Source organism: Leucopleurus acutus (assembly GCF_964270905.1).
Source record: "Leucopleurus acutus genome assembly, chromosome: 11".
In the NCBI taxonomy this organism is placed as follows: Eukaryota; Metazoa; Chordata; class Mammalia; order Artiodactyla; family Delphinidae; genus Leucopleurus; species Leucopleurus acutus.
In genome coordinates this window covers 45,011,288-45,080,155 of record NC_139152.1, presented here as the reverse complement: position 1 = coordinate 45,080,155, position 68,868 = coordinate 45,011,288, and the positions used below count along the sequence as shown (strand labels likewise).

At 44.7% G+C, this 68,868-nt stretch overlaps 5 protein-coding genes across 7 annotated transcripts; 3 read left to right on the top strand and 2 right to left on the bottom strand.

Annotated features, from left to right (window-relative positions):
• The first annotated feature begins 4,142 nt into the window (after positions 1 to 4,142).
• On the top strand, positions 4,143 to 9,981 carry MMP19 (matrix metallopeptidase 19). The gene is made up of 9 exons (XM_082850966.1): positions 4,143 to 4,354; positions 4,647 to 4,732; positions 5,622 to 5,752; positions 5,999 to 6,214; positions 6,687 to 6,932; positions 7,516 to 7,641; positions 8,469 to 8,633; positions 8,795 to 8,922; positions 9,103 to 9,981. Exons 1-9 carry the CDS (start codon positions 4,265 to 4,267, stop codon positions 9,436 to 9,438), a joined length of 1,524 nt encoding a protein of 507 aa, XP_082707092.1. The 5' UTR covers positions 4,143 to 4,264; the 3' UTR covers positions 9,439 to 9,981.
• A 1,197-nt stretch (positions 9,982 to 11,178) lies between these two features.
• Positions 11,179 to 13,370, bottom strand: LOC309968820 (transmembrane protein 198-like; the record flags this gene model as incomplete). The annotated part of the gene is made up of 4 exons (XM_082850294.1): positions 11,179 to 11,316; positions 11,439 to 11,596; positions 12,042 to 12,623; positions 13,196 to 13,370. 4 exons carry the CDS (start codon positions 13,368 to 13,370, stop codon positions 11,179 to 11,181), a joined length of 1,053 nt encoding a protein of 350 aa, XP_082706420.1.
• Positions 13,371 to 15,951: 2,581 nt separating this feature from the next.
• DNAJC14 (DnaJ heat shock protein family (Hsp40) member C14) lies at positions 15,952 to 22,242 on the top strand. 2 transcript variants are annotated; one of them, XM_082849989.1, is made up of 7 exons: positions 15,952 to 16,052; positions 16,499 to 17,964; positions 20,669 to 20,775; positions 20,983 to 21,102; positions 21,455 to 21,615; positions 21,719 to 21,821; positions 22,031 to 22,242. In XM_082849989.1, exons 2-7 carry the CDS (start codon positions 16,555 to 16,557, stop codon positions 22,239 to 22,241), a joined length of 2,112 nt encoding a protein of 703 aa, XP_082706115.1. In that variant the 5' UTR covers positions 15,952 to 16,052; positions 16,499 to 16,554; the 3' UTR covers position 22,242. The 2 variants fall into 2 exon arrangements, with proteins under 2 accessions (XP_082706115.1, XP_082706116.1); XM_082849990.1 differs by lacking the exon at positions 21,719 to 21,821 and having other exon boundaries at positions 22,031 to 22,176.
• A 1,327-nt stretch (positions 22,243 to 23,569) lies between these two features.
• On the bottom strand, positions 23,570 to 25,796 carry ORMDL2 (ORMDL sphingolipid biosynthesis regulator 2). 2 transcript variants are annotated; one of them, XM_082849991.1, is made up of 4 exons: positions 25,724 to 25,796; positions 24,637 to 24,811; positions 24,316 to 24,467; positions 23,570 to 23,708 (listed from the first exon to the last, which is right to left on the bottom strand). In XM_082849991.1, the coding sequence occupies exons 2-4, from the start codon at positions 24,808 to 24,810 to the stop codon at positions 23,573 to 23,575; spliced, it is 462 nt and encodes a 153-aa protein (XP_082706117.1). In that variant the 5' UTR covers position 24,811; positions 25,724 to 25,796; the 3' UTR covers positions 23,570 to 23,572. The 2 variants fall into 2 exon arrangements, with proteins under 2 accessions (XP_082706117.1, XP_082706118.1); XM_082849992.1 differs by having other exon boundaries at positions 24,637 to 25,479; positions 25,724 to 25,785.
• Positions 25,797 to 26,135: 339 nt separating this feature from the next.
• On the top strand, positions 26,136 to 52,830 carry SARNP (SAP domain containing ribonucleoprotein). The gene is made up of 9 exons (XM_082850760.1): positions 26,136 to 26,191; positions 39,233 to 39,332; positions 42,086 to 42,132; positions 42,356 to 42,423; positions 46,069 to 46,120; positions 46,960 to 47,033; positions 47,484 to 47,512; positions 50,696 to 50,721; positions 52,238 to 52,830. The coding sequence occupies exons 1-9, from the start codon at positions 26,156 to 26,158 to the stop codon at positions 52,361 to 52,363; spliced, it is 558 nt and encodes a 185-aa protein (XP_082706886.1). The 5' UTR covers positions 26,136 to 26,155; the 3' UTR covers positions 52,364 to 52,830.
• Positions 52,831 to 68,868: the final 16,038 nt, after the last annotated feature.

Below are 68,868 nucleotides of genomic sequence, written 5' to 3'. Positions count from 1 at the left end.
GCTGACACTATATTTCTCCCACGTTTCTCTAGATCAAGAGCAGTATCTAGGCCAGCCCTAACTTGGTTACACCCTACGTTTTTCTCACCTCCAGTTTCCAGTTTCAGACCCCAGACTTGCTCATTATATACCAGAATGTCCAGCCCTCCAGGTCACCCCGTTAGGGTGAGGATGCTGTCAGAGGGGGGTGGGTGATGATTCGGAGATTGGCTTCTCCTGGGCTTAGAGACCTCTGCCAACCTTTGCCCTTCACCCACAGCCCCATAGCTCCTGAACATGAGAAAGTACTCTCAGAATCTTACCTACTTCCTGCCGCTACAGTTTAAAATATTTTAATTAAAAATATTTCTATACAAACTCTTCTCCCACAATCTATGGGCAGAGAGGGAAAGCAGTTTGCAGGATGGGAGCAAGCCCGCCAACGAACCCGGGAGTTCTTTCTCTCAGACTCAAGTTCTCTGGGGCAGGCAGACCGCATGTCCTAACCCTTCGCACACATTCACACATGTCCCCCAGTGAGAGATGACAAATTCAGAGGGAAAAAGAGCTGGGTCAGCTCGCCTCAGGGGGTGGGGACTGGCGGAAATGGAGGTCATTATGCCGTTATGGGAACAGTTAGTCACGCAGTCTTGCACACATGCCCAGCTTGCAGTTCCTGGCTCTAAGGGGTTTGTTTGGGGGCCTGTGGAAACTCTTGGGAGACTGCGAAGATCATAGCTTGGGCCTGAGGCTCTGCTGCTTCTTCCTAGCTGTGTGACCCAAAGTAACCTGTTAGAGACTCAGTCTCCTTTTCCATAGAAGGTGATAATACCAGCCCACAGGGCTGTTGTCGAGATTTAAATGAGATAAACTATTTGGCAAATTTTACTGTTTCACTCTGTTCTTTCCCTGGCTCCTTAGAGTCTAGAATGTGGCTCCGAGGCCAGCGTGAGCGCCCACCCTTTACCTTTTATAATAACCATTATCTCTCTCACTAACGTACTAACATACACTCCTAAGCATTATTCCCCCACCCCCGCTTTTTTTTGTTGTTGTTGTTTTTGCTATATGAGGTGCCCAAGGGGAGGGAGTAATCTGCTATCACATTCATCTTACTTTACTCCTTTCCCTTTCCCCACACCCTTCTCAGCTCCTGTCCCTCCCCCACTATGCTCACTACTTCCTTTCACTTTCTGTCTCATCCCACCCACAGTCTCCATCCAGGGGCTGAGGCTGGGCTGGCAGAGCTGGAGCTGAACTCTGAGCCACTGACAGTTCCAAGTAAATGCATCAAAATATTACTAGTGGTTTTCTTCTGGGTAGAATTTACTGGTGGTTTTCATTCTCTTCCTTGCTTATTTTGGTATTTTCCAAATTTACTATAATGAGCAATGGATATCTTATTCAGAAAAAAAAGAAATAGAAGGCTTCCCTGGTGGTGCAGTGGATAAGAATCTGCCTGCCAATGCAGGGGACACAGGTTCAATCCCTGGTCCAGGAAGATCCCACATGCCACGGAGCAACTAAGCCCGTGCGCCACAACTACTGAGCCTGTGCTCTAGAGCCTGCAAGCCACAACTACTGAGCCCGCGCACCTAGAGCCTGTGCTCCACAACAAGAGAAGCCACCACAATGAGAAGCCCGTGCATCGCAACAAAGAGTAGCCCCTGCTCGCCACAACTAGAGAAAGCCCACGTGCAGCCACGAGGACCCAACACAGCCAAAAGTAAATAAAATAAAAATTTTTAAAAAAGAAAAAAAATAGAGAAGACTTTAATCAGAAAAAAATATATAATTTTCAATTGGCCCATGTCCTCTTCTCAAAAGAAGAGGGATTGAGGGATGGAGGGGTGGAAAGAGGAAGAGAAGGGCAGGGCTGAGAAAAGCCCTGCAGGGGGCTGAATGGAGCTGGTTCCCAAGCTTCCTCGTTTCCTGGGGGCAGCAGCCTTGATCATGGCCTCAGTCACGGCCTCTGTTACTCATCAGTCAGAGGCTATGTCCTTGCTTGCCTGTCACTGGCCATTTGGGACTTAGTCACTTGATTATTACTCAGTTGCGTGCTGAGTGGGTCAAGAGGACCAGCATCATTGAGGGCAACGATATGAGTCAGGAGGATCCCCCGCCTCCATCCTGGGGTGTGAAGGGTTCCCCTGTGGCCTGCCAGCCTTGCAGCCTGGGATGTGGGGAAGGGCTCAGAACTGGGGTCCCACTGAAAACATGAGTTCAATAACCCCTTCCCCCATTCCTATCCCTACTTCCCTGTGCATTTGAATGGTATGTAAGAGTTGTGTGATGCACAGGTGATGGTGGAAACTTCAGTGGCTCCTAACCACTTAGAGAACAAAGCTCTAAGAGTCAGCTTGGTGCATGGAAAGAGTGCGGGTTAGGAGTTGGCAGAGGGATTTGAATATATGCCAGGCCAGTTAGGAGTTCCATGTCCTTAGTCAAGTTTCCCTCTCTGAATCTCTATTTCCTCTCTTTAAAAAATGGCCAGAGGGACTGCCCTGGTGGTGCAGTGGTTAAGACTCTGCCTGCCAATGCAGAGGGCACGGGTTCAAGCCCTGGTCCGGGAAGATCCCACGTGCCGCGGAGCAACTAAGCCCGTGCGCCACAACTACTGAGCCTGCGCTCTAGAGCCCCCGAGCCACAACTACTGAGCCCATGTGCCACAACTACTGAAGCCCGTGCTCCTAGAGCCCATGCTCCACAACAAGAGAAGCCACCACAATGAGAAGCCCATGCACTGCAACAAAGAGCAGCCCCCACTCACCACAACTAGAGAAAGCCCATGTGCAGCAACGAAGACCCAACACAGCCATAAATAAATTAATTAATTAATTAAAAAAAAAGAATAATTCCTCCCTCATAGGAGGATAGTGAGAATTAAATGAGATAATATATGAATCACCTAACACAAAGTAGTTCTTTAACTGTAAGGTTTTCTTTTCTTTCTTACATAGTATTCAAGACCGTCTCTAAACTCTGGCTCCCAGCCACTCTCCCAGCCTGGTCATTCATTTGACAGACATATTAAGCAGCACCCGAAGCACTGACCTAGCCTGGGGTAGGAACGAAGCACAGCCTCAGAACCTCTCACTGGGTACAGCTGGCTTTTTTCCCCTCTGCACTTTTGCTCAAGACCTGCACTGTCCCTGTTCCTCAGGACTCTTTTACTCCATCCAACTCATAGCCAGCCTTCACAGCCCAGCTCAAAGCCTGCCTCCTCTGCGAGCCTTCCCACAGCCCCATGGCCCTCAGGCTGGGGCACCCCCTGCCTGGCACCCTGGTTCCCCTCATTTCAGGTGCTTGTGTTGGTCTCACCCTATCTGTAATGTCCCTGCAGGCAGGCTCTGGCCCTTTATTTCCTTGTATCCTTGTTATCCCTCCCCGCAACCCACACATTCCAGGTACATTAAATGCTTGAAATGATGACTTTTTTTTTTTTTTTTTTTGCGGTACGCAGGCCTCTCACTGCTGTGGCCTCTCCCGTTGCGGAGCACAGACTCCGGACGCACAGGCTCAGTGGCCATGGCTCACGGGCCCAGCCGCTCTGCGGCACGTGGGATCTTCCCGGACCGGGGCACGAACCTGTGTCCCCTGCATCAGCAGGCGGACTCTCAACCACTGCGCCACCAGGGAAGCCCGAAATGATGACTTTTTATTAAAGCAGACACAAGCAGGTTTCAAGAGCATCTGAATTCCCAACTTGGTTTTGGATGCAAAGAAACTGAGATCTCATCCTTCATTCCTTCACCTGAAACCCAAGCACCTAAGCAACTTGCTTCCTACCTCTTAGTTTTATTATTATTTTTCCTATCCTAGAGCAGACAGGGAGACATGAAGGTTGCAGACGAGGGGTTTGCTACCCAAGGGTCACTGGGGCACAGGAATGTCCAGCTTCAGAGGATGGCCATGGTCCCTATCCCTAGTCTTTGCAGATATTCTGCCTCTGATCCTGCCAGGATACCCACCCACAGGACAATATGGAAAGTCTTTCGGTCTCCAGCAGAGGACCCTGGGGGATAGGGTTGGAGGCTCTTCTTGACTTCCGCTCTCTGGCAGGGCAGAGGTTAATGGTGAATTGCAACACATCTCTGGGCTGAGTCACCTCCTACTGACGCTCCCCCCAATTGCCCTCCTCTGAAGTTTTATGACGAGGACCAGAGACTAGAGAGTGAAAAGAACTGAAGGGAAGAGACCCCCACCTAGCCCTGCTCCCCCAGGCTCCCAGAAATCTCAGGGCAGAGGGCACAAACAGCCTCTGGAGCTCTTGCCTGGTGGGACCATGAACTGGCAGCGGCTGTGGCTGGGCTTCCTACTCCCCATGACAGTCTCGTGCTGGGCCCTGGGGCCTGGAGAGAGGGAGGCAGCAGTGGTGAGTGCCCTGGGAAGGTCAGACCCAGGCTGGGGGAGGGATGGAGGAACTGCTCCATGGTCCCATCCAAGCCTCCCTTCTGACCTACAACTGCCTTCCTTTCCCTTCCTTCCTCTATTCCATGGTCCACCCCTACCCATCTCCACTCCTTCCCCTTTTTCCTCCCCTAACGTGCCTCTCCTTTAGTCCTTCCACGTCTATCCCCTCCTGTCCTTATGGGCTGTTAGGTCACTTAGAGCTTCACCCAGAGACTGACCTCCTTTTATTCTGCTGACCCCTACCCTCATCATAGGATTACTTGTTGCAATACGGGTACCTACAGAAGCCTCTAGAAGGACCTGATGACTTCAGGCCAGAAGATATCATAGAAGCTCTGAGGTGAGAGGTCATAAGGTGCATGCCTTCAGGGTCAAGGTCACAAGGTCTCCTTTCTCTCTTCTAAACCCTTTCAGTCCCCAGGCCCACCTCTGCTTAACCCAGGTCCACGCTGGGGATCTAGGGAATGGGTGGTGGGGCCTGGGGTGAGATGGGGATTCAAAGATGAGGGCACAGTCATTGGATCTTCCTAGGCCCTAAGCACTTCTTTGGAGGCTCCATGCCATGTTATATCCAAAATACTATTATTTGGTCACATTCCACATGAAGTATAATTTATATGTAAAACTGTGAGTTGAGTTGGAGCTGAGTTGTTGACATGATGTTGCCTTTCGTAAACATTTAATATGGGATTTATTTATTTCTATTTTGAAGTTTTCATATTTTGGATCTAATGGGTCATTTTTCTTTCTGCTCTCAGATATGTTCCCAGGCCCTTGAAAAGTCACAGTACCTGCGGCGCCTGATGGATGAAATTGCCCCAGAGCAGGCTGGGCTGGGAGGGATGGGTCCAGCCAGGAGGGGAGAAAGCAAAGGGAGGACAGGCCCTCAGGTGGCAGCAGTGGTGGGAGAGTCTCCAGAGCAGGAGGCAGGACACTTACCTAGATCAGAAGGAGGTTAGAAATTGCAGTAGAGGAAGAAGGCAACGCCAGATGGCACTTTACCCAAATAAGAGCATGAACACAGGAGGTGAAGCTGGAGTATTGCCTTTATGCAGAACAGGAAGTCCCAATTATGAGGACTGGATCCTGGAGTGATCCCATCAGCTTCAGAGCTTTTGGGCCATTCTCAGCCACCACCTTGGGCAGCAGGGGGCCAAAGAGCTATCCCCAGTTCTCAGTCATTCCAGATGCCCCTTCCCTGCTGGATCCATCCCTCTCCCTCTTTCTAGAGCTTTTCAGGAAGCATCTGAGCTGCCAGTCTCAGGTCAGCTAGATGACGCCACGAGGGCCCGTATGAGGCAGCCCCGTTGTGGTCTGGAGGACCCCTTCAACCAGAAGACCTTTAAATACTTGCTGCTGGGTGAGGGCTGAGCCTGGGAAAGGGAGGGAGAGGAGGGGTTGGCATGGCTGTGGAGCACAGGTGGCACTGAGACAGCCTGGATGAGCTCAGTGTTGAATGGATGGTCACCTGGTTATTAACTGATCATCACTTGCCTGGAGGGGTTGTTTCACAGCTTTGCTAAGGGAGTGCCCAGACTCAGGGGAACTCTTCGGAGCTGGCAAAAGTATCTGTGCTTCTAATCTATTTTCTGGTCCAATTAACCAGGCCGCTGGAGAAAGAAGCACCTGACCTTCCGCATCTTGAACCTGCCCTCCACCCTCCCATCCTACACAGCCCGGGCAGCCCTGCTTCAAGCCTTCCAGTACTGGAGCAATGTGGCTCCCTTGACCTTCCGGGAGGTGAAGACTGGCTGGGCTGATATCCGCCTCTCCTTCCATGGCCGCCAAAGCCCATACTGCTCCAGTACCTTTGATGGGCCTGGTAGGCACCAGCTCTCAACTCTCACTTCACAGACCTCTGTCCCCTTGAGTCAGTGACTCTGGAACCTTAATGTCAGGCCACCCCCATGCTCAACTGTACCCTACACTCTCTAACCACCTTCTAATATTCCCTTGGGGAGCAGCATGTCACCTCCCTGGGGCCTTACCAAGCCTCTTCTTTGAAGCTTATGCCTTCTTTGTTGGTTTAAGTTCCTCTGCTCAAGGCATACCTCAAAGAGGACAGGGCCAGAGATGACAGAGTGGCTGGGAGGTAAAGGGACAGAGTGATGGGCATCCCTGAGAGAACGGAGTGATGACAGCGGAATCTGAACGGAGTGAGAGGTATCCAAGAGACAGTGAATATACATGGGGGAATTTTAAGGGAATGGAGTAATTGGAGTTTATAACAGGCAGGGGATGCTCCACCCTAGGAGACTCTGACCTCCTTCCTGTCTACCTTTGCCTTTGTCCAGGGCGGGTCCTGGCCCATGCCGACATCCCAGAGCTGGGCAGTGTGCACTTTGATGAAGATGAGCTCTGGACTGAGGAGACCTACCGGGGGGTGAACCTGCGCATCATTGCAGCCCACGAACTGGGCCACGCCCTGGGGCTTGGGCACTCCCGATACACCCAGGCCCTCATGGCCCCTGTCTATGCTGGCTACCGGCCCCACTTCAAGCTGCACCCGGATGATGTGGCTGGGATCCAGGCTCTCTATGGTCAGTCCTTTCCCCTAGTGATCGTGAAGGTCAGTCTGACCAGTATCTCTTCAGGCATGAAGAGACAGGTCTAATCTTCATGGAGGGAAATGGCTTGGCTTCTTTCTCTTCCTCCTGCCCAGTTACTTGGCCTTCTTCATTTTCAGGAGCTGTTTTTCTTTCCTTTTTTTTTTGGCCTTGCCGCATGGCTTGTGGGATCTCAGTTCCCCAACCAGGGATTGAACCCAGGCCTCGAGGCCGCTGCAGTGGAAGCCCGGAATCCTAACCTCTAGGCCACTAGGGAACTCCCAAGAGCTGTTTTTCTGACACTTCCAGGTCTAATCTTTCTGCCAGAGCTCTCTCCCCTCATACCTGTTCTAGGGGATGAAGAATGAACATTCCAGCAAACCCCCTTCTCCCTTTCTAGTGCCTCTCAAAACTAAAAACATGTCTCCTGCTGATATCAATATGATCTTTCCTCCCACCAAGGAAAGCTCTCTAGGTTTCCCTTTTCCTCTCTATGGGACCTCTGAGCTGAACTTACAGTAGAAGAGTGGGGAGGCCAGTGCCTTCTCTCCCTGAGCAGGATTATGTTACCTTGCAGGCAAGAAAAGCCCAGAGACAGAGGATGAGGAAGAAGAGACGGAGCTCCCCACTGTACCCCAAGTGCCCACAGAACCCAGTCCCATGCCAGACCCCTGCAGTGGTGAACTGGACGCCATGATGCTGGGTAAGACCCTTCTCCTCTAGGCTGTAGGCAGGCAGTGGGGTGGCCTGCTGACCTTGAGATGGGAGTGACATTGGACCTCGGCGTGAGCAATGGCAGTTTACCACCAGACAGGGGTTGGTGGCCATGGAAGGAGGCATGTGGTATGGGGAGGGAGGATTCAGAACCAAATTAAAGGTGGGCCAGGCTGGAATTTACCTCTGCTGCCACCCTATGAGGGCCACTAAAAATACCTGGAAATACAGCAGGATGGAGAAAACAGTCTTAAGAGAAAACAGTCTATTAGAGAGGGTGTTATACCCACATGGAAGTACAACTTGGAAGCCACCTGGGGTAGGAGGGGAGGTCCCCAAGGGGGAACAGCTACCTGCAGGGCTTTTGTTTTGTTTTGTTGGGCCAGGGCTGATTTGCTGTGAACAATAAAGGAGAGGCTGAACACTGGGTCCTCCTTCTCTGCCCTTAATCTTCTCTCTGAATTAAAGTTGAATGAATTTTTGAGAAATCAGCCTGTGAGAGGACAGCAAATGATTAGTCTGCCTGAGATACCCACAAGTCTTTATTTGACCTCTGCCTTTTTTTTTTTTTTTTTTTTTTTTGCTTTACACGGGCCTCTCACTGCTGTGGCCTCTCCCGCTGCGGAGCACAGACTCCGGATGCGCAGGCTCAGAAGCCATGGCTCACGGGCCCAGCCGCTCCGCGGCATGTGGGATCCTCCCGGACCGGGGCACGAACCCACGTACCCTGCATCGGCAGGTGGACTCTCAACCACTGCGCCACCAGGGAAGCCCGACCCCTGTCTTTTTGACTTGTTGACACGCTTATGCTCTCAGGGCCCCGAGGGAAGACCTACGCTTTCAAGGGAAACTACGTGTGGACCGTGACAGATTCAGGGCTGGGTCCCTTGTTCCAAGTGTCTGCCCTTTGGGAGGGGCTCCCAGGAAACCTGGATGCTGCTGTCTACTCTCCTCGGACGCAATGGATTCACTTCTTTAAGGGTGAGGGGACTAGTTTACAGTGTGTTACCTGAGGAGGGCCTATAATCAGAGAATCCATAAAAGGAGGGAGGGATGAGAAGTTTCTGAGACGGTGGAATGGAGGAACTGAAAGCTATCACCTGGCGACAGAGGTGTCTTGTTCTTTCCTTACATGCTCTCAGGAGACAAGGTGTGGCGCTACGTTAATTTCAAGATGTCTCCTGGCTTCCCTAAGAAGCTGAATAGGGTAGAACCCAACCTGGATGCTGCTCTCTATTGGCCTCTCAACAAAAAGGTGTTCCTCTTTAAGGTATGAAGTTCAAAGCAAGGGCAAATCCCTTCTTAGGAGGGGCGGGCTACCTCACACAGAGAAGCAGACTTGCTCTTGAAGGGAGTTCTTCTACAGCTGCTGTGGGCTGAGGGTAGACCTCTGGGGGGTCCCTAAGCTGTCTTCTCATCCTCCTTTTCTCCCTGTCTGCCCCACACCTAGGGTTCCGGTTACTGGCAGTGGGACGAGCTGGCCCAAACTGATTTCAGCCGCTACCCCAAACCAACCAAGCGGTTGTTTACAGGAGTGCCAGACCAGCCCTCAGGTGCCATGAGTTGGCGGGATGGCCGCGTCTACTTCTTTAAGGGAAAACAGTACTGGAGCCTCAATCGACAGCTTCGAGTAGAGAAAGGCTATCCCAGAGATATCGCCCACAACTGGATGCACTGTCGTCCCCAGACCCCAGACCCCACCCCATCAGATGGGGACACCACTTCCTCAGCCACAGGAACAACCTTGGATACCACTTCCTTGGCCATAGATATCACATCACTTTGAACACTGACCACTCTGCCAGAGATACGATCTTGGACATTACCCCCTCAGTCACAGCCTCCACCACCCTTTTATTCCGTGGCAACGTCACCCTCCCAGAGATCTAAGACCTCAATCAAACGTCTGCTGCAGCACGAGCATGAACCATGGACCTCACGCCTCTAAATGTCCCAGCCCCAGCCACCACTCCCCTGTATTCTTTCCCTCCTGGGCAGTGACTCTCTAACTTAGCCCCCAAATCCATCCATTTCTTCCCCGTCTACTCTCTGGAGGACACTGGTAGAGGAAAGGCAGCCATTAGGCCTTTAGCTGACAGGAGGCCACAACTGGGAAAGCCTGGGTCCTGTTCTTCCTAGATAAAGTGCAAGAAAACAGCATAGCCAGTAAAATGAGCAACGGCTTTGTAATCCTTGAGAATCACATTTACTTGCTTATGACTTTGGGCAAGTTAATTAACCTCATTAAGCCTTGGATTTCCCGTCTGCAAAATAAGGTTAATACCAATCCTGCAGGGTTGTTGCATTAAATGAAATACTATATGTGAAGTGCCTGGAGCATTTGTGCTTAATAAAGGTTAACTTCACGTTCATGAGAGCGCAGTGAACAACTCTTCCTCTGGCTGTGCGTGTGCAGCTCCTACGGTAGTCCAGTCTGATAAAGGTACCCTCATCAGATCTTTAAGGGACAGAGGACTTGTCAGTATGGCTAACCCTTTGTTCTGGGGTGCAAAGAAAGAAAAGAGCAGCAACAGTAGAGGCTGGACTTCCTGATTCAATGTTCAATGCCATTTTATTCACATGCTCCCGTGTTCTTCCTCCCTCCCATCATAACCCTGCTTCCCCGGGGCAGGGACATATCTTCCTTCATGCTGTCTGGGGAACCAGGGTACAGACTTTGGGCAGGAGAATCAGGGGTAGTGGAGAGTTAGAATGGGTTAGTGGCTGGGACAATGTTCTGGTTAAGGAGATTAGTGTCACCTATGATGAGAGGCAGAGAAGGCACTTGTCTTCCACGCAGCCCTGAAGACCAGGCTCCTTTGGGCAAAAGGGCAAGACTCTGGCATGTGGGCCAATGCTCTCTCCTTGGAGCAAGAAGCCAGCTTTGGGGGAAGGTGGGTGCTGAGCCAGGCACTGCCCTGTGGTCTTCCCCACATTAAGAAGAAGGGAAAGGGAAGCACCATGGAGGACAGTACCCCCAACTGAGGTAGGAGAAGGGGGCTTGAGCCTACGGGGTCCAGAGGGAAAGGCTAACCAGGAACCCAACTGCCCCCTAATGAGGGACCTGGGGATTAGGGACCCTTGAGCTCCTCTGTTGCCCTTCTCCCCATCAAAAAAGCTATCAAGTGCTTTAGGAGGCTTCCTGATTTTCTTTAGGTCCTACAAAAACGAAACCCCTTATTTTACCATTGTGAGGCAAACTGAGGCGGGTATATAGAAGGCTATCTGGGTAACGGTCCTCCTTGGTTTGGTTTGGAGGGAATTAGGGAGTCAGTTACTTTAGGGACCAGGGCACCTCTATTATTGGACAGAGGTATGTACTCATATTTCCATTCGTCTCCCTTCCCTACAAGATTCTTCTCTATCTGTACCTAAAACATATCCCTACAGGGCTGCTCTGGGTTGGAGCACAGATTCCATCCCCAAGAGGTGGGGAAGTTTGTGTTGGATCCTGTGGGCCCAGGCCCTGCCCACCTAGTGTTCCCAGGCCCTTGCTAGGGGTGAGGGCATCAGTGGAGGTTTAGGCTCAGGTCCGGGTGGAACCAGAAGGTGTGGTGAGGGGTACAGTGGAACCACAGTCAGAATCCAGGTCCAGGACAGTGTGGGGAGCTGTGGCCTGGGTGCCTGGTCCCAGCTGGCGCTCTCGAAGGCTCTGGAGATAGCTCTGGAGGGGCACAGGGCAGAGAGGGCAGAAGAAAGGGCCTGGGTCAGAGCCCCCCTCCACCCTGAGCATCCCCATGTGCCCTCTCTCCCATGCCCCTGAGCACCCCCTACCCCTCCACTCACTGGAGCCAGACTGTCAGCAGGGCTCCGGGCGCTGGGGTGGAGCGGGCGCCGGTAGCTGCCCTCACAGAGCCCCACCCCAGGGGAGGTCCGGTGCCACTTAGCCTCTTGCTGACGGATCCGAAGGAGTTGGAGATGCCTTCGCTGGTGGCTCAAGACCACTGCTTGGGAGGGGGCAATACAGACTCAGGGAGGCCTCTTTAGACTCTGAAACCCACCCCCAAATACACTCATACTCTAGAGAAACCCATTCAGTGTCCCTGTTACGTCTCTCTCAAATCTCATTCCCCCTCCAGTTATTCTAAAGAAAGTTTTCTTTGTAATCCTCCTACCCTTTCCTTCTGGACTTCCCTGACACCTTCCTTTTCTTCCATATCAGTCCCCAGTAACTCTTCCCTGCACCCCCCTCCCCCGACAATGACTCTTCTCATTCTTACCCAGAACTTTGGCTCCTCCAACTCTGTCTTCAAAGCCCTGCCCCATTCACCTTAGACACCTCTGCCTTTTGCCTCAAGTGGATTTTCCCCCTTCCCCTCCTCAAGTCTGGGAACCAGGGACAAGAGAAGGCACAGGTTGGCTGCTTTCTGTACCATGGCAGTAACTCACCATTGGTGTGGCCTCCACGTTCCTCATCCATGAGCTTCCACTGGGCCAGGGCCCCAAGGGCCCCCAGGGCTGGCCAGGTCCCCAGCAAGACCCAGCTATACCAGCAGAGAGGAGGCAAGGCTGGAAGTGCCTGCAAGCGCTGGCCCAGCCGACTGCCCAGTGCCAGCCCCTCCAGGAAGTAGTCAGCACAGGCCACCAGCACCGCAGCACCCAGCAGGGCTGTGCCCAGAACTGTGAATGGACGTGGCCACCGAAGTGTGAGCAGGGCTCCCAGCAGTGCCAGCCCCACCAGCCCCCCGGCCGGCACCCAGGCTGAAGGTGGTTGGTAGATGGGCTCAGTGCCCAGCAGGACCCCGGCGCCCAGGGTTAGGCCTAGCAGGAGACCAGTCAGGAAGAGACCGACACTGCGAACCAGCATGGTGACTAGGCCGCAGAGGAGTCCGATGCCTAGCGCAATGCCCGCGCTCACCTCCAGGCTCAGCTGTGTCTCTAGCACACGCTCCTTGTGGCACAGCAGGAAGATCACCAGGGCTCCTGATAGCAGGCCGGAGAGAAACATCACTGCCTTGAAGCAGCGGTAGCCTGGGAAGGGAGGCAGGAGGCACTGAGAGGCAGAAAGAGGTCTCCAGGGATGGCTCTGATGAATCAGGAGGGAGAGGAATGGCTGACCAGAGGAGCAGAAGGCAGGAGCAGCACACACAGGGACCTCAAGGCAAAGGGCAGAAAGGGATCATCTAGGGAGGGTAGGGACTTTTCAGGAACTGAGAGGGGATGGGAGAGCAAATCAGCGGGTAAGATGGTAAGACGGATGCATTGAGGGGAATAAGTACAGAAACAAGGTTTCGTCCTTCCAGGGATGGTAGACGGGAAGAAATCGGCACAGGCTGGTTCAGATTATTGGGGAAGGGTGAAGAAGCCTTAAGCATAGAGGGTAATTTGGGAATGGAATCCTGAGGTAGGAGGCAAGGCTCAGAGCTGGAGGGTGTGGGCATGGGGGATGAAAAAGAGCTGGCAAGAGCAGATCAGCCACACTGAAGGTAGCATCCCCCGACAGAGGAGGAGAGGTGGCTCAGGAGCAAAGGAGAAAGTTGGCATCATCCTTGAGGGTGACGGTCTTGGGCAGCTGCCCCCCAGAACCCTGGCCCTGCCCTCACCGAAGCAGCAGTAGATGATTCCAAAGCAGCAGCAAAGAGCACACACCAGGGCGGGTGCCAATTCAGGATTGTCCTGGGGTTCCAAGACACATCTTGGGTCTGGAGGCTCTGGGAGTTGTTGATTAAAGGGCCTGGGGTCAGAGGTCATGGCCAGGGGCAGCAAGGCTTCCTCCATGGCCGAAGAGAAGGTGGTCACAGAGAGGGAGGTCAGTGTCAGCTCCTCTCATCCATCCATGAATGTCTTGAGGGGGCTGGGAAACCTGCAAGGGGGTAGGGGGCAGGAACTCAGGTGCCCATGAATCTTGAGGACTCTGTACCTCTATTTCTTTTAAAGAAAGGCCAATTTCAAGACGGAGCTTAGCCCTGCTGGGGTAACTGAAGAAACCTACAGGACCGGGTTAAGGGGAGCCAGCTGTCTCTTTATCACCCTCTGAAACAAGGACATTAAGTAGGACTTCAAATCTTATAAAGGTAATGAGTCTTTGTCCCCTGGCTTTTCAGGGTGGGGTGGGAGCAGTAGGAAGTCCTCGGTCTGTGGAGGGAGGGGCCCAGGGGTACTAGTGAGACTGGAGGCTAAAGACTCAGCAGCTTGTTCCAGCCGAATAGAAAGCTTGCCCCATCTGCAGCTGGGACTCAAAATTATCACACTGGACTGGGAAGAATGGACTTAATAGAGGGGGGAGAAGGAGAAGGAAGGGGAGAGAATGAATCATGGTGGAGGTCTCCCAACAATTGCTCCAACCCAAGAGAAGGAAGAGGGGGAAAAATCAGACACCAAGAGTTTGAGACAAGAAATCAAGTAGAGACAGAAAGCCACACTTTATCAGGGTTTTGAAGCCTTGGCTTCAGGTGGAGGAGTTATTGGGGGAAGGGGCGTTCAGCCACAGTCCAACTCCCACGATCCCCCACGGACTAAGCAGGCACCTTGCCCACAGACAACATCTCACATCCTGGTAGTATTTTGCTCCTCCCCTCAGGACACTGGTGGGACTTTTCCTACCTCCCCCTTTCCCCTGGGGTGCCAGGGCTGCCAGTGGGATATGATCTCAGTTCCTGAAAGGAGAACACCAAGGAGGAGGGGCTGGCAGTGGGGGCACTATGGGAGTGGGGTAGGGTGGGTGCAGGCACTTCCCTTCAGCTGTCTTCTTTTGGACATCAAGGTCTTAACAAGCAGGAGAGTTGGCTTGGGCAATCCCTGGGGTTTCTCTCCCCAATCCGCTTGGAAGTCTGGGGACTCTAAACAAGGAGAGGTTTGGGAGGGGGTGTTAACTACTCACCACCCTGTCAGGGCTGAGGAGAGGAGGGGGTAGATGTGCTTCCCTAGACCCCCAGCTGCATCCCTGCCTGGAGTCCTAGGCGTTCAGGCGGCTGTTGGGCGTGGGTACCCGTAGGGCCACTCTGTTCGTTGCCCCCTAAACTCTTGCAAGTCGTAGCCCAAGCCCCGTAAGCTAAAAGCAACCAGCTTGGGGGCGGGGTGGGGGTGGGGGTGGAGGAAGGGGACAGGGTGGGGGGGGTGACATCACGGGGCGGGACCCTCCAACTCTTTTCCCTGTGTGTGGGGGGACCCAGTTTGCCTACGGCTCTAGGCTGGGATCAGAGACCCCCTTCCATAGCAGGGAACGGTGTTGGGGGAGCCACAAGAGGTTTGGGGAAAGGTCTCTGAATACTTAGGCGCTGACTCAACAACCAGAAGCTTTCAAAACCCCTACTGGTGTCCCAGCGCCCCCCTACTCCGGCTTGGTTTCTTCCACTTCCCAGAGAATTGGAGTATTGTCTTCTGGAGAACTTGGTGGTCGGGATCGGGGACCCCGGGAAGGTGCTCTTACTGGTCTGGGGGCGCCGACGAGGGGTTCATGGGTAGAAAAACTTGCGGAGCAAAGACGGGGTCTGGAAGGGGGACTAACGGAGAGGCGTGTGCAGAGGAGGGGACCGACAGAGAGGGTACCCAAGCCGGGTCTGAGTGGGGGCGGGGGCGCTTGTCAACGTCGACTGAACAGCTTGGTATGCAAACGAGATGCAAAGCAGCATGCAGATGAGTGCAGTGTTTTTTGGCACTCCGCTCGGGTCCTAAGCCCAGTGGAGCCACGCTCTCAGTCCTCCGGTCCCGCTTCGTGACGGGGACTGAGAGCTGCACCCAGAGGCGCGGATCCGGGCCGTGGGAGCTGCAGTTATACGGGGCAGTTCGCCAGCTGGGTCAGGCGCGGTGGCGGGGGGTGGGGAGCGAGGGTTGGTGGGAAGAAAGGGGCAGCGTAGGAGGGCCAGGGCGGGGCCAGGCCCGGGGCGTCCTCCCCTCCGCTCCACCCCCGCATGATACAAAAGGGCCTCTGTCCTCATTACAGCAAGGGATCAGTGCGGTGGCTCCCCTACGCTCCCTGGTTTTGACTGCAAGGGAAAAAGACTGGCTCGGTGGCTTTCCTCTATCTCCCGGTCTCGGCACAAGCCCAAGAATACAGCCAGAGGAACTTGAGAATCTGCCCCGAGTCCGCAGGCACTGCTGCAGCGCCCACTTGCTTCGCTTCCTGTGGCGCAACCTTCGGGGATCCCACTTCAGCACGCGGAGGGCGGCAGCAGAGAGCCCTTTAAGGGGCGGGGCCAGTGCTTCCTCAGGACCGCCCCCACTGGTTCGACTCCGCGCTTGCAGCACTGGCTCGCGTCTCCGCCGACCGCTTTTACTTTTCCTTCCCGTGTCTTCCCCGGTGACCCCGGAGGTGGAAGTAGCCCCAGGTCGGCGGCCGCGGCGGGGACGGAAGGCGGAAGCAGAGAGTGAACGGGAGGCGGAGCCGGGGGAGCTGCTCTCGTAGCTCCCCCTGGCCCTCGGCCCAGCTGCTCGAGGGGGAGGAGTTACCGCCGCTCTTCTGTACGTTACCTTGGTCCCCTCTACCCAGCCCAAGGGTTCACGGTTTTCTCTGTCAGGGGCAACCACAAGCTCCGCCCCCAGATTTTCCTTAAAGACCGCACGGTCCCCACCCTTTTCTGGCAGTCTGCAGCCCCCTTTCCGGTCGTCTTTCCCTTTTTCCCAAGAGTGACCCCAGGACCACACCCTTTGTGGTACCTCTTTTTTTCCCTGATTCAGCATCATAGCTTTCTGGGGAAAGAAAAAAATAAGGGGATTTGGAGGAGGGGGGAGGGAGCAGGGTTGTCGTTAATGTAGTATTGGCTTTATTGCTGGGGTAATGAATGCCCAAAAGAACTCGGGAAAACAAGGGAGGTGGGTCCGTTAAATATATATCCCCAATTTAAGATTATGTAACCTCTCTCTTGATCCTATCCTTGATCATCCCCACCTTGATACCTTTGTTACAGGCATCAGAACTTACCATGATGGCTGTGACCTAAAATCCTCAGGAAGCCCTGGGGTCATGGCCCAGAAGCACCCCGGAGAAGGAGGGTTGTGTGGAGCCCACCACAGTGGTGGTGCCTCCCTCAGGACTTTAGGACCCTCTGTGGACCCTGAAATACTTTCATTCTCAGGACTCAGGGACTCAGCTGGGCCTGCTCCTAATGGTACCCGCTGCCTCACAGAGCACTCTAGTCCTAAGTACACACAGCCCCCAAATCCAGCCCACTGGTCAGATCCAAGCCATGGCCCTCCAAGGGGTCCAGGACCCCCTAGGGATGGAGAGGACCCTGATCAGAGTGAGGCATCTTCAGAAGAGTCAGGAGTGGACCAGGAACTCTCAAGAGAGAATGAGGCTGGGTACCAGGAAGATGGGAACCCTTCTTTTCTTTCCATTCCACCTGCTTGTAACTGCCAGGGAACCCCTGGAATCCCTGAAGGGCCTTACTCTGAGGGAGGAGACAGCTCTTCTAGCAACTTTTGCCACCATTGTACCTCTCCAGCTTTGGGGGAAGATGAAGAGTTGGAAGAGGAATATGATGAGGAGGAACCTCTTAAGTTTCCCAGTGATTTTTCACGTGTGCCCAGTGGAAAGAAACCTGCACCCCGGAGACAACGGCACCGCGTTCCAGCCAAGGAGGATACTCGGGAGGGTGGACGCAGAGATCCCAGATCCCCTGGTCGACATCGGCTGGGTCGGAAACGGAGTCAGGCAGATAAGCGCAGAGGACTGGGATTGTGGGGAGCAGAGGAACTGTGTCAGCTTGGACAGGCAGGCTTCTGGTGGCTGATCGAACTGCTGGTATTAGTGGGAGAGTACGTGGAAACTTGTGGCCATCTCATCTATGCATGCAGGCAGCTGAAAGGCAGTGATCTGGACCTTTTTTGGGTCTGGGTTGGAGTCTGGGCAGGGCGGCTGGGGGGCAGGGCCCAGGTGATGTTCCAGTTTCTGAGCCAAGGGTTTTGCTATGGGGCAGGGCTGTTCACCCGTTTTCTTAGGCTACTGGGTGCTTTGCTGCTCCTGGCTCTGGCCCTTTTGTTGGGCTGTCTACAGTTGGGCTGGCGGTTTCTGGTAGGAATGAGTGACCGGTTAGGTTGGAGGGGTAAAGCCACCTGGCTCTTCTCTTGGCTAGCTTCTCCCACCTGGCAGCGGTGCCTGATTCTGCTGAGAGAGAGCAGGCCGTGGCAGCAGCTGGTAAGAATAGTTCAGTGGGGTTGGCTGGAGTTGCCTTGGGTCAAGCAGAGGACCAGTAGGCAGGGGAATGCACCTGTAGCTAGTGGTCGCTACTGCCAGCCTGAAGAGGAAGTGGCTCGACTGTTGACCATGGCTGGGGTTCCTGAGGATGAGCTAAACCCTTTTCATGTGCTGGGGGTTGAAGCCACGGCATCAGATGTTGAACTGAAGAAGGCCTATAGGCAGCTGGCAGTGATGGTGAGTACCCTTCCCCTCTGTTTCCAGTTCTTTGTTCCCATATTTTATTTTCTATTACAATTTTTGGGAGAGTGGAATAAAGGGAAGGCAGAGTAGAAAGTCAACTTGAAGACGAAGAGCATCTTTAATTCTTAGGAAAGAGTCATAAAGACTTTCCCCCCCTTTACTATGGGATCTGACTTTCCCTTAAAGTTTTTTGTCATGAGATTCTTTTTCTTAATGAAAATCAACGAACCTGGTGTATTAGACAGTGTTGGACTCACTCATCTGGAATAACCAGGTGAAATCCTGAGTAGGGTGGAGAAGAGACCTAGTCAGAAAGCCTGGCAGTTCTTCTCTCCTAAACAAATGAGGGTTTTTTGAATACAGGGAAATCCAACTGTCTGTTGCAGTGAGGCAAGTGTGGACTAGTGTGGGAACGTTCAGGGAGTACATGTGAGTGATTATTCCAGGACCAGGTGAGAGAAAACAGCTGTTTCAAGACCAACAACCCAGAGTGGGAAAGGAAAGGAGAATGGGACATAAATCTTGGAGAGGCATGTACATACATTTTCAGGTCATACATGAAAATATGGTTGCTTTTACTGGTAAGCGGGTATAGGTGGGAGTTGTGACTTATCATGCTCAAGGGAAATGGTTTAATACAAGCATGCAATCAAATTGCTTTTAGAAGTAGCTATTCAGGGACTTCCCTGGTGGCGCAGTGGTTGGGAATCTGCCTGCCGGTACAGGGGACAAGGGTTCGAGCCCTGGTCCGGGAGGATCCCACATGCCATGGAGCGACTGGGCCCGTAAGCCACAGCTACTGAGCCTGCGCGTCTGGAGCCTGTGCTCCGCAACAGGAGAGGCCACGATAGTGAGAGGCCCGCGCACCGCGATGAAGAGTGGCCCCCGCTTGCCACAACTAGGGAAATCCCTTGCATAGAAATGAAGACCCAACACAGCAAAAATAAATTAATTAATTAATAAACTCCTACCCCCAACATCTTAAAAAAACAAAAAAAAAAAAAGAAAAATGTAGCTATTCAGATGCTATTTTTAGATATGCCATTTCTATACAAGTAAAGCTATTATGAATGTACGTAGTGTGTGTAAATTGCATTGGAGGCCTATTTGAGTGTATGGAACTTGACTGGTAAAATATCACAGTGTGTAAATTATCTCAATGGTTGCATGACACTAAAGGGGAATGGGCAACCAAAGTTTCCATTAACCATTCAAGGCACAATAAAGTACCAGGCCTGTAACTTACCAGAGGACTAAATTATCAATAGTTTGGTGGGAAATGTATGCCCCTTAGTGGATGGCCTGGGATATTCTGAGAGTGGGGAACAGTGTTCACACTCAAATTGTTACTAATGGTAGAGTTCTTTTCTCACCTTTATGTCTTTTAGCAGACATCCTCTCTTGGGGAGTATCATTCAAAAATTCTCATTTTCAACTTACTTTCTTGAAATAGAGCTGTAGTAAAGTTCCCTGATCCTCAGTAGACGTGCCCTACTATCCAAAGTTCTCCCTCTTGTTCTGGGCCACAGTATCCGTGGGCTTCTTTTTTTGGCCGTGCCACATGGCATGTGGCATCTTAGTTCCCCGACCAGCGATTGAACCCGCGCCCCTTGCATTGAAAGCGCAGAGTCTTAACCACTGGACCACCAGGCGAGTCCCTGTGGGCTTCTTTTATACAACCTCTCACTGCCTTTAATAGGCCCTAAATTGACCATTACCCACATTCTATAAGTTTGGGAATGTGAGAGATTTAATAGCATTCTGTTTATTTGGCCTCAGTCAAGAGACTAGCTTTATCTCTGTTTTTGGTGTATGTGGATGGGAACAATCAGGAAGCTGTAGGAAGTGAGGATATTATCTGTCTTGGAGAAAAGGCTGAAAAGTGGATAAAAAGCCTGTGAGGATCGTGGTATGTTATCAATATTTCACTCCTGGGACAGAAAGGCAAACTACTGTAGGAAGTTTTGAGTATATATGAGAATTTCCTAGTTAGAAAATAGAGTTTGAGTATGTTGGAACTCTTAACTTTATGACTGACAGTAAAGTTAAAAGATGAGGGTTTAGTACGTGTGTGCCAGGTAGTCACACACATACTAAACCAACCATCCCTGCTTGCCTGGGATTGAAAGGTTTCCTGAGACATGAAATTTCAGTGCTAAAACTGGGACAATCCCAGGCACACTGGGACGGCAGATCGCCATAGTGCCAGATTCTGTGCCATATGCTTCATGTGTTTTCTCATTTAATACTCCCAACAATCCATGATAGATAAAATATTCTACGTCATACAGCTAATAAGTGACAGAGGTGGGACTTAAACCCAGATCTGTCTGCAGAGCCACAGCAATTAACCATTAAGCTATACTGACTCTTCAAAAAGATGGTGAAGGAGAACGCTTTTTTTTTTTTTTTTTTTGCGTTACGCGGGCCTCTCACTGTTGTGGCCTCTCCCGTTGCGGAGCACAGGCTCCGGATGCACAGGCTCAGTGGCCATGGCGCATGGGACTAGCCACTCCGCGGCATGTGGGATCTTCCCGGACCGGGTCATGAACCCATGTCCCCTGCATTGGCAGGCGGACTCTCAACCACTGCGCCACCAGGGAAGACCCCGAAGGAGAACCCTTTGATATGAGGTTATTTTGACCCAAAATGGGGAGAGGGTTGGAATGGATATGTGATGAAATCTGTGTTTTGGTAGGTTCATCCTGACAAAAATAATCATCCTCGGGCTGAGGAGGCCTTCAAGGTTTTGCGGGCAGCTTGGGACATTGTCAGCAACCCTGAAAGACGGAAGGAATATGAGATGTAAGTTGGAGCTAGGAAATTGTCAGGTGGGGTAAATGAATAATCTTCAATAGCAGAGATCATTGGACTTGTGGATGGAGGCTCTCTGAGGCAGAGAGAACTGAGGTGGCTTGTCTAGCTGGCCAGGGGCCTCAAGAAGCCAATAGATCTGTCTCCCTTTGTCCCTCACTCAATACTCTCTGACTTACAAAGCCTTTTTTCTCTCAGGAAGCGAATGGCAGAGAATGAGCTGAGCCGGTCAGTGAATGAGTTTCTGTCCAAGCTGCAGGACGACCTCAAAGAAGCAATGAATACTATGATGTGCAGCCGATGCCAGGGAAAGCATAGGTATGACCTAAATAGGACAGGAGTGGGACAGCCACAGTTTAGGGATTGGGTAGCTAAAAACCTTCCTTGTATTGTCAGTAGTTGTGGGATCCAGATGGTAAGTAACAAGACCCTGAGGTTTCTACTTTTGCTATATTGTTAAGAGACTGAGGATTTGAATTAGCAAGAAGAAAAGATAATAGTTCTAGCTTTAAGATAGAAGGTTGAGGGCAGGGTGTACATAGGCATTTGTAACAACTGAGTCAGTAACCATATTTGTCAGTAATGATGAGATGTCAGTAATGGAGACTACAGCAATGCTCTAGGTAAGCTTGATAGATTATTAAGGAACTGCCCTTTTGTTGGATTGCAGGAGGTTTGAAATGGATCGGGAACCTAAGAGTGCCAGATACTGTGCTGAGTGTAATAGACTGCATCCTGCTGAGGAAGGAGACTTTTGGGCAGAGTCAAGCATGTTGGGCCTCAAGATCACCTACTTTGCACTGATGGATGGAAAGGTGTATGACATCACAGGTATACTTCTGTCCTCTGGAAGTATGGGCTAATATATCCAGCCCATCTGTGATATCACAGCCAAAACTGTGATATTTTGGCTAATTATCTCTCATGCTTGCAGAGTGGGCTGGATGCCAGCGTGTGGGAATCTCCCCAGATACCCACAGAGTCCCCTATCACATCTCATTTGGTTCACGGATGCCAGGCACCAGTGGGCGGCAGAGGTAGGTGGTATTCCTCTCAATAATCTATCCACTATTCTAGTTCTGAACATGGTTTCATGACATGCTGTTTAGGACATGTAGGTGTCTCACCCTATAAGGAGTTTGGGAACTGACTCGGTATATCTTTAAAATAGGTATAAATAGGTAACATAGGTAACCATTTGACTCCAGTATCTCTTGCTTCATCATGTCTTCTGTTTTCCTGTCAGAGCTACCCCAGATGCCCCTCCTGCTGACCTTCAGGATTTCTTGAGCCGGATCTTTCAAGTACCCCCAGGCCAGATGTCCAACGGGAACTTCTTTGCAGCTCCTCAGCCGGGCCCTGGGGCCACTGCAGCCTCCAAGCCCAACAGCACAGTACCCAAGGGAGAAGCCAAACCGAAGCGGCGGAAGAAAGTGAGGAGGCCTTTCCAACGTTGACACCCCCCCTCTTTCCTCAAATCAATGTCAGGGAGTCAAAAGGGCTGTGTACAGCACAGGATGGAGTTTGATTTGTTTATTTTTAAATATTTAAAAAAGGGAAAATTTTAAGCTCAAATTGTTCACTCAGTACTTATAGGAAGCCCTGGAACCACTCTCCCTCCTCCACCAGCACCCAGGAACTGAATCTTGTCTTCTGACAATACCAAAGAAATAGGGGGTGGCTAGAACAAAGAACCTAGGGCCTGGACCTGGGCTGGACGATATCTCCCATAGTAGTGTGGGAACTGGGTAATTCCCTGGGATCTGTATGCCTTTGTCTTGTCTTTTGCTTCTACAGCAGATGACACTTTCCCCCCTCTTTTTAAACGTGTCTGTATTATTTCTTGACCCATTTCAGGAGGGAGCCCCCTCCTTTGCCCCAATATACTAGTAAAATGACAGAACGAGAAAGCATGTAACCCTAATTATAGGAGATACATAGAGTTCAGAGAGTGGGAACTCTCACCTTGTGGGTAATCACCCAACTTCGTGCTTATTGCTGCAGGGATGGCCAAAACTAATAATTTTTAAAAAATAGAATCACGCTCTCTGCCCTTGGGTGAGGGGGAAGGATAGAGGGGCTCCCGGCAGCCCCCTTATGATCCAAGGGTTTGTATTTTTTTAAGTTTGTTCATATTTGTATGTATATATCTATTTAAAGCCAGGGGATTATCTTTCTATAAATACATAACTGGCAACCTGTATCTTCCCTCTCTTCTTTGCCCATATAGCTGGAGCCCTTTTTTTTTCATTTGAGAATCTTTTCCCTCCTAAGTGTTAGCTGAGAGGGAAGGGCACCTCCTACTGGACCAAGGGAGAGGGGACAAAAAAACCTTAGAGAAATTTTGTAGTTCTGTAAGTCATTATTGCATCTTTCTTCCCCAGCCTTATGAATACATCTCCCTACCCTTCCTGCTGACCAAACTGTAGCCATATCTGAAAATACTTATCTTTATTATAAGGAAAATACACAGTAAAACAGAGCTGGATGGAAGGTGGTGGGAGTGGATGATATGGAAAAACTTAATCAACCAAAAAGCTGCCCCAACATGGCTTCCTGCTGTGGAGAGTGATTTGCCCCTTACCTCACTTGTCTTTCCTCAGTCAAAGAAACCTGCTCCTAGCAGGGCTGGGCCCAGGGAACCCCATTTTCCAATGAAAATTTGGGAAAGTTGAGTTTCCACTGGGAGTTTGGGAAACATAGTTCTCAGGCTTTCAAGATATAGAAGACAGTATAGAAAAAGGAGGGATGTTACAGCCCTTTGTTCCGACGTCCCCAGCCCCATCCCTCAGTATTTATTGATGCCAAAGAGACGGACCCCATGGAATTGGGGCAGCTTGGGCAGCAGTACACTCAGCAGTGAGGCTGTGTTGATGAGGAAATGAGCAGCATCATACTTGGTGTAGAAGCTGGCCAGGAGGTAGCTGGGGAGAGAAGAAATAGGTTGAATGAAGTTGGCCTTCCCTATCCATATTCAGGCCTTTCCAGCAACCTTCTCTTCAATTTTAAATGACCAGTTTTACTGCATGCAGTCCTAGGATATCTGAAAATATTCCAGCTATATTAACAGCATTTACTTTGGGGTTGGGGAGATAATCGGATAGCACCTTTAACTGGAGATTTATAAATTAGTTTTTTTTTTTATTGTTAATGACAGGTGGCAAATGACAGCTGAAGCAGTTTCAGCCTGCATGACTGTTAGAATCCTTTCTGCTTCCACTTCTCAGTTAGTTCTTACAGATTCACATCAGTTCTGCCTTTATTTATTCACTTCTTTTGGAAGTGTAAAATAATTTCTTTTACTTGGTGTTTTGTTTTTTCTCAGTCCCATCTCCATTCCCCTACCACCAAGGAGGCAGCAAGTAATGCTTGATTACTGTCTTCTACTTTTTACTGTTCTCTCTAGATTTAGACCTTGTATATCATATCTTCACAGGGTCTAAGTGAGTAGAAGTCTGCTTTTTTAAAGATTCCCTGTGGACCTTTGTACCTGGCTTTTGAAGGATCTCCCGTATCTCCCCCTGGACTCACAGTACAATGGGAGAGATGCTGAGGAATTTTCGGGAAGAGGTAAATTGGAGCCCATAGTCCATCTGTTCCCAGTGTGTCAGTAGCCGAGCCTTTCCTTGGTCAGGGGTCTCAAAGGGTGTCCCTTTCACCGTATGTAGGAAGACATACATAGCCTGGGAGGAGGGAAGTGGGTAGTGTGAGGGGGGCAGAAAGCAGTCCTTCAGCCCAAGAAGTATGCTAAGATCCCAAAAGGAAGACAAACTCCCAAATAATTGGTGATTTTATTTTGTTTTTGGTTGGGAAAAGCCTGGGGTGGGTAAAAGGTCATGGTTTAGTGCTCACCAAGTTATGGATGACGTTGGTCAGGGTCCAGACAACAGGAATGCTGAAGAAGGGGATGCTGAGTAGGACCACATGCAGCAGTCCTACCAAGATGATGTAGGCCAGCCAGATACCCCGGCTATTCATCACTCGAGTGTTGGGGTTCACTTCGCTGTGTGCCACCCCGACATTCATCCTACCACAGCGGGGGATCAGGCAGGAGTCCAGCTTAATTTCTTCTCAACCCCTCTTTGAGTTTGTTCTTCGAAGTTGTACCCTGAATAGCCCAAATCCCCCGGACTCTATTGGGAATGAGAGAACTTCCCCATCATGCACAAAGGAAAAACTGAAGCCTTGGGGAAAAAGACTTAGAAGGCAAGAAGAGTCCTCTCTACATCTTAGAGACATATTACAGTAATCTTTCTTCTGATCCTTACACTTCAACTGTAACTTGAAGGAGTAAGCATAGGCTTGGCGCGCTTCAAGGAGCAAGGGAAACAGATGTATGTCATTTTACCTTCCTGAAGAAGTTAATAAGGAACCATGAAGACATTAGGTACACCCAAAATTCCAGAAGAGGGTCATGGGAAACAATCAAGGAACCACTAAGGAAGGTTGAGGGGATAAAGCTACCTTTTCTAATCTATTCTAACCCCACCTTTTCCTCTGGGGCTTGCCCCTCCTGTGTCATCTCCTTGGCATGTAAGCAGGCAGCATCCTAATTCTTCCTCTCAAGCGTGGGGTACTCCAAGAATGTGAACTAGGAAGGGACGTGAGCTGAGCGTCTCGAGAGATGGAGCCCTAGTCCCGACTCCAGGGCGGCTCTGATCGTCGGAACTTGGCCGTTTTAAAATCGTGCTCGCCCTAAAGTTGATGACGCCTGGTTAGGAAGCAGCTCTGGCCCGCCCTCTACCTAAAATTCCCTAAACCCTAGTGCTGAATCCGCCCCTTGCTCCCCCAGGCTCCCTCTCTCCTTCGTCGGCTCCCCTCAGGGCTGTCGTCTTCGCCCCTCTCTCGGTCTGTCGTTCGCCGCCGCTCCACCCCGCACCCCACTTTCACGTCCCACCATTTTTCCTTAGTACCGCTTCCCAGTCTCCCGTAACCCTACCTGCCAGCTTCGGAAGCCCGTCCAGCTTGGGGCGCGGCGCGACCCTTGCTTCTACACCTGCGGTCTCCAGGAAGCAGCAGCCCCGGCCCATCTGCGCTCTCCCTATTGGTGAAGCGGAGTCAGCGTCGCCACCACCCATTGGCTGGCGGTCTGCCACCGGGACTCACAATTGGTCACCATTTGCGTCCTTCGGAAGGTGCCGAACCCGCCCTTCTCCAGGTCCCAGCTTTTGAGAGAGGTGGGGAAAGCCGCCTGAAGGAGTGAGGGCGACTCCAGCTATTGACTAATAGAAAGAGTTGATGGTAGGAGGCGGGAGTAAAAGCCACAGCGATTGGCCGGCCGTGGCTGTCGGCGCCGAGGCGGGAGCTCCCGGAGGCGGAGGCGGAGGCGGAGGCAGCGGGTGGGGGCCTGGCGGAGTGAAGGGGTAACAAGATGGCGACTGAAATGGTGGAGCTCCATAAACTGAAGGTACCGTGAAGGTGGGGAGGGCCGGGTCGGACTTTTACGGAGACTGAATTCTGCCGGCCGGTTTGCGCCTTTTCCTTGCAGGCTCTTCCACTTCGTTTTCCGGCTCCCGCCGTAGTTCTGTTCTTTTGTGCCTCCCTTCTTCCCTACTACGCCTTCCCTAATTTCCCATTTCTCCTCACGGTTTTACTGTATCTTTACTTGTTATTCGGCTCCTTCCTCCACTGTGCTGTCGTCCGCTACTTCCCCATCGGGTTGTGTAAGTGCCTTCAACCTGTTCTGCTCTCTTTTCCTTTCTCGTCAGACAGCATTACGTCAGTGGTCCCCTCCTCTTGGACCCGTGCCGGGCCCAGGACCCCTTTTTCTTCCCTGGGTTAATGCTTTCCAGTCTCTTGTCCAAAGCTGAGATTCACGGTAGCAGATGATGGCAGCTTCGTGTATTTCTGTCTGTCTAGGTCTCAAACTTGATCCAGAAAATGCTTCCCCTCCCTTTTTTTAGGTGGGGTGACGCCCCCGGGACAAACTTGGAAACCTGAGGAGAGCCCTCCGAAGATGGGCCTCCCCTTAGAGGCCTGAGGTTTAGGAGACCTTAAGAGGTAGTGAAGGCACAGATACCCCAGATTGAAAAGTTTTTCGAGTTCTCTCAACGCTCCGCCAGCCTTCCCCCAGCCCTGCCCTCCACCACCCAAGAGACAAGTCACTCAGGGCTGTAATATTTTGGGAAAACGTTTCCAAGGTTAGGGTTACCTCTGTCCCATTTCCTATTGCGGACGGACCGTGCATCTCTTGGTCTCACCACTGGGTGACACTCAATCACAGAAGCCGGTTTAAGTTGTGTCTTGGGAATCTTAATAAATGTTTGGTGTTTAGGTTATTATCTTCCTGGAAGAAAAGAGTAGTTTCTTTTAGGATGAATTAAGAGGGTATCTCGATTAGTTGTACATTTGTGGTTTCACAAGTAGTTTTCCCATCACATGTTTCGGTCATGTTTTGGTCACATCCCGGGAACCTTTGACAAACCAGGCTGAAAACTGATCCTTTAAAGTTTGATGAGCTTAAAAAAAAAAAAAAAAGTATAAGGAGAGTAAGGGCAGAGAGAGATACTTGTAATCACTTATTAGTTGACACGAATTAGACTTTCTGTGAAAGTTGCTAGGTTTCTTGCTATTGGATTCTAAGCTGTTCTAGTGGGGTTTTGTGTTATCCTGGAGTTACTGTTAACTTGGTGGTGCTGAAATGTGTAGATTGTATCAGTGGTCTACTAATAAAATGACAGGTAGAAAAAGTTGAGCAACTACCTCCATTATGTGTATGCTTACTTGTATAAATTATGTACTACTATAGTGTTATGTATGTTATAAAATATACACAGAAAAGGAATTTTTGAATGAATGGGATAAAAAGGAAATATGAATAGAAGGTCTAATACTTTCTTCCTATTAGTTCCAAAATTTTATTTATTTATTTATTGCTGTATTGGGTCTTCGTTGCTTCGTGGGGGCTTTCTCTAGTTGTGGCGAGCGGGAGCTACTCTTCGTTGCAGTGCGTGGGCTTCTCATTGCGATGGCTTTTCTTGTTGTGGAGCATGGGCTCTAGGCGCGCAAGCTTCAGTAGTTGCAGCACATGGGTTCAGTAGTTGTGGCACACGTGGGCTCAGTAGTTGTGGCGCACAGGCTTAGTTGCTCTGTGGCATGTGGGATCTTCCCGGACCAGGGATCAAACCCGTGTCCCCTGCACTGGCAGGCGGACTCTCAACTGCTGTGTCACCAAGGAGGTCCCCTTATTAGTTCCATTTTTGAAACCCCTAGAGTAAGTCACCAGCCTTATGAGTTGCCTTTATGGATTTTATGTTGGTTTATGGAGTTCCACCTTACGTAAAACTCTGTATTTGTCAGTTCTATATTAAATTTGATTTTGAGGCTTCCCTGGTGGCGCAGTGGTTAAGAATCCGCCTGCCAATGCAGGGGACACGGGTTCGAACCCTGGCCTGGGAAGATCCCACGTGCCGCGGAGCAACTAAGCCCGTTCGTCATAACTACTGAGCCTGCGCTCTAGAGCCTGCGTGCCACAACTGCTGAAGCCCTCACGCCTAGAGCCCATGCTCCGCAATAGGAGAAGCCACTGCAATGAGAAGCCTGCACACCGCAGTGAAGAGTAGCCCCCGCTCACTGCAACCAGAGAAAGCCCGCGCACAGCAACGAAGACCCAACGCAGCCAAAAATAAAAATAAATAAAATAAAAATGTATTTAAAAAAGAAAATCTGCCTGCCAGTGCAGGGGACATGGGTTCGATCCCTGGTCCGGGAAGATCCCACATGCTGCGGAGCCACTAAGCCCATGTGCCACAACTACTGAGCCTGCGCTCTAGAGCCCGCAAGCCAGAACTACTGAGCCTGTGTGCTACAACTACTGAGGCCCGCGTGCCTAGAGCCCGTGCTCCGCAACAAGAGAAGCCACCACAATGAGAAGCCTGGTCACAGCAACAAAGAGTAGCCCCCGCCCGCTGCAACCAGTGAAAGCCCTTACGCAGCAACGAAGACCCAACGCAGCCAAAAATAAAAACTAATTAATTAATCTTAAAAAAGGAAAGAAAAGAAAAGGTGTATTTAAAAAAAAGAAAAAATTTTGATTTTGATTGGATAATGTTCTCTGACCTGATTTCAGGTAGTCTTAGAGAACATGAGGCAGTCCTGACAGCCTAAAAAGGGTTCATCCTTTTAATCATATTTGCTTGTCTTTGCTTTTTCTCTAGAGCACTTCTTAACCTTTTGGAGGTCCCAGATATCTTTGAAACTCTGATGAAAGATATGGACCCTTTCCCAGAAAAAGGCATGTACACATACTTTGCATGCGATTTGAGGGGCTTCATCAAATTACCTTGTAGCCCTGAGGAGTCCCTGGACCTCTGGTTAAGAACCCATGCCTTTGATTCTGACTTCCAGGACGGTTAATGTTTGGTTCCACTGTTGCTCTTGATGGTGTGATCCTGACTTTTGGGTTGACCTAGGGTTTATCTCTTTAAAAAAAAAAAACCTTTCCATTTTTATAAAGGGAATTTGGGGCTTTAGCATGGGGTCTCAGAGGAAAGGAACAGGCTTTGAAGTAGGAAGGAAAAATATTATCTATCTGAATTGATATGTAAATCCACATCAACTGCAAATTTCTGAAGATTTTGTAGAAATGGAATCATTCCAACACAGTTGGAAAGAGAGACTGAATTGTGGGTGAAAATGCTCTGAACTGTAATAGTACCAGATTTCCAGTCTGTGTGAGAAAAGGGACTACAGAGGAGAGAACAAGAAGGGTGTACTAGTTTCAGAGTGCTGCGAACAGTGAAACATTGTAATATTGAAGCATATAGTGCATATATGTTGGTGTTTGAAGATAGTTTGGAAAGGAAAGTAGGTGAACTGTGCGACTGGAGGTATATTGGAGTGATACTGAAAAGGACTTCTAAGTTGTGTAAGGTGTTCGGCTTTTGTCATGTAGGCAGAAAGTGGGGAACCTTTGGAGATTGGAAAGGAGAGCTGATGTGATCAGTTTGTGTTTTTTGTTTTGTTTTGTTTTGTTTTTTTCTTTGCTGCATGGCTTGTGGGATCCTAGTTCCTCCACCAGGGATCAAACCCCGGGCCCTCGGCAGTGAAAGTATGGAGTCCTAACCACTGGACTTATAGGGAATTCCCAGTTTGTGTTCTTTTGGCAGTAAGAAGGATGGGGTTTGGAGAGGAAGAAATGTCACCAGCTAGATTTTTATTACAGTAGTCACTCCCCTGCTTAAAACCCTTTAGTTATATGCCTGCCAATCTCTCCAGCTTAGTTTCTCACATTCCAGCTACAGTGGCTTTATTTCATTTCTCAGAATGGCTATTCATTAATTGCTAACATTTACATAGCATTTACTATGTGGTAAACACTGGTCAAATCTGTTTGTATACATTAATTGATTTAATTCTCATGATAATCCTAAGGCAGTAAGGTAAATGCCTGTGTTGTTCCCATTTAAAACTGAGGAAAAACGGAAGCTCAGAGAGGTTGGATAACTTGCCCTAGGTTGCGCAGGTAATAAGTGGTGGCTCAAATCCAGGCAGTCTGTCTCCAGAATTCCTGTCCTTAATCACTGTGCACAACTGCCTTTCTTTACCTTAGTGCTCAGAACATTTACACATGCTTTTGGCTGCAGTGCCCTTGCCACCCCCATCCCCCATACCTTTGTCTAATTAACTGTTAGTTGCCCTTCAGATATCAGTCAAACATCATTTAACCAAGGAACCCTTAGGTAGGATGGGTTCCATCTATCCACACACAAGGTCAGACCACTTTTTAAACGCTTTTATAGGACATTGTACTTCTTTTTTTTAAAATCAGTTGAACATTATGTATATGATCATTGATTGCCTTGTTTCCCTACTAGATTGTAAGCTCCATGTGAGCAAGAACTCTTTCCGTTTTGCTTATGATTATTTTCCTGTATCTAAGATAATGCTTGACACACAGTGGATACTCAGTAACTATTTGTCAAGTGAATAAACTTACTAAGACCTGAAATAAGGTAGTGGCTTTTAGAGTAGGAATGAATTTGAAAGAAATTTGGAATATAGAATTACAAGCATTTATAGATCAGTTAGATGTGGGAGGAATGAAAGATGATGCCAAGTAGTGATACCTTTAGTCTAAGTTGGGAGGAGGAGGAGAAGCCAGTTTTTTGTAGGAGAGAAGATAAGTTCAGTTTTGGGCGTAAATGTCTTTGAGATATTCACTTGGAGATATCTAGTAGTCATTTGGAAATGTGGGTCTCCTGCTTAAGAGCTGAGAGTTGTCTCCAAAGAAGACATACAGATGGCCAAGAGGCACGTGAAAAGCTGCTCAACATCACTAATTATTAGAGAAATGCAAATCAAAACTACAATGAGGTATCACCTCACATCGGTTAGAATGGGCATCATCAGAAAATCTACAAACAACAAATGCTGGAGAGGGTGTGAAGGGAACCCCCTTACACTGTTGGTGGGAATGTAAATTGATACAGCCACTATGGAGAACAGTATGGACGTTCCTTAAAAAACTAAAAATAGAATTACCATATGACCCAGCAATCCCACTACTGGGCCTATACCCAGAGAAAACCATAATTCAAAAAGACACATGCACCCCAATGTTCATTGCAGCGCTATTTACAATAGCCAGGTCATGGAAGCAGCCTAAATGCCTATCAACAGATGAATGGATAAAAAAGATGTGGTACATATATACAGTGGAATGTTACTCAGCCATCAAAAGGAACGAAATTGGGTCATTTGTAGAGATGTGGATGGACCTAGAGACTGTCATACAGAGTGAAGTAAGTCAGAAAGAGAAAAACAAATATATATTAATGCATATATGTGGAATCTAGAAAAATGGTACAGATGAACCAGTTTGCAAGGCAGAAATAGAGACACAGATGTAGAGAACAAACGTTTGAACACCAAAGGGGGAAGCGGAGGTGGGCGTGATAGTGGTGGGATGAATTGGGAGATTGGGATTGACATATATACACTAATATGTATAAAATAGATAACTAATAAGAACCTGCTGTATAAAAAGTAATAAATAAAATTATTTTTTTAAAAAGAGCTGAGTGCTGATAATAAAGATTTGGGACTTATTCAGAAATATTTATGAATTGCCTACCATGTGCCAGCTACCATAGGCACTGGAGATACAGCAGTGAACAAAGCAAAAAAAGAAAAAGACAAAATTCTTACTTTCATGGAGCCTCTATATATATATATATATATATATATATATAAAAATATATGTGTGTATATATATAAATATATGTGTGTGTATATATATATTTGGAGCTTATATTAGGGGAAGTACAATAAATAAGTAAAATTTATAGTATGTCAAATAGTGATTTGTAGAGAAAAATAGGAAGAGGGAGTACAGTGGGAAGAGAAGGGTACTATAATTTTAAATAGGATGACTAGGGGGAAGGCCTCATTGAAAAGGTGGTGTTTAAGCAAAGACTTGAAGGATGTGAAAGAGTGAGCCTTGTGCAAAGTATTATAAGAGGACCTTAGAGGTGATCATTAGGACTCTGGCTTTTACCCTTAATGAGATAGGAAACCAATGGAGGATTTTTGAATAGAGGAATGACATGTTCTGACTTAAACTGTCAAAGATCACTCTACCTTGTTGAGAATAAACTATAGTGAGGTTCAAGGGCTGAAGAGTTTTTACAATGATCTGTATGAAAGAAAGACAAGAGGGATTAGATTCTGGATATATATATATATATATATATTTTTTTTTTTTTTTTTGATTCTGGATATATTTTGAAGGTAGAGCTGACAGGATTTGCCAATAATTGGATTCTGGGAAGTGAAAAAGCCTTTGGTACAAGTGAAAGGATGAGAAGGCCAAAGTCTCCTTAGTGAATGTCTTAATGATTATCTGTATTTACAGGGTTGGGTGGAAGAAGAGCTAGCAAAGAGGCTGAGGAGGTGAGGTAAGAGGAAAATGGTAAGAGAGATAGAGTGTGCACATGAAAGCAGTCCTTCATCTTGGTATTTAAAATTGGGCTTGGGACTTCCCTGGTGGCACAGTGGATAAGGCTCTGTGCTTCCAATGCAGGGAGCCTGGGTTCGATCCCTGGTCAGGGAACTGGGTCCCACGTGTATGCTGCAACTAAGAGTTCGCATGCCGCAACTAAGGAGCCCGCCTGCTGCAACTAAGACCTGGTGCAACCAAAATAAGTAAATAATAAATATTTTTTTAAAAAACCATAAAATTGGGCTTAAATCAGAGAGATCTGAGCTGGCATATTGGCTCCACTATTTTCTAGCTGGGTGATTTTTTTAGCAAATTATTGAGTCTCTTTGAGCTTCAATTTCTTAATTTATGAAATACAGTCATAATACCAACCACATAGATGTTTTGAGAATTAAATGAGGAAATGATGTCCAAAGAACTTAGCCTTTTGCCTGGCATGTATTAATACTTGAAACTTGAGTTCCTATCATATGAAATGTTTAAATGGTGTAAAATGCCTCTGTCTTCAAAGGTTTACAAACTAGATTGAGAGTTAACAGATGAAAATGATTTGAATCAAAATTCAAGATTAGTAAATTAGAAATCACAGGGTGATGAATGATTGATGTCAAATGTATTATGTAGTCAGTTGATCAGTCCTTTCTCTGCTGTTTGGATAGGTAGCATGAAAAATGCCTTATTAATACTGAGAAATGGGATTTTTAGATTGATATTGAAAATTTAATTTTTGAATAGGTAATTCATGCTCAACCTCATAATATTAAAGGTATAAAATGCGTGGTAAAGGTATAAATATATTAAAGGTATAAAATGCGTGGTAAAAAGTTTCCCTCCTACATGTGTCCTCAACAAACTTCTTTGCAGATTCAACTAGTGTTAACTTACCTGTTTCTTGTCCAGGCATCTTGTGTATACACATTTGAGTGGTGTGTGTGTGCATGTTATTTTTTACATTAATGTTAGTATCATATATACAATGTTCTGTAACTTGGCGTTTTTAAGTAGCCTTATTGAGATACAATTCACATACCATACAATTCACTCAGTATACCTTGCTTTTTAAATATTGAGTTGGCCAAAATGTTCCTTCGGTTTTTAAGTAGAAATAAAAGACGTATTTTTCATTTTCACCAAGAACTTTATTAAACAATGTGTTCACCGTTTTGTTCCACTACCTTCTGCCATTTTTCAGTCAAGTTCATAATTCCATCTTCCCAAAACTTTTTTTTTTTTTTTTTTTTTTTTTTGCGGTACGCAGGCCTCTCACTGTTGTGGCTTCTCCTGTTGTGGAGCACAGGCTCTGGACGCGCAGGCTCAGAGGCCATGGCTCACGGGCCTAGCTGCTCCGTGGCGTGTGGGATCTTCCCGGACCAGGGCACAAACCCGTGTCCCCCGCATCGGCAGGCGGACTCTCAACCACTGTGCCACCAGGGGAGCCCTTCCCAAAACTTTTTATCTTTTTGAGCAAAGAACTGTTCCAGGTGCCTTTTACAGTCTTCCAGGGAATTGAAATTTTTTCCATTAAGAGATTTTGTAAAGACCAAAATAAATAAAAATCTGAAGGTGCAATGTCTGCTGAATATAGTGGATGAATCAGAACTTCCCAGCCAAGCTGTAACAGTTTTTGCGTGGTCATCAAAGAAACATGTGGTCTTGCATTATCCTGATGGAAGATTATGCGATTTCTATTGACTAATTCTGGACGCTTTTCGTCGAGTGCTGCTTTCAGTTCAGAAGCAGTACTTGTTGGAATTAATCGTTTGGTTTTCCAGAAGGAGCTCATAATAGAGGACACCCTTCCAATCTCACCATATACACACCATCACCTTCTTTGGATGAAGACCAGCCTTTGGTGTGGTTTGGTAGTGGTTCATTTCGCTTGCCTCACAATCTCTTCCTTTCTACATTATTGTACAGTATCCACTTTTCATTGCGCGTCACAATTTGTTTAAAAACGAAACATTTACGTTTAATTAGAAAATCAGAAATAAGGTCAAGAGGTTTTTTCCTGCTTAAGTTATGTGGAACCCAAACATCGAAGCGATTAACATAACCAAGCTGGTGCAAATGTTTTTCAGCTCTTGATTGTGATATTTTGAGTATGCCGGCTATCTCCTGCATGGTATAATGTTGATTGTTCTCAATTAATGTCTTGATTTGATCACTATCAACTTCATCTGGTCTGCCCGACCGAGGAGCATCGTCCAGCAAGAAATCTCCAGCACGGAACTTTGCAAACCACTTTTGACACGTTCGATCAGTCACAGCACCTTTTCCATACACGGCATAAATCTTTCTTTGCGTTTCAGTTGCGCTTTTACCTTTCTTGAAATAATAAAGCATAATATGCCGAAAATGTTCCTTTTTTTCTTCCATCTTCAATATTAAAATGGCTACACAAAAATTCACCAGTTTTGATGTTTTCTTTTAAATGTACACTGATATGACAGCTGTCACAATACAGTCTAACCAAATTGTTTCTAATGAAGTTAAAGACAACTAAGCACTACTAGAGTCATCTTATGGAAGAAAACTGAACGAACTTTTTGGCCAACCCAGTATGTTGTTTTAAAACATTTTGAAGTCAAATGCATATAAAAATGGGTAAGATTTGGGCTTCCCTGGTGGTACAGTGGTTGGGAGATTGCCTGCCAATGCAGGGGACACAGGTTCAAGCCCTGGTCTGGGAAGATCCCACATGCTATGGAACAACTAAGTCAGTGTGCCACAACTACTGAGCCTGCGCTCTAGAGCCTGTGAGTCACAACTACTGAGCCCACATGCCACAACTACTGAAGCCTGTGCACCTAGAGACCATGCTCTGCAGGAAGAGAAGCCACCGCAATGAGAAGCCAGTGCACCGAAACGAAGAGCAGCTCCCACTCGCCACGACTAGAGAAAGCCCGTGCGTGCAGCAGTGAGACCCAGTGCAGGCAAAAATAAATAAAATGAATAAATTTATTTTAAAAAGTGGGTAAGATTTGATATTTTAAGTTATTTATTTATTTATTTGATTGTGCCGGGTCTAGTTGCGGCTCAAGGGCTTCTCAGGCGTAGTGGCATGCGACCTGTTAGTTGCAGGATGCATGTGGGATCTAGTTCCCTGACCAGGGATCAAACCTGGGCCCCCTGCCTTACGAGCACGGAGTCTTAACCACTGTGCCACCAGGGAAGTCCCTATAAATTCTTATTTGAGGCTTTAAAAGTGTTTTGTTCTACTAATGTAATTGTGCCCAAATGAAATGTGTGAAATGACTTCATTTTCAGCTATTTTGTTTTTACTCATCTATTTCCCTTTTGAAATAATGTCCCAGTATAGGAGCAGAACCCATAATATAATAATAAAGTAATACAACAGTGTGTAAAAACTACATGTAACATTCTCATTTGACCAGAGAAGGGGACGTGGAGGTGCTGAGAAGACTGCTGAATGAGCCAGAGACCTGAGGTTAGGGACTGGGAGCCAGTGGGGGACTGAGATTTCAGTTACCAACAGCAATAGCAAGGTCAGTGGTCAACAGTGGTGGATGCTATCCAAGCTAAACAACCAGTTGTACCAGTCTGTCAGCTTCAAGTCTACCAGATCAGCATCCTCTGCAGAATCCATCACCGACTGTCTGTTTCCCTGTCATCTGGAGGTTTTTGTAAACTTTTGTCCATATCTACACAGTTTTGGGAAGGAAGGAGAAGGGAGGAACAACTCTATTAGAAAGTTGAATTTTGAATTGCCTGAGTATTTACATTCCTTTTCCCTAGGTGGTCTTAGTGTTACTTAAACGAGGAGAAGAAAGAAGGAATGGAGTCTTCTGAGGAAGATTAGGAGTTATAGGAAGTAAAGAAATTGTATTGCTTTGTAAACAAACACCCTCTAAACATACACACACACACACACACACACACACACACACACAGAGTAAATGATATATTTAAAATGTTAGGTGATCTCTAAGTGCCAGGGTTACATAAGACTTTTTTTTCCTCTATACTTTTCAGAATTCTCTAACTATTCTACAGTGAACATAATACTTTTATAACCAACAAAATTCTTAAAAGTGTAACTAAAATCAAAAGACTTGTTCTCCAGGAAACTGAGAAAAAATAAAGTACCAACATGGGAAAGATGAAGATTCTTACTTAAGGTCCATTACTTAAGAAATGGACCTTAGAGATCACTTAGAATCTAGATTCTAGATTAATACTATTCACTGTATCATCTGTAGGCCAGTGCTCATCCATGAACTGTTACTGGTTAATGATGAGATAAGGTTAAAAAAGAAATTAAGCTTTTAGAAACTTTTATAGCAGTTTGACATCACTGTTACATCCAAGTGTATGATCATTTTTCTAGTAATTGATTTTATTGTTTCTTTACAAAAGTATTGGTCCACAACCTGGTTGGAATGCTATAAAAACTTGGCAGCCCTGTCAGTCTACCCATTTAAAAATATATTGATCTATGAAATGCAGAAATCTGAGAAGCAGTCATTCTGTCTGATCTTGTCTAACCCTTCACCGGTGTCTGTCTAACACAAAGTGTTAGTAGCTGCCAAGCACTATTGTAAATGCTTTATGAGTGTTTGCTGGTTCAATCTTCATAACAACCCTATGCTGTAGGTACTGTTGCATTATCCCCATTTCATAGGAAACTGAGGCACAGAGAGGTTATGTTACTCACCCAAGGTTACACAGCTGTAAGTGGTAAAACTGGAATTTGAACCCAAGGTAGTCTGACTTCAGAGGCCATGTTAGGCTTTGCAACCACTCCACACTTAATGGGTGATTACCTACCATGTTTCTCAATAGAGGGTGCTGTTGGCTTGTTGAGTAGAACAAGTGTTCCACATAGTATCCCTCCCTGCCTTCCTGTCCCACTCACTGAATGCCCAATGAGAGAAAAAAAAAAAAAGCTCCCCTCTCCATTTCCAAATGTTTCCTTGGTTGAAAACCTTCTAGAGCTGACCGGCATATTCCCTTAGTTGTAAAGTTCTATAGGAATCTGCTTTCTAACTTCTGGTTCGTCTTAGATCTGTACTTCGAAACTAGTAAAGTCTTTTTTCAGGACAAATATCTATCTGTGCACTGATCTGCATATAGGATTTTTGGAGCCTTCCTTTTCTTGGTGGTTCTCCTTGGATCAGCATGTCATTACACTCCTTAAAATGAGAATAGAGAGCCCAGTAAGGCTATTAATCACTTAATATAGATTCTGGGGCTTCCCTGGTGGCACAGTGGTTAAGAATCCACCTGCCAATGCAGGGGACATGGGTTCGATCCCTGGTCCGGGAAGATCCCACGTGCCGCGGAGCAACTAAGCCCGTGCGCCACAGCTACTGAGCCCGTGTGCCGCAACTACTGAAGCCCACGCGCCTAGAGCCCGTGCTCTGCAACAAGAGCCTCAACAAGAGAAGCCACCACAATGAGAAGCCCGCGTACCACAACGAAGAATAGCCCCCACTCGCCGCAAGCGGAGAAAAGCCTGCGCGAAGCAACAAAGACCCAACGCAGCTAAAAACAATAAACAAATAAAATAAATAAATTAAAAAATATATATAGATTCTGTTTTTTTAGTTACCCTTAACCTAGAATTACTTTGGTAGCAAATCATACTGTTAGCCCTCTTTGCACTTGTAATCATCTAAAACCCTGACTGAGGTCTTTATCCTTTGAGTTACTGTTGAGCCAGATCTTGTTCATCTGTTTTTTTTAACAATTTAAGTTTTGAATATAAGTGTAGTACTTATAGGTATACCTTATTTCTTCTAAATTGAGTCTTCATTTTGGCTTTTTGTTTTCCCTGAAGAGCCAGCAACACCCCCTGACATCCCCACCCACCCACCTTTAGTTCTGTCAGTAATCCATCAATTCTTCCTCCTTCTGTTGTCTGCAAAGTTGATAAGTATACCTGTTGTATCTTTAGTCAAGTTACTGATTTAAAAATCTTCAACTCATGCCATGTCGTGGCATGCCATTACATATTTTTTTCCATTTTGGCAAAGATCCTTTATGTGATTCATTATTGACATTAATCTAGCTAACACATCTACCTAATTCTGTGGTGGACAAACTTGTATGCATGTATATGGTAGATTGCAGTAAAGGATCTGGGATAATAGATAATAAGGAAAATCTGCTTTTAGATAAGTAGATATTCTACTTAAAGATTGATTCTTTCCTTATATGAGCTGGTACAGTAATTGTTCAGGAAAAAAAGACCACCCCCCCCCTTAGAAGTAGCTAAAGACTTATGTAATAAATGTACGAATAGATCAGAATTTGATTAAAGTAGGTTTATTCTTCACCATCTGTTAGAAAAGTCCTCTTGCATATTGAATATTGTTAGGGGGAAGCAGATCATCTTTGTGGACCTAGAAGCTTGGTGGGATTAAGACAGTAGTTTTGGGTGGATCTTTCATTTCTTTTTCTTTCTTGTGAGAACTACCTCTTTTTTTTTCTCCCCCACCAGGTTCATTCTGTAAATTAAGGAAAAGCTTTATTCTTTTTTCTCAGCTTGCTGAACTAAAGCAGGAATGTCTTGCTCGTGGTTTGGAGACCAAGGGAATAAAACAAGATCTCATCAACAGGCTCCAGGCATATCTTGAAGAGCATGGTGAGTTCTTTGCGGAGGCAAAGAGTGATGTGAGTGAGGGGATTAATTTTTTTTTAATAAATTTATTTATTTATTTTTGGTTGCGTTGCGTCTTCATTGCTGCCTGCAGGCTTTCTCTAGTTGCGGTGTGTGGGGGCTACTCTTCCTTGCGGTGCGCGGGCTTCTCATTGCGGTGGCTTCTCGTTGCAGAGCACGGGCTCTAGGCGCACAGGCTTCATTCAGTAGTTGGGCTCGCGGGCTCTAGAGCGCAGTCTCAGTAGTTGTGGTGTACGGGCTTAGTTGCTCCGCGGCATGTGAGATCTTCCCGGACCAGGGCTTGAACCCGTGTTCCCTGCATTGGCAGGCAGATTCTTAACCACTGTGCCACCAGGGAAGCCCGAGAGGATTAATTTTTAGGCTCTGCCATACAGAAGATTTCTTCTTTTCCTTTAGGTTGTTGATGATGTAAGATTTTAATTAACTCTATCAAGAAAACTCTTGTCATCTAAAATAGTGGTTATAATGAGAAGAAATACCCCCCTTTTAAAAAGACATTGTAATTTTATTTCAACAAATTATTTTCAAGGAAGTATGGGAAAGCAAGCATCATTAGACTGAGAATCGGAAGATTTGAAGTCTAATTCCTCTTGAGCCAGAAATTTACTAGGTAACTTTGGACAGCCGCTGTTTTCAGGCTAAGTGTCTTTTGTAGTCTGTGAAGTGAGACAAGTGTCTCCACCCTTGAAATCCATAAACCTAAGTAATCTCTGGTCCCTTCTAGCTCTGACATTCTCCAATTCCACTTTAAAAAACAAACATACACTTCATTTAAGGCATAGTATCATCCCTCTCTAATTTTAATTTATTCCCTTTTATTCCCATTCCTTTTATCCCAACTCTCTTAGGCAACTATTCTAATGTGTTTGATATATATTTTTTGTCCTTGTCCTTATAAACCGTGTAGTGTTGTTTGGTCTACAGTAATTTTATGTAATTGGCAATGAGGCCATAGCCTTACTTTATTGCATTCTTTTTTCTCCAAGTACTATGTGTTTTTTTGTTTGTTTGTTTTTGTTTTTTTCTTTTGTGGTACGCGGGCCTCTCACTGTTGTGGCCTCTCCCGTTGCGGAGCACAGGCTCCGGACGCGCAGGCTCTGGACGCGCAGGCTCAGCGGCCATGGCTCACGGGTCCAGCCGCTCCGCGGCATGTGGGATCTTCCCGGACCGGGGCACGAACCCGCGTCCCCTGCATCGGCAGGCGGACTCTCAACCACTGCGCCACCAGGGAATCCCCAGTACTGTGTTTTTTTAAGATGTAGCAGTCATCTAGTCTATTGATTCTAATTCCTGCATGGTATTCTATAATGTAAAGAATTCACCATGGGCTTCCCTGGTGGCGCAGTGGTAGAGAGCCCGCCTGCCGATGCAGGAGACGCGGGTTCGTGCCCCGGTCCGGGAAGATCCCACATGCCGCGGAGCGGCTGGACCCGTGAGCCATGGCCGCTGAGCCTGCGCCTGCGCGTCCAGAGCCTGTGCTCCGCAACGAGAGAGGCCACAACAGTGAGAGGCCCGCGTACAGAAAAAAAAAAAAGAATTCACCATGTTTTATTTAGTTCACCCAGTGACTGACTCCTGAACTACTTCTTTCATATTCCCTTATATTCCTGTGTGAGAGTCTTGGGGGTATATACCCAGGAATGGGGTTGCTAATAAATATCTGTTCATAAATGTATACTTAATATGACTAAACACCACTAAATTGTTTTTCTGAATTGCTGTATAAATTTCATCATCAGCACATGAGGATTCACTGTCCTAACAAGTGGCCTAATTTTTGGTAATCTGTTAGTGGTTTCAGTTTACATTCCTCTACTTACTAAAAAGTTTAAACATGTCCTTTGTTCGTGGTTCTTTGGCTTTCTCCTTTGCCCATTTTTCTTTTGGGGTTCTCATCGTTTGCTTGTTAGTTCGCAGGCATATCATATATTCTAGTGACTGTTCCCATGTTGGTTTTAGATACAAATATCTTCTTTGATAGTCGTTTCTTTTTCTGTGGTATCCTTTCCTATTTTGGGGTGTTTTTTTTTTGTACTTAAAAAAATATCATCTTAATCTTTTTTTTATTAATTAATTATTTTTTGGCTGTGTTGGGTCTTCATTGCTGGCCGTGGGCTTCCTCTAGTTGCGGCAAGCAGGGGCTACACTTTCGTGGCATTGGGCAGGCTTCTCATTGCAGTGGCTTCTCTTGTTGCGGAACACGGGCTGTAGGCGCACAGGCTTCAGTAGTTGTGGCACACGGGCTTAGTTGCTCCGCGGCATGTGGGATCTTCCTGGACCAGGGCTCGAACACATGTCCCCTGCGTTGGCAGGCGGATTCTTAACCAGTGCGCCACCAGGGAAGCCCCCTTTCCTAGTTCTGAAAAATAAGTTTTTTGCATAGTACTTTTGCTTCTGGGTTTTTTGTTTTGTTTTTGTTGTTTTAGAAATTCTTCCCCACCACTAAATTCTGCCACAGTACTTTTTAATTAATGTTATAGTTTGACCTCATCATGTTTAGTTCTTCAGTGCAGCTGGAGTTCAACCTCTTAATTGATGTTAGTTAGGTAGAGAATATAGTTTTTATCTCCTCCACGTGGAGCAAATTTTATGAACATTTCTGCCTTCATTATTGAATTTTATTTTGGGAAAGCAAAATGATTATAATTTTAGCCTAAGTACAGTGATCAAGATGGTTTTGTAGCAGGGCTTGACCTGATTATTTTAATATTCTTTAGCTGAAGAGGAGGCAAATGAAGAAGATGTACTGGGAGATGAAACAGAGGTGAGTTGGAGAGAGTAAGGTTAGTCACTGGCCTGGCAGTGTGCCACTGCCTTGGTCACGTTGCTAAACATCAATCATTAGAGGGCTTCAATGCTAACTCGTTAGGGGAGCATAAAGGGGGAATGAAGGTTCTGAAAGATTGGTTCGTTTTGGAGTTCTCATATTCTTTTGATAGGTATTTACTCTTGATTTATTTTAACCATCTTGTTTCATTTGGTTTTAGGAAGAAGAACCGAAGCCCATAGAACTGCCTGTCAAAGAGGAAGAACCTCCTGAAAAAACTGTTGATGTGTAACTATCCGTTTTTTATAATGAGGACAGAGCAGATGGTTCTGGATTTTTTAGTGTTACACTGTTGACCTCTTATACATTCCCATTGGAATGTATACATTCCCTTTTTTTTTTTAAATTTGGTTGCATCGGGTTTAGTTGTGGCTTGCTTGCTCCTTAGTTGTGGCATGCGAACTCTTAGTTGCGGCATGCATATGGGATCTAGTTCCCTGACCAGGGATTGAACTCAGGCCCCCTGCACTGGAAGGCGGATTCTTTACCACTGTGCCACCAGGGAAGTCCCCCATTGGCTTTTTCATTTCTCATTAGATCATACATTTTCAGAAAGGTCTTGTTCATTTCAAGTACATGGTCCCAGTGAAGCAAAGTAACTTTGTCTCTATGTTATGTAATAGATACTTAGGACCAAGAGACTTCAAGCCCAGATAAAGTTTAGTTCTCTTAGCCTTTGTTGTATCACCGTAATAGATGATTCTTTTTCTGTATAGAGAATCATGCACATTTTCTGCGTATAAGGAATTTTGTAAGGGAAGAGGGTGCTGAGCAAGGTTATGTCTCAACACTGTATTCTCTTTTCCTTTTTGATTTACAGTGGAGGAGGGGAGGACAAAGTACTAGAGTGAATAGTGGATCTTGATTTATTTAAATTATTACACAAGGTTGATCATAAACATTTTTTTTTTTTTTTTCTTGCGGTACGTGGGCCTCACTGTTGTGGCCTCTCCCCGTTGCAGAGCACAGGCTCCGGACGCGCAGGTTCAGTGGCCATGGCTCACGGGCCCAGCCGCTCCGCGGCATGTGGGATCTTCTCGGAACGGGGCACGAATCCGTGTCCCCTGCATCGGCAGGCGGACTCTCGACCACTGCGCCACCAGGGAAGCCCGATCATAAACATTTTTTATTTGGGGTTTCCCCGCAAATGTCCGGCCATCTTATACTCCAGCATGTCAAGAGCAGTTGAGTCCTTTTTAACATTTTTGTTCCTCATAGCTGTATTAATCCATTTAATTATAAAAGACAATTAAAAAAAAAAGACAATAGATGTAAAAAGTCAAAGTCAAACATTACATAGAGAAATATATAAATTGAAAATTAAGTACGCTTGTCTGCACCCCCACCTGACTTCCCAGAGGTTTTCAATATATTCTTTTGGAATATTTTATATGTGCATATACAGATACATATGTACATGCATATTGTCAGTTTCTTGATTTTTTTTTCACATATGGAGATCTTTCTATATCATCATATAATGTCTTTATTTAAATATTAGTTATAGGGACTTCCCTGGCGGTCCAGTGGTTAAGACTCCATGCTTCCACTGAAAGGGGCACAGGTTTGATCCCTGGTTGGGGAACTAAGATCGTGCATGCCTCATGGCACGGCCAAAAAAAATTAGTTATATATAGGCAAGGTTCTAAGTGTTTTACATGTATTCTCATTTAATCGTCACGTCAACGCTATGAAATGAGGATAATTATCCTAGTAAGTGGTAGGTCTCTCTTTTTTTTTTTAGCTTGTTGTTATGGGATATTACAAGTATATACAAAACTTAGGAGAATAGTAAATAGACCCCCATGAACCCATCACCTAGATTTAGTTGTTATCAACTTAGAATCTCATTCTTTCTGGCAGCTAACAGTATACTCCATTCTATGGATGAACAGTAATTTCACCAGTCTCCTGTTGATGGACATTTAGATTATTCATAATTGCAAAAAATACAGTGCATGTTCACATACAACTAATTGTAAATTTATGCAGGTATATCCAAAGGATAAGTTTCTAGCAGTGGATTTTCTGCATTAGAGAAGATGTGCATTTAATGTTTTATTAGATTTTGTCAAATATTACTGCTTTCTAAAGCCATTTAGTTATCATCCATCATAGGAGGTTTATGTTTAGATATAATGCCTTGAGGAAATGGCCGATGGGATAGCTTTAAAATAGAGATGTTTTGGGGAGTTATGGGGCAAGAAGGAAGATGAAATAAATACAATGATAATGGCCTGTGTGGGTTAAAAATTATGAAGTTTGAAAATCTGTAGTTTATTTTTATAATATGTAAAATGTGTAATTCCCTTGTTTAGAGGGCTTTAATTTTATCAGTGAATTTCTAAACAAAGAAATTGAAAATGTGTGTGGGAGGGGTTGTGTTTTTGCTTGTTAGAGGGATAGTAGTGGTTAAACTAAAGTATGTACAGAAAGATTCTGGGTCCCCGTAGTATGGAGAATGTTTTGTATGTGACTATGGGTAGGGGCGAAACTTCTGAGTGAAGAGAAGAAATTTCACATGAGCCCCAGAATATGACGTTATTTATTGCTTGAGCTTAATTGTGCCTGAGGGAGTTGGAACAGAGCTGAAGGAAGCTTCTTCTTTCTGGTTCCCTTTCTGCCATGAAGTGTACTGATGGGAATGTGGAGGAAGTCATTAGCCTGGTGGTTTGGTGAAGAGGGCTGCTATTTTAATGGCATTGGACTTCAAGTAGAACATTAAACTTCAGTGTCCCTTTCTGTCTGCACAAAGCAGAGAGGATTGGGGAAGGAAAGATGGCTGGGAAATGGAAAGAAATCGGAAATTTCTTTAAAGTCAGAATGTACAGGGCTAATTTAGGTCCTTAGAACATTCAAAAGGAGATCCCCTTGCTTTGTCTTTTGCTTGAGTTTCTCCAAAAAGATACCTCTGTTTCTAGTTTGATTTTTTCCCCCCTCCTCAAGCCACAGCAGTTAAATATTGCAGGACTTAGTTATGGTCAGCAGGGGGCTCCCACTGCTTATCTGTCAGTCCAGGGACCTCCAACAAAAGGATGGAGGAGAGAATAAGTTCCTGTTCCAGAATTGCTTCCTCTGAAAATGCCATTAAACCATTACTACCTTTCAGGGCATCAAATGGGAAAAGTGTCTGGGATATTGGAACAAAAGCCTCCCATGTCTCTAAATGAGGGACCTTAATGAGACTGGTTATGACCCACAGTTTTATGGGAGTTGTTTGGTGGAGGGTTAATGCCCTTCCATTTATCCTGAGTACTTCTGAACTTTGTCTCCCGCCCCCCTGGTCCCCCCTCTTTTGTTTTCTCTTAAACCTTTTGACTGGTAACTTACCATGTTTTCCTAATTCAAACTCCCCTTAGCCTTTTTTCTTCCCACTCCCTTTGGCATTTTTATTTATCCCACTTTGACTGTTCCAGCTGGAGCTACGGTGTCATGGGAGATATAAGGGATTTGTAAAAGAAGGAAACCAGACCTTGTAGAGCACTCATTAATTGTGATGAAAATTGAGAGCTGGTATTTAAATGAGGGTTAGAGGAATAGTCATTAGTCCAAAAGTACATTTAAAGTTTCTAAAAGTAAATTAAATGATTTCCGGTGTACTTTGAGCATTTCCCTCAGTTCAGTATATTTAACCAGACTTCTTTCCTTGTTACTTTCTTATACTCCAGCAAAGTAGCTTAGTCTGTTATTTAAACTCTTTTATCAGTAGACGACACTTCAAGGAACTAAAGGTCTAATGGGCTTCATGTTTTTTTGGTCTGAAGGGTGGTAGAGAGATATGGGACAGAGGACATGATTCAGGTGAATTCTTATACACTTCAAAGGTTTTGGTTTAGAATATCAGTCTTCTGATTTTAAAAATCCCTTTTCCAGGGCAGCAGAGAAAAAAGTGGTAAAAATTACATCTGAAATACCACAGACTGAGGTAGGTATTCTTTCAGAAGAGCAGTCTATATATATATATCTTTCTGTTTCTTACCCTTTATTTTGTCTGTATCATCACTTTAAAATATTTACTCATAGGCAGAAAATCAGTATTGACAGATTTTGGTATTGATACATTTTTCTACCGGCCACACTTGGGAATATATTTGGGCTGGCATAGTCACCTTTGAGGCCGTAGTCTTTTTGTATAGTATTCTGGTCTTAGTGGTAACTCTTTTTAAGATGTTTACAAACTAAGATTAGAGTTTGAGAGGATTGTACCTTGGAAGAGATGAAAAGTTACAAGGGAAGATGTCACTCTTAAGTTACTACTAGCTAGCTGGTGAGATTGAAATTTCTCTGGATCCTATCTCAAGATCTCTGAAAGTAGGTTTCAGTGAAGATCTGTGGGGGTTTTTTGTACTATTAAAGTAGAGATGGTATAGGACAACGCTGCCTCATTTCTAACTGAAAGAGTACAACTAGTGTTGGAACCAAGCTGTTCCTTTGATCCATTTTCAAAGGTCAGTCAAACACAGCTTTTGTCTTCTTGGCTTGATACAGAATGCGGGTTTTATTTTATTCCTTCCCTTTTGTTTTTGAGGACATGAATGTAATAATAGTCTTTTTGTGTTTGCTTTCTGGAAAGGACTGTTGAGTTAACCCCTGGGATGGATACAACCTGATATCCTCTGTGATTGTCAGTATAACTCAGTTTGGACCTTAAGAAATTAATCCCGATGTTCTAGAGATACACACCTCTAAATGACTTTTCTCTTAAAAGAAGGAAACCAGAAATTGAATTTTTCTCTTTCCCTTCTTTTGTCTGTTATCACTTAGAGGATGCAGAAGAGAGCTGAACGATTCAATGTACCTGTGAGCTTGGAGAGTAAGAAAGCTGCCAGGGCAGCTAGGTGAGTGTTCCCAGCCTTTTAGACCTGAGATCGTGGTAATATGAAGGTGAGGGAATGTGTTCCTAGGTTTTAAATATAGTTGTTGATTTTAAGTAGAATAGAGGCCTTGCTGGAAAGAAATACTCTCTTGGCTCTATTCAGAACGTATCTGCTGATTGGTTGTAGTAGCTATAGATTGGGTTTTATTACCAAGCAGGGTTTTTGTAATAGGTAAAAGTCAGGAACTGACTGCTACTCCCAGTTCTGATAAGGCTACCTTTTAACTTATTCTCTGGACTCTTGGTGAGAAAAAGAGTCAACTGAACCTCTTTCATGGGGTTGTTAGAATTAGCTAATGATTGCAAGGCTTGAGATCACAAGCAAGAAGTGCCATATGTATACTTGACACGGAGACAGACAACCAGGAGTGTGAACAGCTTCCTAAAATTTAGCTTGTTTTTCTTTCTACAGATTTGGGATTTCTTCAGTTCCATCAAAAGGTAAGAGTACAGAGACTTCTGAGAAAGTTATCTTTATGTTTTTACTTTTTTGGCACAACAGATTCCATTTCTCCAAATTAAGGTAAACTTGTTAGCTCTAGAAGCCTGTAAGAGGTTATTATATCCACCTCTTTGCTCTAGGTAAAACCATACTTAAGCCTTCCTGGGCAATTTAGAGAAGGTGCTAAAGTTATGAGAGAATAGGAGGAAGTGCCAACATTTGTTTTCCTTTTCTTGGATCTCTTCAGAGAAGTTTCTAATACCTTCTTTATTCTGATGTCTCAAGTTAGCATGTAATTATTGTGTACTGTCCAGTGTTATATTGCCTAGTGTGAGTGGCAAAAGGAAGAAAAGAGTCCTTTTTATTTTTTTTTCTCTTTTACCTTCTAGGAATTTACAAGGGAATAATCTTGGATAAAAGACTTAGCCACAAGGATTATCACAGCGTTATTTATAGTGATCAATAACTGGAAACAATGTAATATACAATAGAGAATTGGTTGAGTAAATGTGTACCATAGTACAGTTAGAAGACCATGAAGATGTTTAAAATTATACTGAAGAATATTTGTCAGACAGATAAATGGAAAAAGCAAGTTATAAGATATTTGTAGTATGTTCCTATTTCCCAATAAAAGTGCAAGTATGGTTAGGAAAAAAGATTAGAGGGATATATACTAAATTGATAACATTGATTGTCTCTGGTGGAATTTTGAGTGACTTCTTTTTGCTTGTCTGTGTTATTAAAATTTCTACATTGAATATGTATTTGTAATAAATTAGGGGGAAAAGTTACTCTTTTTATTTTATTTTTATTATTATTTTTACTTTATTTATTTATTTTTGGCTGCATTTGGGTCCGTTACTGCTCACGGGCTTTCTCTAGTTGTGGTGAGCGGGGGCTACTGCAGTGTGCGGGCTTCTCATTGCAGTGGCTTGTCTTTGTTGTGGAGCATGGGCTCTAGGTGCCTGGGCTTCAGTAGTTGTGGCACGCGGGCTCAGTAGTTGTGGCTTACAGGCCCTAGAGCGCAGGCTCAGTAGTTGTGGTGCGTGGGCTTAGTTGCTCTGCGGCATGTGGGATCTTCCCAGACCAGGGATCAAACCTGTGTCCTCTGCATTGGCAGGCGGACTCTTATCCACAGTGCCACCAGGGAAGTCCCTCAGAGACTTTAAATGTAGTCTTCTGATCCAATGCAGTCTTCCTAGTGACCTGTTAGTAGTGTCAAGTCTGTTAAGAAAATGTCCTCCAAAGATCTTGTAGAGTTTTGCTGTGCCTTTTAAAAGACCAGCAGGGGACTTCCCTGGTGTTCAGTGGTTAAGACTCCACCTTCCAATGCAGGGGACGCGGGTTTGATCCCTGGTCGGGGAACTAAGATCCCACATGCTGCGGGGCAGCTAAGCCCATACACCACAACTAGAGAGCCCGCTTGCCCCTTAACTACTGAACTTGTGTGCTCTGGAGCCTGTGTGCCACAACTAGAGAAGCCTACGTACCACAACGAAAGATCCCACCTGCCACAAATCAGACCCGATGCAGTCAAAAAAATAAATAAGTAAAAATAAAAGACCAGCAAAATTCTGGTCACTGTCACTACATGCTTTAGAAACAGAATATTCTCTGACATTTAGTTATATCAAGAGAGAGATAATAGGATTGGTGATGGTACAACAAAAATTTTTAATATTTATTTATTTATTTGGCTGCACCAAGTCTCAGTTGCAGCACACAGGATCTTCGTTGCCATGTGCAGGATCTTTTTAGTTGTGGCATGCAGGATCTTTAGTCGAGGCATGTGGGATCTAGTTCCCTGACCAGGGATTGAACCCGGGCCCCCTGCATTTGGAGTGTGGAGTTCTAGCCACTAGACCACTAGGGAAGTCCCAGAAGTTTTTAAAGATATTATTAAATGGTGCTATTTGAAGAAAGGCAAAAGTTAAAATTAATACTTAGCCTGAAGAGGAAAACTGACCAATAAAATAATGTGTAGGTTACATTCAGTGTTATTCATATAATCCTAGAACTACAGAGTAGCTCTTAAAAGAGTAGAATTTGGCAAATACTGTTTTATGAGTGAGGACATAAAAATATGTAACAGTTCCTAGTACATAGGTTATGGTAAAAGTTGAGTGCATACCTGAAAGTTTACAGTGGAAAGTTAGGGAACCAATTACAATATTGAGATTGCTTAAAATAAAATTCTGAGAAGTTTTAAGTAAATAATTATTGACTAGATTGGGGTTGGGCCTACAGGCTAATATGCTATTTGCTTCTTAGTGATAATTTCAGGACAGAACATTCGCTTTAAGAAGCCATAATTTTAACTCATTATAATAGTAACTCTGGTCTTTTGTCCAGATAAGATGTTTTTCTCTTTTTTTTAACAGCTTTATTGAGATATAATTCATATATCATACAACTCATCCATTTAAAGTATATAATTCAGTGTTTTTTATATATTCACAGGGTTGTACAGCTATCATCATAGTCTAATATTAGGACATACTCATCATCCCCAAAATAAACCCCATACCCATTAGCAGTTTTTCTCATCCGCTCCCTCTGCCCCACCCCACTAATCAACCACTAAGTTTTTTCTATATATGTAAGTTTGCCTTCATATAAATGCTATCATACAATTCATGGTCTTTTGTGACTGGCTTCTTTCACTTAACATAATGTATTCCAGGTTTATCCCTGTTTTAGGATGTATCATTACTTCATTTCTTTTTATTGTTAGATAATCTTAGGTTGTATTGATATATCACATTTTATCTACCCCTCAGTTTGGGTTTTCATTTTGCACATTTGGGTTTTCATTTTGTGGCTACTATGGCTAATGTTGCTGTGAACATTCATATACAAGTTTTCGTGTGGATATATGTTTTCATTTCTCCTGGGTATATACCTAGGAGTAGAATTGCTAGGTCATATAGTAAACTCCATGTTTAACTTTGAGGAACTACCAAACTGTTTTCCAAAGTGGCTGTACTATTTTATGTTCCCAACAGCAATGGGTGCAGACATGGTCTCTAGATGTAATCTGTGCCTTTTCTTTAACTTCATAAGATAAAGGACATTTGTCCTATATATGATTTCTATGCTATCTAACTTGATTCAAAGACATCAGCTTCCTTTATGACTTTTAAGAATATTAAATAAAACTTTTAAATTTATTTCCTTAGGCCTGTCATCTGATGCCAAGCCTATGGTAAGAAATCTTTTTTTTTTTCCTTAACCTTGAGAGCCAAATCTTAACTCTGTATAGTTAGTTAAGTTACAGATTTCCTTCTCCCCAGATCAGAGGAAACTGAGATAATATGAGTTTGGTGACTGTTTTCAGTACAGAGTCTTATGTCCTAAAGAGAAAGAATTGTTTGAGGCACTGAGAGGTCAGGAAAATTGCTGCATCTTCAAAGTCATTATAAACATCTTCCTTCCTACCACTCCTCTTGAAAAGGGTAGATTTTGTTAGCTAGAGGACAATCCATATAACTCGTTGTTTTATGGTACTGGAGTTTTAGGGCCTCATGCAGTGGCTTTGGATAATGTTAGACTCTTAATTACCACAAGAGAATCTGTGGAAGCAACTTATGAGTTCTATTTTGTAGGTACTGATAATTTTCAACACTACCTGTCAAATACCAGAGAATAAAGACTAGGATAGTACGCCTTCTGGACCATTATGATTTGTCAGCATGTTTAGAAAATGCAAGCAAATGCTGTGAAATTTGTTTAGCTTTATGAAATCCTGCTCTTGGAATTACAGTTTAATAATATAAGTGAAGGTGAAATGTTTTAGTAGTAGTAGTAGTAGAAGTTAGTAGCAGTAGTAGTAGTAATGATAATGTCCCAAATATCCTTATGATAAGTCTTCTATATCAAGGCTTCCAAGAAAAAGGAAGGAAGAAAATTGAATCGGGTACTGGTAGTAGATTTGTGTTCTGAAGAACGGAGAGCTGCAGTGATAGTTTCTCTTTGCTAGGGCATAGGGTTAAGAACTACTTGCAAAGGCTAGGTATAGGAATTAACAATTTTGGACTGTGAATGATGGACTTGTTTGGAGGTGATGATTTAGACATTTGTTTGCTTTTTCAAGCAGTGTTTGGCCTACTTTGATCTTAAACCCTCCCTAGGCTTTTGCCACCTTTGATGAATGAAAGAGGCAGGGCTGAATATTTCACTGCCTTCCAGGAGAGAACTTTTAATAATTAGTGGCATGGATGAGTGCTGCTTAGTTTCCTAATTTGGCACATAGGGTATCTTTGATGTTGTATAGGCTTATTTGAACTCTTAGCTTTGGACCATAGTTTGTGCCTTCTGTGTTTTCTGTTTTGATTTTTTTCTTTTTTAAAATTTATTTATTTTTGGCTGCATTAGGTCTTCATTGCTGCGTGCGGGCTTTCTCTAGTTGCGGTGAGCAGGGTCTACTCTTCGTTGCGGCACCTGGGCTTTTCATTGCGGTGGCTTCTCTTGTGGAGCACGGGCTCTAGGCGCGCAGGCTTCAGTAGTTGTGGTGCGTGGGCTCAGTAGTTGTGGCTCGCAGGCTTTAGGGCGTAGGCTCAGTAGTTGTGGGGCACAGGCTTAGTTGCTCCGCATGTGGGATCTTCCCGGACCAGGGCTCAAACCTGTGTCCTCTGCATTGGCAGGCAGATTCTTAGCTACTGCACCACCAGGGAAGTCCCTGATTTTTTTTTTAATATTTTTTTTTCCTATGTTTTTTGTAGGTTAACCTGGATAAGTTAAAGGAAAGAGCGCAAAGATTTGGTTTGAATGTCTCTTCAATCTCCAGAAAGGTAAGGTACTATTTTTGCAACATTAGAGCAGCTTGGGGCTACATAGTTTGGAAATGACTGTCCTAAGAATAGAACTGGCTACTCAGCACTTCATTTAATGCAGTCCTTTGACTATCACCTCCTCTCACTGACTATTGATTACATTATGGCTATTGTTTAACAAAGTTAATTGTTTTTTTCTACAGATTGTTTGCATAGCTGCCATGCTGGCTATTAGAACAAGGTTTATATTTCTCTTTGTTGAGTTCAGTGACGTTACATCTGCTTTAACTTCTGATATAGGCATAATGGAAATTAAATAATCAGGGGAAGACAGTCTTGTCTTTAGGTCAAAGGTACCTAAAAGTAAAATTTGGAGGTTCTTTGGAACAAAACTGAGAAAATTGTTTCATTCTTTCTGCCCCTCTGCTAACTGATACTGTTTAGTGTAAGCAAGATGACTTTGTTGATACCATGCAGTGGGGAGTGATCAATTCTACAGGGATTGTTATGTTTGGAGTTTTGCTATGCACATTGGAGAAAATGCTAAGGACTTTCCTGTTTGCCTAGAGCCGGTAGTCTCTTTTTTTTTTTTTTTTTTTTTGAGCCGGTAGTCTCTTAATCTTTGTTCTGTGAGAATGAGAGCATGTTTCTTGGTTGTTCAAGTGGTGGCAGGATTAAAGGAAGACTATTTCAAACCAGAAAAACCATCATTAGGAAAAAAAAAATTATTTCCCACTAAATATGGAAGCATTTAGCTCTCTAGAAATCCATTAGAAAAAACTTATCTGACGGTAGTTATATTTTTGCTCAGAAAAGAAAAATTGAGTATATAAAAATAAACATTAGTTGTGTTCCTGTGAGACTCATAACCTTGTACACAACTGTGCTTCATCTTCCTTCCCTTTGGGTTACATTTTTTGTGTTTACCAGAAATATAACATCATGTCTTTTTGCCCAACTTGATGCTGAGACCATCGGTATTCAGTAGAAGTATTTGGTGGTTTATGTGGAATAAAGTAAAGGAGTTGAGAGGTAGGCAGAATATATGATTCTTAAACCACAAGCAGCTTAATAGGGAAGAATTATTATAAACCAGAAGTCATTTGTGTTTTGCAAGATGGTCAGGGGAAAAGGTGCCTTGGATCCGTGGCCCTTCTTATCATCTATCTCCTTGTTTTGTATATGAGGCCTAGGTATCTGAGAATCTCATCAATAACTTCACTCCTTTAGGGAATTGTATGAGTTTGTGTGTTGGAGGACGGAGGGAACAAAAGGTACCCACTGAACTGAGAAGGTATCTTGATACTGAAAAATGAGGCAGGCAGCTCCATATATATAATCAATGGAGTAGTTTATTACAGGGTAACTTACTTACAGGGTAGGATGAGGTAGACGACAATCTGGAAGCATTCACAGCTGCACTCCACACTGCTGAGGGGCCATTGGGCCAATTTTATACTTATAGTTAACCCAGGGTTTGGGGGTACATGCTTGGAAACAGGAAGTGCATTCCCAAGTCAAGATTTATGAATGGGTAACTAGTCTTGTGGGCACCATGAATATATCAGTGAAGGTCATCATTGTTGTTTAGAGACTAACAGAGTATAGAGACCACCCAGACCTAATGATCATTAAACAATATCTATTAACTACAGAGCCCTTGATGACAGAGAAGAGTTGTACTACACAGTACAGCCCTAGGTAGAGTCAGTGGAAGGACAGGAAGAACTGAATGGACACAAGATGGCATCAGTTATGCCAACAGCCATACACTGTGTGTTCTATCAAAATTAACAAAATTGAACACGATATCTCCTACTACTTAGCTCATAGGGACACATTCCTAAGAGGAATTTGTCTGTCACTCTGTGCTGCCCACCTGAGTTATACAAGGATATCAATCTTTTCCCTTCCCTTCCCTGGAATCTTTCTCTATATTTGACCTGTTTTCAGCCTCCACAGGAGGCTGAGTAAAACATGAAGGGATACATTTATTGATTTTGAGCAAATTACTAAACTTCTTTGATCCTCATCTATAAAACTGGGAGTAACACCTAACATCATGTTTGTGTAGAATAAATGTATATTTGTAGTTCCCTAACGTAGTGACACTTTGACCCTCTATAAATTTTATTTTTGTTTTTATGTATTTTTAATGTATTTTTTAATGCTTTAAAATTTTTATTTATTTACTTATTATTTTTTTGGCTGCGTTGGGTCTTTGTTGCTGCGCGCAGGCTTTCTCTAGTTGTAGCGAGCAGGGACTACTTTTTGTTGCGGTGCGTGGGCTTCTTATTGTGGTGCATGGGCTTCTCATTGTGGTGCCTTCTCTTGTTGCGGAGCTCGGGCTCTAGGTACACGGGCTTCAGCAGTTGTGGCACCAGGGCTCAGTAGTTGTGGCTCTCAGGCTCTAGAGTTCAGGCTCAGTAGTTGTGGCGCATGGGCTTAGTTGCTCCGCAGCATGTGGGATCTTCCCGGACCAGGGATCAAACCTGTGTCCCCTGCATTGGCAGGAGGATTCTTAACCACTGTGCCACCAGGGACGTCCAGACCCTCAATAAATTTTAGTTTCCTTCCTTGGTTTTCAGTTCTGGTTTTATCACTTTGAGTCAATTAACTTCTGTGTTTCAGTTGATCATTGATAGGATTACAGTTCCCATTTTAAATTCTAAAGGGTTAAAATGAGATAATGGTAATTGGCAGAACTCTAACTATGAGCTCTGTTCTCTAATAACATTCATTGTCACACATATGTTCTAGAGTAGTGCTTTGCGAATTCTGTGACGAAAGACTAGTTTTTAAAAATTTCCAATTCATTGTCGAGAGGTACTTTTGCGAAATAAAATAAAAATGTCAAAGAAATGTTAAATTACTTGGAAGTTTCTAAACTCTCCATTTCTGGACTTATTTCTAGACTGATAAACGGTTTAGGGATCAAGCACTAGGAGGCAGACCACATTTTGAGTAGCACGGTACTAGAGTATACACGATTTCTTCCAAGGACCACTTTGCTTGGAGGCTTGTGACTTTCTGAGATGTCCTTTTTGAGTATAGGTTCCATTTACATTGATCATAAATCCTGATTTTCAGAATTATCCTAATTTCAATGGTTTGTTCTAAGTTGCCTCACAAACCATTAAAATGTCCCTGCTATTTTGCTATCTAGACCACCACTGTTCAGTAGAACCTTCTGTGATGATAGAAATATTCTACAAAATATTGTTCTATTAAATAATCTGTTATCTAATATAGGTATATCTCAGAAATATTGTGGATTCAGTTGCAGACCACCACAATACAGTGAATATTGCAGTGAAGTGAGTCACAAATAAGCAGTGTACATACCTAAATTGAAAACTACTTTATTGCTAAAATAAAAGTGCTAACCATCATCTGAGCCTTCAGCAAGTTGTGATCATTTTGCCAGTGGAGGGTCTTGCCTCTATGTTGACGGCTGCTGACTGATCAGGATGGTGGTTGCTGAAGGTTGGGGTGGCTGTGACAGCTTCTTTTCTTTTCTTCCTTTTTTTTTGCCAAAAATGCATTTTTTATTTAAAAAATTCTTGCTTTTAATGTCCTCAAACAACCAATGCAACCAAGTGGCATTCTGAACCTCAGACTGCCAAGGAGTGACTAAGATGCAGCTGAAATAATTGTGTTGTAAGATAATTTATGCTTATTATTTATTTTTAAAAATTCAGCTTTATATACGAAAAAAGATGTTTCAGTTCCTTCCTAAATTTAGTACAAAATGCAGTGTATAGAAATATTATATCTATTCCTTGTTCCTGAATGTTACTTTCACATAATTAATAGATTCTCCAAATTACTTTGCATTACAAAATCACTTGAAGTAGAATTAAGGATGGGACAGATATATAAATTACATTATAAAATTAATTTAGAACTATATAAAATAAATCATCTTTGTCCAGGAGTTGTACAAAATGAAGGAAATATTATATGTAGTTTAATATATATGTAGTAAATATAAATCATATGCTGTGTGGAGTTCTAGACAAATGTGTTTCCTAGGCAACTTCTTAAAATAAAACAACAATGGGGCTTCCCTGGTGGTGCAGTGGCTGAGAGTCCGCCTGCCGATGCAGGGGACACGGGTTCGTGCCCTGGTCCAGGAAGATCCCACGTGCCACAGAGCGGCTAGGCCTGTGAGCCATGGCCGCTGAGCCTGTGCGTCTGGAGCCTGTGCTCCGCAATGGGAGAGGCCACAACAGTGAGAGGCCCGTGTACCGCAAAAAAAACCCCAAAAACAATGAAGTTTGCCACGTTCATTGACTGACTCTTCCTTTCACAAATTATTTCTCTGTAACATGCAATGCTGTTTGATATCATCTTACCTACAGTAAGTTCTTTCAGAATTGGAGTCAATCCTTTCAAACCTGGCTGCTGCTTTATCAATTAAGTTTATGTAACATTCTAAATTCTTTGTTGTCATTTCAGCAATATTCACAGCATCTTCTCCAGGAGTATATTCCATCTCAGGAAATCACTGTCTTTGCTCATCTGTAAGCAACTCCTCATCTGTTCAAGTTTTACCATGAATCGTAGCAATTCAGTCCCATCTTCAGGCTCCACTTCTAATTCTAGTTCTTTAGCTGTTTGCACCACATCTGCAGTTACTTCCTCTACTGAAGTCTTGAACCCCTCAAAGTCATCCATGAGGGTTGGAATCAACTCTTTCCAAACTCCTGTTAATGTTGATTTTTTTTTTACCTCTCTCCATGAATCACAGATGTTCTTAATGGCATCCAGAATGGTGAATCCTTTCCAGAAGGTTTTCAATTTGCTTTGCCCGGATCCATCAAAGGAATCACTACGTGTGGCCTTATGAAAAGTACTTCTTAAATAATAAGATTTGAAAGTTGAAATTACTCCTAGATCCGTAGGCTGCAGAAGGGATGTTGTGTTAGAAGGAGTGGAAACAACATTAATCTCACTGTACATCTCCGTCAGAGCTCTTGGGTGGTGACCAGGTGCATTGTCAGTGAGTAGTAATACTTTGAAAGGAATCTTTTTTTCTGAGCAATATGTCTCAACAGTAGGCTTAAAATATTCAGTAAACCATGTTGTAAGCAGACGCGCTGTCATCCAGGCTTTGTTGTTCCATTTATAGAACACAGGCAGAGCCCTAGGATTTTCGGAATGGTAAATGAGCATTAGCTCCAACTTAAAGTCACCAGCTGCATTAGCCCCTAACAAGGGAGTCAGCCTGTCCTTTGAAGCTTTGAAGCCAGGCATTAACCTCTCCTCTCTAGCTGTGAAAGTCCTAGATGGCACCTTCTTCCAATGTAAGGCTGTTTCATCTATATTGAAAATCTGTTGTTTGGTGTAGCCACCTTCATTAATTATCTTAACTAGATCTGGACAACTTGCTGCAGCTTCTACATCAGCACTTGCTGCTTCACCTTACACCTCAATGTTATGGAAGTGGCTTCTTTCCTTAAACCTCAGGAACCAAGCTCTGCTAGCTTCAGACTTTTGCAGCTTTCTCACCTCTGTCAGCAGCCTTCATAGAATTGAAGAGAGTTAGCACTTTCCTCTGGATTAGGCTTTGATTTAAGGGAATGTTATGGCTGGTTTGATCTTCTGTCCAGACCACTTAAACTTTTTTTCACATTAGCAATAAGGCTGTTTCTCTTCTCTTTTTAAAGTTCCTTGCAGTAGCACTTTTAATTTCCTTCAAGGACTTTTTCTTTGCATTCACATCTTGGCTAACTGTTTGGTACAAGAGGCCTAGCTTTTGGCCTCTCTCAGCTTTTGACATGCCTTTCTAGCTTTTGATTTAAAGTGAGAGATGTACAACTCTTCCTTTCACTTGAACAGTTAAACACCATTGTAGGGTTATTAATTGGCCTCATTTCCGTATTGTTGTGTCTCAGGAAATAGGGAGGCCTGAGAAGAGGGAGAGAGATGGGAACGGCCGGTTGGTGGAGCAGTCAGAGCACACATATTTATTGATTAAGTTCTCTGTCTTTTATGGGCATGGTTTGTGGTGCCCCCAAACAATTACAGTAGTAACATCAAAGATCACTGATCACAGATCGTCATAACACATATAATAACAATGAAAAAGTTTGAAATGTTGCAAGAATTACGAAAATGTGACACAGACATGAAGTGAGCAAATGCTGTTGGAAAAATGGCTCCAGTAGACTTGCTCAACATAGGGTTGCTGCAGACCTTCAGTTTGTGAAAAGTACAATATCTGTGAAGTACAAGTCGAAGCACAATGAAACAAGGTATACCTATACACTAGTCATTAGCCACATGTGGTTATTGATCACCTGAAATGTGATCAGTAGTCACATGCGGCTAATGATCAGTATAGTCACACAATAGCTAGTGTGACTAGGAACTGAATTTTTAATTATTTTAAATTTAAGTAGCCACATGTGTATTGGACAGCTCAAGTCCAGCTTATATCTCCCACACAGCTTTCATACTTGGAAGTAGAATAGAAATCTTATCAGACCACCTGTTTGGATCACTGTTTCCATAGCCCAGAGTTTTTTAGTACTTGTAGAATATAAGCAGTTTCAGAGTGAATTTGTAGGAGGAGAGAAATTGGAGGAAAGGGAATAAGAGATAAGCAGAGGAACTGTTCTTTTTTTCAAGTAACTTTTTTTCTAGAACTTAGTGTTCTAGACCCAAATCATGAAATTGCAACTGGCTGCGTTCTCAGTAAGAGTTGCTTTGTTCGGAGTCCTGTGTTTAACAGTTCTCTATCACCAGAGATGATTTGCAACCTAGTATTGGCTTGGCCAGAGGTTAGTGATATGATTAAATTTGTATTTATGGAACAGCCAGAGCAGCACAATTATGTCCACCTCATCCTGGGGTCCTGGGTTCCAGTATAGCCTCCTCCTGTGTAATTTGGTCATCTGTCTTTAAGTCTTACAGTTGTCCAGGCACAGATTTTATTCGGTTAGATATAGTGCAAATAGTGGAGGTTAACAGGTGATGTGAAGAAACCTCTTCTTCATCCTAGTATCCTAAAAGGGGCAATGAGAGAGACCCACTCTCTGTCACCTCATTGCATGGAGTTTGTGTTTGCTTGATCCAGCTTAAGGCCCTCATTGCATCATGGTTTCTCCTCAGTAGAATCCGCTGCATACCAGTGGATATGATAAAGAGAGAGAATGGTGTGAGAGGAGTGAGCCATAGTGTTTGTGACAGATTTTATTTTTTAATTTTTATTTATTTATTTATTTATTTTTGGCTGTGTTGGGCCTTCGTTTCTGTGCGAGGGCATTCTCTAGTTGCGGCGAGAGGGGGCCACTCTTCATCTCTGTGCACAGGCCTCTCATTATCGTGGCCTCTCTTGTTGCGGAGCACAGGCTCCAGACGCGCAGGCTCAGTAGTTGTGGCTCACGGGGCTAGTTGCTCTGCGGCATGTGGTATCTTCCCAGACCAGAGCTCGAACCCGTGTCCCCCTGCATTAGCAGGCAGATTCTCAACCACTGCGCCACCAGGGAAGCCCCCAGATTTTTTTTTTTAACTGTCACAATCTGACCATCTCCTCTTCATATTTTAGATATATGGCTTCAGCATATTATAAATTTGAGGGTATCGAATTTCTGCTATTCTTCCTTGGCTAACTTTTGCATGACTGCTTATATATTTCACTTTTCAGCTCCACTAGTATACTGTACACATTAGGCAGTACACAGAAACTTCAAGAAATGTGCCCCCCCCCAACCATCTTCCCTCTCTCCCCCTGCCCAAGAAAAAGACCTGTCTGTTCATGTTTCCAGCTCAAGTCTCAGTAAATAGAATCCTGTTGGTTTAGGATAATGGGAAGTGACAGGGCAAAGAATGGCATTGGCATTTATGGACATTTTTTACACAAGAGGCTGTAAATTGTCCCCTCCAACTCTTGCGACTATTTGAGGATAGAATGGCATGCCTTTTCTCCTATAAACTTCATAGTGACAGTGGGCTGAGAAACCTCCCAGCCCCTCAAACAAAACAAAACCCAGATAAATAACCTCTGCCTGGTTGGTTCTGATTGATCACCAGCTAAGTTTTCAGTCTTGTGCTTAACTGGTTGTTTTTTTTTTCTCTGTCAGTTTTCCATGCCTCCCAAGAGAAGTAGTGTTTGGGTCAGTCCTCTTGGTGGAGGACTTGGCCTGGCACATAAGAAATTCATCTCTAAAAGGAATGGGTAAGGGAAATAGATGGGAAGCCAGCTCAGTTAATATATGATGGTCATAGGACATTAGTTTTGGTAGAAACTAGGTCTGGGCTTAGAGATGTATTGTTAACTGATGTAGCTAATTTGCATGGATTGTTTTTTTCATTTGTTTATTTTCAAACATTGACACATTTGGGAAAGTGAAACTTGATACTTGAGGAAGTTACAGGAAATCCAGCTAGGTAAGTATTACAAAGAAACACAAACAAAAACACCAGGCCCAGGCACTAAGCAGAAAACTGGAGTGTGGTTTATACTTTTCTCCCTTCCCGAGAATGTGAGGGGCATGTGTTACTGCTTCTTGATTCTTGATTAGTAGTAGTAAATGTTGACATTAGTACATCCTCCTTACTTCTCTACTAGGATATTACTGAGTTTTCCCTACTTGTAGTTCTTCATATAGGTAACTGTCCTAATGAGTTATCTTAAGGGGCCTGTAAACCCTAAAGGCTACTTTTTCCATGTTCGTGCTTTTTGCCAGTTTTCTTCCCTGATGAATGTTCTGTGATACACAGTGTTAGAATATATTGATAAAAAGGTTGAAAACGAATTAAATATTCCTCCACTGACTATCTTCTTATTGCTGAGGCTGGTAACTAAAAGAGTATTGGGTGGCTGCAGTGATTAGTTTCATGAACCTTTCATATAATTGTATATTTTTGCTCACCATTTGTTGGGGATGGACCACTTCAGAGTGAGAGAGACATTGGACCTATTGTTTTTGAGGAGCTTGTCGCTGAAATGTGTTGAGATATCAAAGAGGAAGCTGGGACAAAGAGTCAGTTCCAAGCACAGGAGGGCACAAGTGTCTTCTGTCATAGCGGGTCCCCAACCTTTTTGGCACCAGGGACCGGTTTCGTGGAAGACAATTTTTCCACGGCCAAGGGGGGTGTGGGTGGTTCAGGGGGTGATGGGAGCGATGGGGAGCGGCAGATAAAGCTTTGCTCGCTAGCCCGCCGCTCACCTCCTGCTGTGCGGCCCAGTTCCTGACAGGCCGTGGACCGGTACTGGTCCGTGGTCCAGGGATTGGGGACCCCTGTTCTAGCACACAAATTTCATTATGGCTTGTCTCCATTCACTCTTTTCTGGAAGGCCTATTTGTTTCTATCGAGATTCCCTTCCACCATCTGAAATAAATGAAGAATGTTTCTTCCCTTCAGCAGTGGGTTTTGGTACAGAGGTTAGTCAGTGGGATATGGAAAGAAGGAAGTTCACACTATAGATTTACTTTCTGTTTTTAAAATTATTTAATTCGTTTTTGGCTGTGTTGGGTCTTTGTTGCTGCGTGCGGGCTTTGAGCGGGAGCTACTCTGTTGCATTGCGCGGGCTTCTCATTGCGGTGGCTTCTGTTGTTGCGGAGCATGGGCTCTAGGCGTGCGGGCTTCAGTAGTTGCAGCGCGCAGGCTCAGTAGTTGTGGCTCGCGTGCTCTAGAGCGCAGGCTCAGTAGTTGTGGCGCACGGGCCTAGTTGCTCCATGGCATGTGGGATCTTCCCGGACCAGGGCTCGAACCTGTGTCCCCTGCACTGGCAGGCGGATTCTTAACCACTGCGCCTCCAGTGAAGCCCCCACAGTATAGATTTAGAAGTTGAGGGAATTCCCTACTGGCCTAGGCATTAGGACTCTGAGCTTCCACTGCCAGGGGCCCGGGTTCAGTCTCTGATCGAGGAACTAAGATCCTGCAAGCTGCGTGGCATGGCCACAAAAAATAATTTGGTCACCAGCCTTCTCAGAGGGTCTATAATTGGGATTTGTTAACTAGTTTAGGCATGTATATACGAACCTGTTCCAAAGGAAGAACTGTGGGACTGTGCATAGGACATTGTCAACGTGGAACTGTAAGGACCTGAGGAACCATAAGCTATGGTGAGGAGTTTGGTAGAATATTTTTTAAAGAGGTAGGAGATTTAGATCCCAGGAAAAGTAGCATGCTGAGTAGGTTTGGGTTCTTTCCAACCACATATATTCAAGCAGCGGTACTTAGGCCAAGGGCAACACTTAATTCTCTATTTCCTTTTCTCATGGTGCCCCATGAGACCAAGAAATATGCAGGTAGTAGGATTGCAGATAGAAAAAACTTCAGTGTAGATCCTCTCAGTCATCGTATTTCATTGATAAAGGGCTTTGGGGGAAAATTTCCCTCCCCTCCTCCTTCATCCTAGATTGTCATTTTCCCCAAAAATGCTTCTTCCACTTGAAAAATTGTATTATTTTAACTTACATTAACCAACAAGAAAAGACGATAAGAACAGGTTATGTAGTACATAGAGATGGCAGTTGAGAGTGGCTATTAGAGAAGATGAATTTCAGAAAAGCCAAGACCCAACCCCACATAGTCCTCAGCATTTCTGAGAGCATTTTAGGGCCCAACTAAAGTCTAACCAGTCCTTTAAATCCCCTTCTTAATTCATAATAATTTGAAAATAAATATTTGGCTTTTTTTTTCTTCTACCTCCTCCTCTAAGATAAAAACACATACGCTGCTGTTTCTATACCCATCCATTGGAACAAACCTTGAGGGAGTGGTGAAGGAGCTGTTTAAAGAGGAAACAATAGGGAAAACTCTCTGACCTCAGTTTATCCCTTCATCTGGTTCTTCATTTGTCCCTGTTGAGGAACAGAACTTGTCTTTTGTCTGTAACACAAATACATCTTTACCTCCCTCCCTTCCCACTTCCCCCCCACACCCGCTCTTCTCACTCCCTTCTATTATGATTCCAATCAATGATGTCATTATGTGTGCCATTCAAATGCTGTTGAACCACTTGGCTATAGGAATTTGGAAGAGCAAAGAGGCAGAATGGAATTTTTCTCTCCTGCCCAGGGCTGTTGAAAATGGATTCTAATTTTAACTAGAGAAATAGGAATCAGGTTTTTCTTTGCTCAACTTCTACCCTCCCTCTATACCCTAAACCTCAAACACATACTTTTTACCTGGCCATGGTTGAGAAAAAAGTTGGACAAGAAATGTTAGGAATATAAATTGACCACTTCAGAGGAAAAACTTTAAAAATTGGGGGAAGCAAGATAAAATTTTGGGTGCTATATCAGCATTTGTGGCTGGTGTTTTGCCCTGTTCACTGTAAATTGGATCTTTGAGAAGTTTGTGATGGAGGGTTTATACTTCCCTAAGGTACGTGGTTGAGACCACTAGGATCTTGTACCATTTCATTTTATTTTTCTCTCTCTGATTTCATTCATTGAGTTTGAACCTAAAGAACTAGAGGCACAAAAGTTTGTAGTAAGAAAAAAAACTTACTCTCTTTTCTGTTTCCTCTGCTTGATACCCCGCCCCCACTAATGTCTTTGCATTCCTTCTTCTAACGTGTCAGGATTGATGACTTCGATAAAAAACAAGTTTTATGCCTGTCTGTGGTCCCCCTTAGTCTTTGCCCCAAGAGTAAACATACCCTGGAAAAGGAGGGGAATACTGCATTCTGTTAAGTCTGTTTTACTTTTAAATACCTTCAGCTGTTTTTGCCTACCAAGTTCTTCGGGTGGGGTCATTCTCTGAGTGCCAGTTTTTATTTTTTTAAAAAAAATTTTTGGCTGTGCTGCACGGCATGTGGGATCTTAGTTCCCCAACCGGGGATTGAACCTGTGCCCCCTGCATTGGAAGCATGGAGTCTTAACCACTGGACTGCCAGGATAGTCCCTGAGTGCCAGTTTTTTAAAAAGTGCCACTCTTAGACTCTTAGCATGTAAGGTTTTAAAAACCCACCTGTAAATCATATCTGATTGTATATCTAGTTGTATGTCTAATTTTGAGGTGACAGGTAGCTAGCTGGCTCTCTAAACAGAGCAATATCTGATCACTCCAGATACTCTCCCTAGCTATGGTAAAATGTGAGCTAACCCTCTGAATCCAAGTCTGTCCATCCTTCAAAATCTGTATGGGAGGAAAAAGTGTGGGGTGTTCTTTTGTTGTTTTTTTGGTTTGTGTTTGTGTTATTAATTTTTTGGGGGGTATGAAATTTTGGTGTTCAAACGCTCCTCACGATGTGAGCAGTAGCAGTATAGGAATGTTTAAGATGTATTTTAATACTTGAGAGACTAATACTTGAGTAATACTGTTTGTCAGGCTGATACTGATAAGGAGAGGTAACATTTTAAAGAATACATATGGGTTTGGTTCAAGTAAGGTTTAATAATAACATGATAGTTCATCCTCTTATGTACTCACTAAAATAGTAAAGTTGCTTTTTATGCCTGAAAGCTGAAACAGGTCAAATAAAATCCTATAGATTTTGAAGTTGCAAATGGGAATGAGACAGGGCATCAGATCGTGAGATGTTTTATAGGAAGATACTTGGTAGTGATTTTTGCAAACTAGCAAAGTCCCTGTTTTTAATAAAATCTGAGGCCCCTTGTTAAGATCTAGAAAATGTTAACTCCTTTCCTCCCTTGCTTTTCCTTTGCTGTTCTTTTCTCATATTTTTAAAGATAGTATTTTAATCCATTTTTACCTTCTCATCCCCAGAGCAGATTGTTAGGACAGATATAGAAATGTATTTTCAGAGGGTTCCACATTTGGATTTTATATCACGTATTGAATCTTTAAATCCCTAGCAATGAAGATATCTTATTGAGAAGGAGATTATATTTGAAATGCTTGGTGTCTGGATGTCAGAAAGTATTTATTGGGTGAAGAGTTTATTTAGGTAGAGTAGAGGGGGGCAGTTTCAGAATTTTCACTGTCATGCTCATCTTGGGTATGAAATGTTTCAGGAGGAAGAGCAACTGGAAATGAATGAACAGACTCACAAGATGAGAGGTTTTATATGATGGACCTGTTTAGTGCTCTATATGTACAAGTAAAACACATGAGCCTTAAGACAAAAGCCGTCTGTTCCCCTGTCTGTTCTCCACTTTATTGATACTCTCCCTCTTTCTCTATATCAGTTCTACAGAGAAAAAAAATACCTTTGTGTGCTTGAACCTGGTTGCCTCTCTCTTTTCCCCATGTATCTGAGGTGTTCCCGGATCTTGCTTGGGCATGTTCTTCCTGTATTGAACTCCCCTGGTAAAAGAGTTTCTGTTCCTCTATTTGAATTCTAGGAAGGCAGCAAGACAGGTGTGCCTTAGAGCCAGCTGTGATTCCTTAATAGCTTTCTTTTCCCCTTCACATTCCTGCAGCTGAGATAACCTGTTTGTAGGAAGCATAAGCTTTTTTGGAAGGCCCCTAGTGCTTTGGGGGGAAAGTTGGAGTGGAGTAGCAGCCTATTGGGTTTTTGTGAGGGTTTTTTTGTTGTGAGGGTGGGGTGGGGGTTTGTTTGTTTGTTTTGGTTTTTTGGTCTAAACTGTCTCGAAGCTATTTGCAATTATTCTCAACTGTTGCTGCACACAAGGGTCACCAGGGGTCCCTTACAGTTCTCTAGGCTCTTCCTTTTGAGATTCAGATTTGTTAGGTTGGGGCGGAGCCAGAAATCTGCGTTTTAAAATGTCAGGTGAAAAGAATCTGCTTTCCTGGCGCTCATTGTAAATTTCTGAATGCTCAGGTAACTGTTGTCCTTCATTCTCTGTATATTTTGGCTAAGACAGAATTCACCTCCCCTCAGAAGGTTTTAGCTTCCCTCTATTGACTTGACATTTCTGCCAAGCTCTGCATCGCTTATCCTTAAAAGCAGCAGCTTCCTGACGTTTAAGGGAGGGAGGTGGGGACTTTTAATAGAAACTTGGTTTCCAGGGGTCTCAAGTGTGAAACCTTCATTTCCTCCACCTTCCTTGCTTTGTCCTACAGTCAGCTAGAGCAAGACCGAGACGACCTCCTCCGGGGTTGGACAAGAGTGGGGGTTGGGGAAGAAGCTTGATTTGGACAAGAGAGAAGAAGTGATGGGAGCTAGTGACTCAGAAGAGTGTTTGGTTTTGAGCTGACTGTGTACTGGGGCTTCAAATACTGTAAAGATAGGAGGAGATACAGTTCCTGGTAGTCTCTAATTCTGGTGTTGCTTTACAGTTCCTGGCATCCTTCTGGCTCTAGAAGGTTGAATCCGATCTCAACAGTTAAAAGATTGTTGAGAGTAGGTAAGATTGTTGTACTGGGAGGTGTGTTATGTGTATATGTGTGGCAGTATTAGAGTATCTCTTTACTCTGTGTGTGCTAAGATGATGGACTAGACCCTCTGCTAGTCCAGTCCTTCACCTTTAGTCCTGCTTAGGCTCTGTGCATTGGTCTTTAGGACCACCTCGTGTTCTGTGGTCTGGCTGGCATAAATGCTGAGGAATAAACATGTTCAAATGAATTTCAGAAACTGGGGCAGGGAGGTGACAGCTGTGTGTTTAAGCCTTAAAGTGTTTCTGAGAGAAAAACCATCAGTTGCTGTCATTCACCCTGAGAGTATGAAATTAGAAGCCCACTCACCCTGGAGTGTTTCATAACCTTTACCTCTGGGAAGTCAAGGCCATGTCATTATTAATCTACCATTGCCTGAAAGCCCCCAGGCACTGCTTTTCATCCTGCCATCAGTCACGTGGCAGTGAAAGTCAGGAAAGTCACCAGAAGGCTCCCTGTCTTCCTTTTTGCCTCACTCTTACCTTACATTCCCTTGGAAAATCAAATTGGCCTGAGAACTATTAACATCTTAGTATGGTAATTCAATTACAAAAGGAGGCAATTATTTGGGTTTTTTTTTTTTTGCAAACTGATCATCCGTAGCTCACTATCAGCCTCTCTTCCATTACTCCAGGGAAAAGACTTCTGAGAAAATAACTGTTAAAGTAGGATAGATAAAGTGGCGTGGTTTAGGTCCTGTTGGGAATATATATGAGACTCTTACACATTGAACAGTGTTGGATGTGGGCAGTAGCTCAGTCATTAAAACAGCTATAGGAGAAGGGCCAACTCCAACTCAGCAGTACCTAAGCTTCCCTGAAATGTCCCTTTCTACTTGTAAGGATATCTCTGACTGAATTGTTTAGATTGGAATTTCTGCTTCTCATACATAGTGTAAGGAGGAATGGTGTGGGTGAGCTCGTTGTACTGACCAGAAAAAATACCTGGCTTGGTTAATTCTTTCGGTCTCCTATAAGAACAGTGAGGATATCTTTTATTTGAATTCAGTAAATACTCTTGCTTTGTGTTTTGGGATTTACTGAGTTCAAATTCCCTACATAAGCCTGGTTACATTTGGGTCACTGTTTTGTTTCTCCTAGTTTATCTCTGTGATCCAGAGTGGCACTGGTAATAAGATTGAAAAAGGTGAATGCTTGGGCTTCCCTGGTGGCACAGTAGTTAAGAATCTGCCTGCTAATGCAAGGGACACGGGTTGGAGCCCTGGCCCAGTAAGATCCCACATGCCCCGGAGCAACCAGGCCCGTGCACCACAACTACTGAGCCTGCGCTCAAGAGCCTGCAAGCCACAACTACTGATCCCACGCACCACAACTACTGAAGCCTGCAAGCCTACAGCCTATGCTCTGCAACAAGAGAAGCCACCGCAATGAGAAGCCCGCGCACCACAACTGGAGAAAGCCCGTGCACAGCAACAACGACCCAACACAGCCAAAAATAAAAACAAATAAATAGGACTTCCCTGGTGGCGCAGTGGTTAAGAATCTGCCTGCCAATGCAGGGGACGCAGGTTCGAGCCCTGGTCTGGGAAGACCCCACATACTGCGGAGCAACTAAGCTCGTGTGCCACAACTACTGAGCCTGTGCTCTAAGAGTGCCCATGAGCCACAACTACTGAAGCCCACGCGCCTAGAGCCCGTGCTCCGCAACAAGAGAAGCCATCACATGAGAAGCCCGCACACCACAATGAAGAGTAGCCCCCGCTCGCCGCAACTAGAGAAAGCCCGCACGCAGCAACAAAGACCCAACGCAGCCGAAAATAAATAAATAAATTTATTTATTAAAAAAAGAAAGTGAATGCTTTAGCACAGCCCATGGGGTGCTAATTAAATCAAAGTAGACTCCTTTTGGCAGAGCAAATAACCCTAGCACACTAAGCTTGAAGCAGTATTCTTTATTGTATTCGGGATAAAATTAGTAAGTTTTGAAAAATGTTCACCTGAATTTGAATCTTGAAGACACAAGTTGGGTTTGGAAGGTAAAGCTGGAACTCCATTTTGGGTAGAGATTTTATTTCATTTGTTTTATAAAATTATTTATTTGTTTAGGCTGCACCGGGTCTTAGTTGCGGCACACGGGATCCTTAGTTGTGGCATGCGGGATCTAGTTCCCTGACCAGGGATCGAACCCGGGCCCCCTGCATTGGGAGTATGGAGTCTTACCCACTGGACCACCAAGGAAGTCCCTGGGTAGAGATTTTATCTATGGTACTCTTTGCTATAAAAAGAGGCAATCACTTTAGAAAGCATCTGTGTGATATTCACACTGCCACTTGTTGCAGCTGATCTTCCACTTGG

What these genes read in the sequence shown, in the direction of transcription:
- ORMDL2 (XM_082849991.1), bottom strand. Translation starts at nt 24,810, where the DNA reads ATGAATGTCGGGGTGGCACACAGCGAAGTGAACCCCAACACTCGAGTG. An exon ending in CCAACGTCATCCATAACTTG is followed by an intron (nt 24,468 to 24,636) that starts GTGAGCACTAAA and finishes CCCTCCTCCCAG; the next exon opens with GCTATGTATGTCTTCCTACA. An exon ending in AGCATCTCTCCCATTGTACT is followed by an intron (nt 23,709 to 24,315) that starts GTGAGTCCAGGG and finishes TTCTCTCCCCAG; the next exon opens with CTACCTCCTGGCCAGCTTCT.
- DNAJC14 (XM_082849989.1), top strand. Translation starts at nt 16,555, where the DNA reads ATGGCCCAGAAGCACCCCGGAGAAGGAGGGTTGTGTGGAGCCCACCAC. An exon ending in ATAGGCAGCTGGCAGTGATG is followed by an intron (nt 17,965 to 20,668) that starts GTGAGTACCCTT and finishes GTGTTTTGGTAG; the next exon opens with GTTCATCCTGACAAAAATAA. An exon ending in CGATGCCAGGGAAAGCATAG is followed by an intron (nt 21,103 to 21,454) that starts GTATGACCTAAA and finishes GTTGGATTGCAG; the next exon opens with GAGGTTTGAAATGGATCGGG.
- MMP19 (XM_082850966.1), top strand. Translation starts at nt 4,265, where the DNA reads ATGAACTGGCAGCGGCTGTGGCTGGGCTTCCTACTCCCCATGACAGTC. An exon ending in GAGAGAGGGAGGCAGCAGTG is followed by an intron (nt 4,355 to 4,646) that starts GTGAGTGCCCTG and finishes CCCTCATCATAG; the next exon opens with GATTACTTGTTGCAATACGG. An exon ending in ATGGATTCACTTCTTTAAGG is followed by an intron (nt 8,634 to 8,794) that starts GTGAGGGGACTA and finishes ACATGCTCTCAG; the next exon opens with GAGACAAGGTGTGGCGCTAC.
- SARNP (XM_082850760.1), top strand. Translation starts at nt 26,156, where the DNA reads ATGGCGACTGAAATGGTGGAGCTCCATAAACTGAAG. An exon ending in CCTGAAAAAACTGTTGATGT is followed by an intron (nt 42,424 to 46,068) that starts GTAACTATCCGT and finishes TCCCTTTTCCAG; the next exon opens with GGCAGCAGAGAAAAAAGTGG. An exon ending in TTCTTCAGTTCCATCAAAAG is followed by an intron (nt 47,513 to 50,695) that starts GTAAGAGTACAG and finishes TTATTTCCTTAG; the next exon opens with GCCTGTCATCTGATGCCAAG.